The sequence below is a fragment of the Malania oleifera genome, chromosome 12, assembly GCF_029873635.1.
Source record: "Malania oleifera isolate guangnan ecotype guangnan chromosome 12, ASM2987363v1, whole genome shotgun sequence".
Lineage (NCBI taxonomy): Eukaryota > Viridiplantae > Streptophyta > Magnoliopsida > Santalales > Ximeniaceae > Malania > Malania oleifera.
The window spans coordinates 53,292,540-53,364,628 of NC_080428.1; the positions used below are offsets into that span (position 1 = coordinate 53,292,540).

Below are 72,089 nucleotides of genomic sequence, written 5' to 3' on the forward strand. Positions count from 1 at the left end.
GGGCTGCACAACCCGATCATATGGCGTTATTACATGATACTATATGATTGTCCATCCAAGAAAAATCCTTTATGTATACAGATATTAGATGATTTATGTACACATAGAAACTTATTACAATAAAGTATGTTTATGTTAAAAAGTATGTATTTTCAATATATATATATATATATATATATATATATATATATATATATAGGTGTGAGTATAGATTTAGATGATATTATCAGTTAAAGTTAATCATTTGAAGTATATATTAATGCTACACCAAAACTTATGTAGCCACACATCGATGATAATCTATTTCGTCTTACTAAGAGGTGTCTCACTCTAATAACTTTAATATTTTAGGAAATCCAGGAAGCTGTGCTTAGCGAGCTTCAAGGTAGAGGAGACTTAGATACTGTAGTCAGGGTAAGTAATTGTGAGACAGGGATATATTTTGTATACCTTTGGATGTATTATGGATATTTGGGAAAAATATGTATGTATTTATGGTGATGTTAGAACTCTGGTATCCTGTTATCCTACTTCAGGTTAGGGTCATTATAGTTATTGTATTAGAGATATATGTACGGAGAATAGCACTCCGAGCCCCACCTGGTTCGGGGCGTTATAGTGTGGTATCAGAGTCTATGTTGTTAGGTTCTGTAGACTTCAGTGGATAGCAATACCAGAGTTTAGGAATGGATTTTGTTGAGGGTAGGTTGGGAATTCAGTAAGTTATTATTGGAGGTTAAAAAGGAATTTAAGGTTTCATCTCGAAACCTGGAGGCATGAATTCTGTGGTTGTTTCTATGATTTTCCTGAAACAACGGTTTCAGGAAAGTCATGGCAAACTATCATCGGGTTTTGTTTCTGAGTAGAAAAACTGGATCTTAAATTGGGATCATGGATGTAAGTTGGTTGGTTGTAAAAGGATATTTTATGGTTCCTTAGTTAGATAAATGCACTGATCGCATTATGTTATTGGGATTCTAAGACTATCCTGTTCTATTTTCAAGATGGACCCTAGAAGTAATAATGCAAATGCTAGAGGTAGTAGCAATGTGGGGCCTTCCAGCATCGGTGGCAGTGATCCTAATATAGTGCTACGTAGTATAGCCCAGTAGACTATGATAGAGATAGCAAGAAACTCAGGGGAACAGAACCACCCACCAGCTCACCAGGGATGTACCATAGAACAATTCACCCATATGAATCTCCTAGTTTTCTCAAGAGGAGCCGACCCATTTGTTGTAGAAAACTGGGTCCAAGAGATTGAAGAAATACTAGCAGTCCTTCCTTGCACTGAGGAACATAAAGTATTATTTTCCAATTTTAAGATGATTGAGGGGGCTAAGCGCTGGTGGAGATCAGTGAGGTTATTAGAATAATAGAGGGCAAAACCTGTAGCTTTGACTTGGAGCCATTTTAAAGAAATCTTCTTTGACCGATACTTCCTCGCTACCACTAGGGATGCTAAAAGTGAAGGAATTTTTGAACTTGACCTAGGGGCACCTGACATTCTAGCAGTATGCAGCTAAATTTTTAGAGTTGTCCCGTTTTGCCTAGTATATGGTGCTTGATGAAGCGAGAAAGGTAAGGAGGTTCGATAGAGGTTTGAGGTAGGGAATTTATGAACAGGTAGTGAATTTCTAGGTCTAGAACTTTTCATAATTAGTGGAGAAAGGAATGGATATTGAGAAAATTCTACAAAGAGGTGTTGGGGTGTAGAGTCATAAGAAGAGGCCCACACCTCCTCAATTCCAAGCAGGTACTAATTAGGGTTCGTGGAGGAGATGCAGTTGGGGGTAGAGATAGGAGATAGGGAGGCGAGTGTATCAGGGTAATCAAACCTACCCTACTTGTCCTAGATGTAACAAGAAGCGCGAGGGGGAGTGCTGGGCTGGAATGAATATTTGTTATCAGTGTGGTAGACCTGCTCACATGGCACGAGACTGTCGAGCGCAGCCGAGCAATGCGCCTGCTCCTAGACCATACCGAGGAAACAACCAAGAACCCTAAGGTGTTTCACTCCAATAACTTTAATATTTCAGGAAATCCAAGAAGTCATGCTTAGCGAGCTTCGAGGTAGAGGAGACTTAGATACTGTAGTTAGGGTAAGTAATTATGAGACAAGGATATATTTTGTATACCTTTGGACGTATTATGGATATTTGGGAAAAATATGTATGTATTTATGGTGATGTTAGAACTCTAGTACTGTATTTGGGGTTATGTATATTATGCTTCCGCTGTTTGGTTCATAGACTGGATTATGAACCGGTTTGCCCGTTATCCCACTTCGGGTTCGGGTTATTATAGTTATGGTATCAAAGATATATGTATGGAGAATAGAACTTTGGGCGGCACAGGGTTTGGGACGCTGCAGAACCCAAGACATTCTATCACGAGAAAACCTTGTAGCCCACCATCTTAAAATTTATAATATTTCTCAACCTTTGTTGATTAATAAAGGGTCTCTTGTAGATGTCAAACAGTTATATTGAAACTCTCATCATTGATTCAATTTTGTTGCCATGCGATGTCTTCATTGGGGAACTTATTTGTGCTTTTGCCCTTTTATCCTTCACCACCATGGAAAAAATTTTATGTTTCTATCCTAAAACTTTTAGCCATTGTCTTTTCTTTTTTTTTTCGGTCTCATAATTCCCTCTTCAACCCTCAATAAACTTTATAGCTTTTTCATCTTTCAATTTATTATGGATATGCCAGTCTTTAGAGAGTGCATTTTGATTTATACTTTGGCCAACTCCTTCCTTTCCTCAATAATCCTATAGTTAATATTTGAAAAGTGAGTTTTGTGGAAGTAAGATTATTTTTTACTACCTTCAACTTTTGGCATGAAATGAATTACATGGGAAGCCATTGACTATTATTTTAACAAGATTCCTCCACTACTTTTAAAAAGTCTCCATGTTTGGTCCAATAGTTTAGGGATCTAAAAGAGATATTGGTTTTCTTCCATTGAAAAAATCTTTACCATAATAAAACATTTTCTATAACTCCAGAGGCTTGAAATTCAGTAGATGCATTAATGAGTTGTTAGTGCGACCATGAGAAGCATGGATTCTATCTAGTTTCCTTACAATAAAATCTTCCTATCTTTTGTTTGTATAGGTGGATAGAGAGCTTGTGCAAAGCAGATCTTCTAGTTTAGTTTTGTGAATGAATTCCTTAAATTCTGTTGGAATTGGTGTATTCCCAAGAGGGGATGAATTGGGTATTAAAAATTTATTCCTAGGTTTATCCAACTCAGCAACAGTAATACACAACCTAGGGTCTGACTATATAATCGTAAACTCAATCAACACATGTACAATATATAATGAATTCAGGCATACAACATACATGTGCTGAAAATGAAAGTGCAGAAAATAAATTATGGAAATATAAAGTACATGCACGATATGTTATCGGGGTTCAGCCAATACTGCTTACGTCCCCACCTTAGCTCCCAAGCCCGAGGATTCCACTAATGCTCACTTAATAGGTGGAGCGGTACCATTTACAACCAACTCAAATTAACACAGAGCTGACCTCAACATTTACACACTCTCCTTACGGGGCGGAGAAGGCCCTACCGATCCTTACAGGCTAGATCAAACCCCCTCAGGCCACGCTTGTAATACAGCAAATTCAAAATACAATTTTGTGTACAAAGTATATGCTTCTCCAACAAGCAGATTTGTACCAATATCAATCAATGCACATCAATAAGATAAGAACTATAATCTCAGTGCAAACAATGTGTAATAGCATTCTAGGTTATGTTAATAATTAATCAAGTGCAAGAGTGTATTACCAATCCATCTTTGAAAACAATATGTAAATATATTTCAATCACAAGTAGGGTTTCAAAGATTTCCAATAGTATGATTAAATATCTCAAAAATGATTTTCGAAAATATTAAGCACAAGAGATATTTTGCAAACCAAGCTTGTCAAAAGATATTTACTTCACAACACAAGACAAGCTTAAAAGTCTTGCAATCAAAATGTAAAGACTCACAAGTTAAAGAAGGTTTCCTCAAAAATGAATTTATAGATTAAATCCCGGGGAAAACCTTTTGGCCTAACTCTTAACAAAATCAACAATCAATCAAGCCACTGAGAGTATAAGCAATGTAGGATCTCTCAAGATACACCCACTCAAAATGATTTTGCAATGGAATGAGTAAAAGTGAGGAGTATTTTGGCTTTGAGTAAGAAGAGGGGCCTCAAAAATTCATAGAAAATTTTATCTAATTAAATCCCTAATCTTGTCTTAATTTTGCAAATGAAGACCTATACATAGACAAGCATAAAAATTTTGACCATTGGGATATAAGTGTAATTATTAAAATTTTTTAAATGTGTTTAATAAAATTAACCCTATTTTACCAAAATTAACCCTATTTTACCCAAATTAACAACAGTAAAAATTAGGCCAACCCAAGAGTTTTGTCGACCGAGCCATAGGTTCAGTCGCCTGAATAGACACATAAGCAAAAAGGCATTTTTGAAGTTCGGGTGCTCGTGGATAGGTTCGGGTGGCTGAACAAGGTGATTTTCCAAAATGTCCGAGGTTTAGTCACCCATCCTTAAGTTCGGTCTGCCGAACTTGCATGTTTGGTCACCCGAGGGTATTTTGAACATGAAGTTCGGGCGCCTAAGTTGTTGGAAAAAATCAGGTCTCGGGTTCCATCGACCGTGAATGTTTAGTTCAAAAAAAGTTTGGTCTCCTGAGCCACAATCAATGTTTTGACTTTTCACCTATTCGGTTGATCGAGGCATTTTCAACGCCAAGGTTCGGTCGCCCGAATACTTTTCAATTTTCAACCTAGGTTATATTTTATCCCTATTATTTTTCCTTAAGTGAAGTGCAGAGACTTAGTATCTCTCTAAGGTCAATGCTCTTTGACTAAGCCAAAAAAAACTGATGTCGATCGATCGAAGGGTGATCCCTAAGGTCCATCTATGGTCTTGAGCTTATAGTCCCTACATGCATGATATGCATCAATTATTACAGACCTTAAAATAATTATTACAGACCCAATGAATTGAATATAAACTATAACAATTAAAACATTTTGGGTCTTCATTTTTCCTTTGAGTCATCATGTGCCACCATATGATTTTGCTAATTAATCCTGCACACAAACTTGGAAAACATTAAATACCAATGTATTTGTCATGATCGAAACATGATATGACCCATAAGGTCAACAAATTCATTTTATGTTAGTTAATCATTCCTCCTACAATGATATGTGTTGTGGAAATCAAGTATAGGATGCACATCGGAATAATTAAATTTGCAACAAATGATGAAGCACCAAGAATACAAATTCATACACAACCAATAAATCTGAAAACAAGTAAAGAGAACAACACGAGAATATACATGGTTCGACAATGCTTACATCCATGGGAGCAATCCGACCAATATTTCATTATGAAATTGAAAGTTTCTCAATATAAGGATACAATGATCTCTCCTTTTTGACAAAATATGCCTAGAAGGACCTATTTAACAACCCCTTAGAGGGTTCCCTCCAAAATCCCAACCATTCAAACGTTCCAATTCAAAATTTAAATTCTTTCTCGCAACCCAGATGCACTCGTCGATGAGAATAGGATACTCTTCGACGAGAGAGACAAGGCCACTCATCGACTAGTACGACCACTCATCGATGAGTCTGATTTCCTGCTCTCGGTATCTCAGAGACTCTTTAATTTCCAGACTCTCTGTATCTACTCGTCGAAAAGAACAAAACACTCATCAGCAACTCAATGTTGCACTCTTTAAAAATTCAACTCATATGCTTTTCATTTTTTTGTTTATGAGTCTTAAGAATAAGAGTCACACATACAAATACAACAATCTCCACCTTGGCGATTATACGCCCCTTAGGCGAACCGGAAAAACATATCTGACTGCTCCACCTTGAACTTGGAACGCTCGGTTGAGTTTGTTTCCCTTCTATCACCTGGAGACATGGAGTAAGTTCAAGCAATGCTTGAACTTTTCACTAATGATTGTTTTTGTCAAAATATCCACTACATTTTCAGACATGTGAACCTTCTCCAATACAAGTTCACCCAAAGTCATCAATTCCCGAACCTTGTGAAACCTCACATCAATATGTTTGGTTCTAGTATGATACACTTGATTCTTTGCTAAGTAAATAGCACTCTGACTATCACAACGCGACACAACCCCTTCTTGCTGTAAGCCCATCTCTTAATTGACTAAACCCATAAGTCATAGGGCTTCCTTTGTAGCTTCGGAAACTGCCATATATTCAACTTCAGTCGTGGATAATGCCACCAAAGATTGAACCATGGATATCCAACATATAGGTCTTCCTACAAAGGTAAAAACATAACCCGTTTTGGACCTTCTGTCATCCATATCCCTTGCATAATTAGCATCTACAAACCCCATAACTAAAGGACTACCCTGTTGCTTGATGAAAATGATGTCATAATCCGATGTATCCCGTGAGTATCTAAATATCCACTTGACAGCTTCCCAATATTGTCTTCTTGAATTAGAGAGAGACTTACTTACCGCACTCGCAACATGAGCCATATTTGGCCTTGTACACATTATAGCATACATTAAATTCCCCATAGCGCTTGCATAGGGGACCTTTAATATGTCCCGAATATCTTCATCCGTACTTCTGCGATTGGCAGTAGACAACTTAAAATGACTCGCTAGAGGTGTACATACCAATTTTGCATAACCATAACCTCCCTGCAGTTCTGTCCCGACGAATCTTCATCCTAAGTATTTTCTTACCTGGATCAAGATCTTTCATGTCAAACTTTTTATGCAACAGTTCCTTTAACTGATTTACCTCAGTTAAATATTTTGCAGTTATCAACATGTCATTGACATACAGTAACAAGAAATAAAAGAACCATCATCAAGTTTGTTTACATACACATAACAGTCAAACTCACACCTTTTGTAGTTAATCTTCATCACATAGGAATCAAATCTTTTATACTATAGCCTTGGAGACTGTTTCAACCCGTAAAAAAACTTCTTCAACTTGCAAACTAAATTTTCTTTCCTTGGTTCATTGAATCCCTCCGGCTGTACCATATAAATATATTCCTCCAAGTCACCGTGAAGAAATGTTGTCTTCACATCCATTTTTTCCAAATGAAGTTCATAATGAGCTACCAACCCCAACTATCCTAATGGAAGTGTGTCGAACCACAAGTGAAAATATTTCATCATAGTCTTTTCCCTTCTTCTGTGAGTATCATTTTGCCACTAACCATGCCTCAAATTTTTCTCCTTCCTTTTCTGAAATTACTTCCTTCTTCCTATATACCCATTTGCAACCTATCGTTATTTTCCCATCTAGAAGCTCCACCAAATCCCAAGTTTGATTCTTATGTAGTGATTTCATCTCCTCAATCATTACACCTATCCATCTATCTTTCTCCTGGCCATGCATTGCCTCTTGAAACATAGTTGGATCATTGCGACTGGTTAGAAAAGTATAAGACACTAACTCTTCAAATCTATACCTTGGCGGAAGTCTGATAATGCGTTTGGATCTCCGTATAGGAAGATTTTCGATTTGCTGGTTTCCCGAGTTAGAATTTCCTGCAACCAAAGGACTATGATCATTGCCTTTGCCTTGAGTTTCCAAATCCACATGCAAAACATGTTCATCACTGCTCTAGATTTCTGGCTCCTATTTCTATTCATCACAGTCTTGAGTACGCTTCACCATAGCCTTCTCATAAAAGACTACATTTATACTAATCGCCACCTTGTTTGCCAGTGGATCCCATAGCTTTTACCCCGTCACACCCTTTTGATATCTCAAACAAATGCAACGTCTATATTTTGGGTCAAGCTTCGATCTCTCCTCACTAGACACGTGAACATTGGCTAGACACCCAAATTCCTTCAATTCAGAGTAGTCTACTGCATTTCCCGTCCATACCTCTTCTACCACTTTACTCTCTAGTGATACCCTTTGTGATTGGTTTATCAGAAAACAAGTCATACTAACTGCCTCCGCCTAGAAGTTTTTGGTAGCCCTGCATTAATCCTGATACACCGAGCTCTTTCAGCTAGAGTTCAGCTCATCCTTTTAGCCACACCATTTTGCTAAGGTGTCTGGCGAACGGTAAAGTGTCTCTTAATGCCCTACTACTCACAAAACTCTATAAACCGAGAATCATCATACTCGGTCCCATTGTCTGACCTTAGATATTTGATTCTCCTCCCCGTCTAGTTTTCTACTTCAACCTTCCACATCTTAAACCTGGCAAATGTATCATACTTATGCCGCATGAAGTATACTTAGACTATACATGAGTAATCGTCAACAAAACTCACATAATACACATGTCCATCCCTTGATGCCACTCTAACCGAGCCCCAAATATTGGAATGTACATAATCAAGAATATCTTTCATCTTGTGAACAACTGGCTTGAATTTTGCCCTATTTTATTTTCCAAGAACACAAATCTTGCAAAAATATAGCTGACATGATTTCATACCTTTCAAGAATTTCCTTTTGTGTAGTTCCTTTATACCATGTACTCCCATATGCCCAAGATGCATATGTCACAAGACAGTTTCATCAATTCAACATTTACGGCTGCAGCTCCACCTACAACAGTAGTTCCCTACAATGTGTAAATATTCCCATTTAGCTTTTACCCTTTCATCACAGTCTGATTACCTTTCCATACTTTCATAACCCCACCTTCGGACTTGTAATTGAAACCATTACAATCCAAGGTGCCAAGTGAAATCAAACTCTTCCTTAACTCTGGTATGTGTCTTACATTACTCAAGGTTCTCACAACACCGTAAAAAATGTTTATCTTAATGCTTCCTATGTCAATGATCTTACAGGAAACATCATTACCCATAAGAACTAAACTTGAGTTTACCAACTTGTAGGTGTTGAACCACTCCTTGTTTGGAGTCATATGGTAAGAATATGTTGAGTCAAGTATCCATGAGTCTATAAGGTGATCTGATCCCGATGAAACCAAAAGAACATCACCATCATTACAAACTAAATCTCCTTCTTGAACCACATTTGCTGATTTTGAAGTCCCCTCATGCTTTTCAGCATTTCCTTTCTTCCAATTCGGACACTCCAATTTAACATGCCCTTTTTTACCGCATTTATAATATCAAATATCCTTTTTTTTCTTGGACTAAGTACGAGATTCTAACTCGATCCATGTTTGGATTTTCCTTTGCCATGCTCATTGTAACTTTTCACCACAAGTCTTTCTCCTTCATCACATATTTTAAGCCTTTGATGAAAATTCAGTAAGGAACTTGTCACCTCTTCTAGATTAAGAGACTCTTTTCCCCAAGTAAGAGTGGTAACTAAATTTCAATAGTGTAAGTTGCAGGCAAGGATTTTAGTAACATCAAAGCCTTATCATCATCTTCATCAAACTTACTATCAACACGCTTCAAATCACTTATGATTTGATTAAAGGCATTAATATGTTGATTTAAGTTTGATCCTGTTAGAATTGGTGTATTCACAGGGGGGGGGGGTGAATTGAAAATTTTAAACTTTTCTCCTAGGTTAAGTCAGAAGTCAATATGATTTGGTAACCTAGGGTCTTTCTACACAATTCCAAATGTGCTGATAAATAAAATACGTGGAATTTAAATCATGCACATCATTCATATCATAACATATATGTGCGATAAATATAAAGTGCGGAAATATAAACAGACACATGATATGTTATCGGGGTTCGGCCAACTATGCCTATGTCCCCGCCTTTAGCTCGCAAGCCTGAGGATTCCACTAAAGGCTCACTTAAGGATGGAGCGGCACCGATTACAACCAGGTCAATTAGCACAGGGCTGACCTCAACCTTAACCAGGTCAATTAGCGGGGTTGACCTCAACCTACACGCCTTAACAAGATGGCGCACCTAACTTTCCTAACCAAGTCTAAGCCAATCCGGGACTATTCCAGGGCTAGTCTCCCTCTTCAGGCTCGTGTCTAGAAATACAACACATGTGTATTACAATCAAATGGTACAGTGATTGTGCTTTCGTGTAAAGCAGATATGTACCCAAATACGCGCAAGTACATACACCACAAATGATATAATATGTAAGCTCAGTGTGGTCCAATATATCAATTCTTAAAATATTTGCTATCAGTGTAATGAGTACGTGAGAGTGTCAACCAGTATGATCTTTGTATCACAATATGTGTTCAATCTAATAGCTCACACAAAGATACTAGCCAGACAATATATATATATATATATGTGTGTGTGTGTGTGTGTGTGTGTGTGTGTGTGTGTGTGTGTATTTCAATGAGTGGGTTTTCTCAATCATATGATGCTCTAGTAATATATATGTTTGGTTTGCAAAAGATATTCAATATTTGTATTCAGCAAAGGATATGTGAGTTTATGAATATTGCAATAAAGATTTTATCACACAAACAAATATCTCTTCAAATGTTTTTCAAGATAAAAGCACAATAGATATTTGAAAATATTTATGAAAATATTTTGCAACCAAAATACTATACGATCTTCTCAAGATATTGCAATGAATATACAACCTCAGAAGATGAAAAAAAAAGTCTTCTTAGAAGAGACTTATTAACAAAGTCCCCTAAGAATACTTAGATTTAGCTCTCACTAAAATAGTATCAACCAAGCAGAACAAGGAGAGTAAACCTTTCCAAACAAACATTCAATCAACTTACAGAGAGTTTAGGCAATAAAAGAAGGTAAGTATGAGTGATTGGGGCTTAGATATGAGTAGTATAGGATTTTGAAATTTAGAGAATTTCTCCTAATCAAAGTGGCTAATCCCCCCTAATTTGCACAAATGATCACATATATATAGACATGGGACAAAATATGACTGTTAGGGACCTATTAGGAATTATTAGAAATGTTTAATGGCATTTAAAACATTTTAACCCTGTTTAAAAAATATTTAACCGCGGTAAAAATCAGCGCAACCCGAGAGGTACAGTCAACCAAATGTTTTGGTCGACCAGGTCTCATATGGTTCGGTCGACCAGAGGGATTTTAAACTAAAGCCTCGGTCGACCAGGAGAAGACGATTTTTTTATTTCCTGAGATTCGGTCGACCGGGCCAATTTGAACTGGCTGGTTCGGTCAACCAAGTCGTTGGGATTTCTCCCGAGGACCTTCGGTCGATCAGGTAGTTGGAGGGCAAAAATAATTCGGTCAACCAAATGGTCAAATTGTTGACCTAGGGAGGTTTCGGTTGACCAGGGCCTTGGTCAACTGTTGACCCAAGCCTAGTTCGGTCAACCAGGGCAGAATGAACTGCCTGGTTCGGTCGACCGAAAGTGCACAAAGTGTGCATTTCGGTCCCGTTTTAATACACACAGATCCTAATAAAGTGCCTAACAAACATAGGTGCAAATGTGTGTGTCCTAGGGTCATTTATGATTATGAATGCACCGAAAAAGTCCAGTGTCGGTCAACCAAGGGTAAACCCTAAGGTCTTTCTACGGTCACTTTTAGTTCGTATCTAGTTTGAGCTTACAAAATAAATCATACATGTGATGTGTGTGAGCTTATTACAAACCAGAGCCCTACTTACTATTATAGACCAATTTTACAAATGAGTTATATTACAATTAAGATTGATAATTGGTCTTCAAACTTTACTTGCTTTGCGCCCATCTTGATCTCAACAACCTTAGTTCCTGTACAAAACCTCAAATGCTCATTAGATACAATGAGTATTTGTCATAATCAAAACTGGGCGTGACCTATAAGGTCAATAGATCCTTCAACCATCTTAAACCAATAAAGATGCTACTTAAGAAAGAGTTTTTTAAAGAGTGATTTGGACAAGTACTAGCTTTCTAACTTTCGCCATACAGCCACTTGAGAATCCTACTCCATCATATGATAGAGAACTTCATTGGCCAAACACAAGCGTATTGTAGAAATGACATTTGCCTACAATTCTCCCCAAGTTGCCTCATCCAAATTATCCAGTTGAACACCATGTAGAGCCTTCACCATTCCTTATTGCACAAATAAATCCTTAACTCTCCTCTGCCACAAATCGAAATTCCTAGTTCCATCGAATTTGACGACATCAAATCTTGCAGAAGAAGTACCCGATGTCATGATAACAACACTACTCATATGCTTTTCATCTTTTGTTTATGAGCCCTAAGTATAAGAGCCACACATACAAATACAACAATATGGCTACTATTTTCAACCATACTCTCACTCCCCCATCGCAATCTATGGGATTTCTATCACATGATAGAGAACTTCATTGGCCAAACACAAGCGTATTGTAGAAACGACATTTGCCTACAATTCTCCCCAAGTTGCCTCATCCAAATTATCCGGTTGAACACCATGTAGAGCCTTCACCATTCCTTATTGCACAAATATATCCTTAACTCTCCTCCGCCACAAATCGAAATTCCCAGTTCCATCGAATTTGACGACATCAAATCTTGTAGAAGAAGTACCCGATGTCATGATAACAACGCTACTCATATGCTTTTCATCTTTTGTTTATGAGCCCTAAGTATAAGAGCCACACATACAAATACAACAATATGGCTACTATTTTCAACCATACTCTCACTCCCCCATTGCAATCTATGGGATTTCTATGATTTTATCAACTAGGATAGTCAGATCCTTCCTTTCCAAGTTATTTTTTGAAGCATGAAGCATAATAATATAGCATTGATTTAAGTCAATTTGAGTTAGCAAAGAAATTGCTAATTGCTTGGCCGTGAGTTCTAACTTCATATATGTTGAAGACATTTGGGTTGTAGCCCATCTAAATCCTCCCAACTGACTTTATTTTACCATGGTTCTATAGAAACACTCAATAGTCCCTTGAAATAGTAGAAAGATAGAGTGGTTATTTGTTGATATTACATTAGAATCTTGATATGCAACTATAATACTTGGTTGGTTTTATTCTCTCCCTTAAGTGAGGGAATCAAATTAAGTGTCATTCTTGTAATAGCTTTTATGAGATTATACTTGGGAGCAAGAAAAGGAATAAAAAAAATTAAATTTCTTTCACAATTTTTACATCTTTGAAGTCTGAGATCAAATGGTTGTTTGAAGCTTGTTTGTGATAGCTTTTATGTTGTTCATGACATATATACTTTATTTTTAGTGGTCTTGATCGTCCATTAATTAGCGTTCTCATTTGTTTGCTACAAATATTCACTTGTTAAGGAGTTCTCTTGATGTTTTTTTTTGTTAAGATTCACCTAACTAGGATGATGAATATTGTTATTATTCAAGAGTTTGCACGCTTTTGATATCTATAAGCTAATTATAAAGACTTGTAACTTATTACTGATAGAATACTAGATTCGTTAAAGTTCAATCCCTTCACTTTTTCCCTCATGTTAGAGGATTGTTCATGTAAAATTGTTTGTACTTTTTGTTATTTAATTATATAAATACTATTTTATTATGGTTGCTCATGTGTTTAAGTTGGGTAGCCTCGACTATTCCCATTTGATTTGCAAAAAGAAGGGTAGATTAATTTTTCTTAGGCTTGGTGTCCCCCGCCATATGAAGCAAGTCTTACTTTGTAACTCTCCATATCCGAAGAAGAGAAAATTGAATTAGGTTTGTTAAATTGAGAATTTGGAGAAAGGGAAACAAATGAAAGATGAAGATTAGAAGAAAGTGGGATTAAGTCAATTTTAAAGTCTAAACTGCTGACAAGCCCAAACGAGCCTTAAGAACAAACATAAAACTCACTCATTTGAGTCATTTTATAGATAAACAAATTTTTAACAATTTTTTTATCAAGTGGACTACTGAACTATTTTACAAATAATTTGACGCATTTGCAGCCCTAATTGCGTCTAAAGATCCCAAATTCAAGCAAGGAAATCTTCCTTTTTCACCTTCAACCAAGCATGCAGGCGCCTTTGGCCGGCCCTAAGGGGCAAGGAAGTTCCTTTTTCATCCACAGTGGTCTCCTTTTTGTTAGGTTTACTGCATGTAATATGTCAGATGGGGCAGGGTACCCGACTCCAGACCCCGAAAGCGAAGGCTCATATTAATGATAATATCAAGTGGGCTCCCCCACGTGCCACTTTGCTACCTCCCTTCAGCATATGGCAGTACCATCTCATGTGTGCCATGAGTAGTCAACTTCTTCCCCTCGCAATCATACTCCCATGCCTTCCACTTAAAGATTTCTTGAGTTAACAGAATATGCACAAAAAGCTGTGAAAGAAAGTCCAATAAAATCAACTCAACCCCATAAATAATCTTCTCTATAATATGCACATTTAGTAGTTTTACATACTAATAGAGAGAGAGAGAGAGAGAGAGAGAGAGAGCGCCAGAGGGGCAACCATGGAGGTTCCTATCTGCGAGGGGCTAGGGCCTGCTGTCAATGCCACGTGCAGGCACGAGCATGGTACAATTGGACCTCATCCCAAGAAAACCAACGAACCAAAAGCATGATAGGGGTCACTTTCAGTACAGGAACCCACCTAACAGACATTACCTTAATGGTTCCAAGTTGTTACCAGCATTGTCTAACCGCAGAGTGGAAATTTAGTACTGCGGGTGGAAGATGGATGTGAAATCAGAAGGTGAATGTGGATGCCCATTTGCATAATTTGCTGAAACTGTGAGATGCATTATTTGTTGATACTTCAGTAACTTGGAATAATCTACCAGGATAGCCAACCCATACTTCTATACCAAGATTTTATCTCAATTGGAAAGTCGTGGTACTCAAAACACAATTGAAAACCATGACATCCACATACAGAGCAACTGGGATCATAGATTTCGGGTCTTGAATTTGGATGGATTTAGACAAATTTTAATATAATTTTGTATACATTTTATCCAAGTCCAATACAAATCCAAATTCAAAGCCTTTCCAAATATAAAATTAGTTTTTTGACAAAATTGAAAACCCAAATACTTGGTTTTTTGGGCAGAGTCATAAACTGAGTGACTACGTACAGGATACCTAACACAGCAACACTCGCTCACAGTTATCGACTTAAATAAGAACCCAACCAAGCTTGCTACCATAATCTCTACTCTCAACATACGTATCATCTGGTTCCTATAGATACAGAATTATTAACCCATCAACCCTTGCGCCCAAACTCTTCAGAAAAAGAACAAGAAACGAAGAAAGAAGATAAGAAGCTATACTAAGAAAGCCTCATTCACTGTTCCTGCGCTCTGCATGTGCATGCACAATATGCCAATACGCAAAACACATCCCATGCCACTTCGCAGGCCTTGTCTTTGTGGGTTTTTGTTTTTGTCTTGATTTTGCTTACTCATGTCAGTTTTTAGGTGCACTATGGGTTCCTCTCTTGTAGGCTTTCTCCTCTACGTGTATATATATAGATAGTGGTATTAAATAGCCTATATGATCATCTTGTACTCTAGCTGGAGTGGGAGAGAGAGGGAAGATGAGCTAGAATGTAATGGAATTGAGTGAATAAGCTGCTAGCTAGTTTTCTGCCAGTGGTATGGTGTTGGTTTATGGAATTTCGACAGCTTCACATGTCAGCAACTAGAGCAAGAGCAGGCCATAGCAGTTTCAGTTCTACACCAGAAGAATTAAGACTGAGAAATCCCAGAAAGAAGTAACTGCTAGCGCAGTTAAAAACCACAAGAGGGTCTTAAGAAGTGTACCGAGTTGGTCCGAGGAATCATCGTCAGCGACAGTGATTTCAGAGTTCTATGAACTTGTACCAGAAAGGAGCAAGAAGAAGCCAGAGAAATACTCAGAAGAAGATTTGACAGCATTAATGAAGAACAAAGACAAACACAACTGTGGCATCTAAATTGCAGGTTCCAACATTTGAAAGAAAGACTATGCAAGAGGGTCCGCAGCAACCGTCTTCCAGCATTAGATACAGGAGCGCAGAAGAAGAGATGGTAGAAGTGCACCAAAGCCGAATTGTGCGATCTACTGGAAGAAAAGACCGCCACAGCAAGATCAACACTTCCAAGGGTCTGAGGGACCGGCGGGTTCGGTTGTCTGCACTCACTGCCATTCAATTTTATGATGTGCAGGACCGGCTTGGCTACGACCAACCCAGTAAGGCTGTGGACTGGCTAATTGAGAAGGCAAAAGCGGCCATTGATGCGCTTGCTGAGTTACCTTCGAAGAATCCTACTTCAGTGGATTCTTTCATTACATCTAAGCAACAACAAGAGCAAGACATCAAAGAGCAGAGACAAATTCATCTGCAAAACCACCACGGGCTTGAAAACAATTCAAGCACTTTGATGGAGGCTACTCTGGATAATTCCATGTATGATTTTCATAAAATGCAGCAGTTCAATGATAACCCAATAAATAGTTCAAGCTTCTTCTCGATGGATTCTGCTACACCATCGTCTTCAACACATTTCCAGAGCCACCGACCTGAGCTGAATTGCAGAACGATCAGCCAGACCCAAAATCTTCTTCTCTCACTTCAATCCTTTCAGGATCATCCAAGTCCCATTCCCTCAATTGAACCAGCACTCTTCCCTGTCCCTCCCCTCTGCTTCACTGCCACACCCAACTATTGTCCAGACAGGCAGTTGCAAGAGCTGGATCAGTTTCAGAGAATGAGCACTTGGAGATCTGATTCAGCTGCACTAATCATGCGACAACCGGTTCTCAGCCAAAACCAGTTGTTTTCGAGTAGAGAACCTCTTCAGTCCAGTAATTTGCCTCCAATGAACCTGCCAGTATCCAACGTTGATCTTCATCAGATACCAGCACTTAATCAACCAACAATCTCCGGCAATGAATTAGCCTCAGACAAATTCTTGGGGTTCCCATTTCCTGCACGAATACAGGGCAAACAGGAAGAACAAGGAATGTTTTCAACCAAGTCTGCTGCTTCTCCTTACCCTCATTGAGTTTCGCAAAACCAAAATTTCATTCCCCTTGGTATGCTACTAACCTAAACTCTCTCTCTCTGTCAGTCTCTCAAGTCTGTCTTTCTATATTTCCTTCTTGATCTCTTTATCTCTTATGCTGGTGTTCAGGGGCTCCAAAACTTCCTTTTACAACGAGGAACAAGAGTTCTTTGATGGCCCGATATGTTGTTCATGTGCAGCATTCTTCTACTTTGGTTCAACAGTGTTAAATATAACTTCAATGTATTGCTTCCCATGTCTGCAACTATTTTGGATGCTAGCACTATTTCAGCTTCCTTTCTCATTACTATCTTATCTTTCTTCTACCCAATTTATGAAAATACATGGATTTCTCCCAACTCTTGACTTGTGAGATTAATAGTTCTTATAAAATGGTACGATGGAAAGAATACCATCCTTCTTGTTTGTTACTTTGGATTCTTTTTGGCTTTTAAAAAAAGCAGCTCGTTGCTTTTGCACTAATCCAATTCAGATTACTTATCTTTAACTCTGTTTTGATGGAACAGTTGATGCACTCAATAATCCGGGTAAGTCATTTTCTCCAAGAAAGGGAACGTCAACAAGCATGATTGAAGTTGCAATTCAGGGCAAATATATTTATGTTGACCAAGATTTAGTATGAATTGGAAAACCTCTATTTTTAGATATAAAAGAATGAGAAAAATATCACAGGCCCAAATTCCCAGAAAATTATTTCTCATAGAGCGGAATGAGAAAAGCAAAGGAAAACAGATATGAATTTTCATTGTCCAAGCTGGCTGATCAAAATTGTTTTTCACATATAATTTCTCATTTTAGACATGAAATTGTTGTTCTTGAGTAGGCGAGAGGGCAGGAGGGGAGACTGACTGAAGAATAAAACACTTGCGGCCTAGAAGCTCACATGAGCACACAGCTTCAAAATGGGAGATGATTCAAGTCATCTTTCACCCTTCAAATTTTAGAAAAAAAAAAAAGTTCTAAAAAAGCAGAAGAGTTCTCAGGCTTAATTATGTCACAGGGATAACAATAATAACCAGTCAAAAACAATGTGCCGGGAAATTCATCCGGGAAGCAAACAATGGTTGTTCATCTGGCTTAGTACCATTGACTAGCATTTAGTGGCTAGCCATATCTCACAAAATTTTCCTCTTTTTTTCATCTTTGTTCTTTGTTTTCTTTTTGTACCATGTGTCACAACATCTCGAAGTTATTTATAACATTAACTACTGCATCAACAGGAGGATATTAATAACACAAGAACTATTGTTTTTATGTCTTTAACAGATTGATGTCGACTAATCAAGGATTTGTCTGTTTTATGCTTCCCTTTTTTAGGTAGGGTGATAACCAGATAAAAAGATTAGTGTTTTGTTCTCAGAAACCAATCTTCCTTCTGGAATTGGAGCACATATCCTGTAGAATGTAGTCAGTGCTTTTTCTAAATTGTAATAACAAGAAAGCTTGATATCTAGAAGACCAAATGAAAGAAACTAAAAAATACACACGAAATCACCCCCAAAAATACTAGTTTAACTTGCATCAGATTAAGAGCTGCCAAGAAAAAGTTGTCATATTGGCATAGAAGAGAATAAGGCTGGTAATTCTGGCATTATAATTCAACATTCTACAAATCACCCACGAAAATTGATTTTCCTATGTTCATAAATAAGATATCTTTCCAAAACATACAACATGCAAAAGGATTTAAAAAATAAAAGAAAATAAATGTGAATGCAGTGCACCCCATATCCAAGTTCTTTCCTCTTACTATATACGAGAAGCCATATTACTTCCACACCACTCCACATAAATAAATCAGAGTGATCACATAATTCAAGAGCGTATATCCCATCACAGATTGGTCTTCCACAATAACAGTGACTGAAAATCGAAGAGATTCCCATTTCAGTCCATGTCATTGGGTTGGTACTAAGATGCAAATTGTTCTTTCTCATTGTCTGCTTCTTCAACTTCACTCTTCCCTTGTGCAGCTGGTTTTTCAGCCGTTAAGTAAGACAGTCTTCGGGCCTCAGCTGGTTTTTCAGCTGATGAGTAGGATAATCTTCGGGCTTTTGTAGTCCCCTTCTCATTAGAAAAATCAGGTTTAACTGAAACTGATACTTTAGCTTTCGGTGTGTTCAATTTTTTGCTAACTTGGTTTGCCTTATTACTTTGTCCTTTCTTAGGGATGGGGGAGTGACCAGATACTCGGGTTTCCCATGGGCGAGCAGCAATCCAACGTTCCATCCAACTCCAACCCCAATTGGCTTTCCCAAGTTCGTAAGTACCCAGCCCTTGGTTCTGGATGGAGTTGGCCCTCCACTGCAAATCATGCCTTTCATATTGAAGTCACTAATAACTTGGAAAGAAAAAGTAGTGAAACCACAAGAATCCAAGTTCTCTGCTTGTCACATTCATATGCCCTATTGACATACCTGATGAGAGAATGCATATGCCATGGCTCGCTCCCTCTTAACTGCAGCTTCTTCTCTCTGATGTATCCTCGCAAGAATTTTATCCATTGTTTCAGAGCCACCACACCAATCCACCTGGAAAACATTTACGCAATGACTGAGAAAGGGAGATGCGTGGGATTCAAATGATATGGTTACAACTTACAAGCAACAGCGAGCAAGTGAATGTTCTCTACAATCAAACATCTCATCTTGTAATTGGAGGAAAGAGATCAACAGGCTACAAGGTTTACTGGCCAGTTGTTGGCAAAACATCTATACAGGTTGCCAGTGCAAATAAAGAATTAAATAAAGGCAAATCTGGAAAGAATAAATGCAACAATAATAAAGGAAAAAAATTAAGTTGTCAATCTTTTCTAGAGTGAGAATAGGCAGTCCAGAAAATCTGATGTTCCTCACAGGCAAAGCCAAATCAAAATTTTTGTACTGAATAGAGGAGAGAATACACAAAACAATTGTAAACTAAATCTAAGTCCATTGGATCAAGGGAATAATGGGGTCAAATTACCACTAATCCCAAAAGCTTAAGCTGTTAGGAAGTGAGTCAATGCACCCAAATGCCAGCTTTGAACATGAAATAAATGAAATGGGAGAAAACCATTATGGAGAATTGAAGTTTGTGATTTAGGACAGTCTAGCACTCCAGCTCTGATGTCATGTTAATTACCATACGTAAACAGTGTGGGCTGTATGTAATTTATTCCATTAACAAAAAAGGAAAAAAATAGTTTAAAAAAAAAACAGAGAGAGAGAGAGCAGTCTGTGCATTTAATAATACTCCTAAATCTCATGTTTGGGTCCAAAATTCCACTGTTAATGAGTGAGGCCGCAACATGTGAGGAAATCCTCAGATCATAATCCCATGGTGGTTTATACGAATACGTCGGTCTCTTTGTATGGCCCTACTCCATTTCAGTTTTTTAATATGTGGAGCTCACATGATTTTTTTTTGTTGTGTGTTAAAATGCTTGGATCAAGAATGACTCGGCCTTGGGTCTCTTGAAACTTGCTATTCGTCTTAAGAGAACTAAAGTTGCTTTACGTGCATGGAAAAATGTCTTTTGGAGAGTGGGAAAAAACCTACGACTCTCGAGGAAAGGATGGAATCTTTAGAAAATCAGCTACAACTAGATTTTTCTGAGGAGGTCGAAGCCAATTACTTAACTACGAAGTTGGAGATTCAGGTGTGGGAGAATATGGAAGCATCTCGCCTAGGACAAATTGCGAAAAAAAAAATGGTCGATTGAGGGGGATCAAAACTCTAAATTCTTCCATTCAGTTATCAATCAGAGGCGGAATAAGGGTTGTATAGACCGTATGGTTCTGAACGACGGGAGGATATTCGATGGTGCGGAAGTAATACATAATGAAGCCGCTGTTTTTTTCAGAATTTTCTCTTAGAGTCTTCAGTGGTTGAACCCTGTGATTTCTCCGAGTTAATTCAAAGGCAGATTTTAGATGTTGATAATAATTTTCTCTGCACCAATCCGACGGAAGAAGAAGTTAAAAGAGCAGTGTTTTCTATTCCCAAAGAAAGCAGTCTGGATTTGGCTCTAAATTTTATATATCTTGCTGGGACATTGTGAAGAAAGATGTCTTGGATGCGGTTTTCAGGGCACTCCTCTTTCCAAGTTCTTTTCCTCTTCGTTTATTTTTTTAATTCCGAAGGTAGACAATCCTTCTAGCTTTGATAAATTTCGGCCTATTAGTTTGTGCTCCGTGGCTTACAAAATTGTTTCCAAGATTATTGTTTTTAGGCTAATTGAGATTGTCAATAAATTGGTCTCGCAAGAGTAAGGTGCTTTTATTCCCGGACGTAGTATTTTTGAGAATATTACGCTTGCAAAAGAAATGGTTCATTCTTTGCACAAAAAAAGGGTTGGCAGCAATGTGATTGTAAAACTGGATATGGCTAAGGCTTATGACAAAGTGGATTGAAATTTCTTCTGCAGGTTCTTAAGGCTTTTGGCTTCTCTGAGAGGTTTTGCAAGCTCATAAAAAATTGTGTGGAGTCCCCATGGTTTTCCGTTATGATGAACGGAACATTTAAAGGGTTTTTTCAATCGACTAGAGGCTTGAGGCAAGGGATCCACTTTCTCCTTATTTATTCATCATAATGGAGAAGGTTTTGACAAGGTTGCTTAGGAAAAACTATGAGACAAGTCATATTGGACAATTTAATCATCCGATTGGGGCCCCTTTGGTTTCTCATTTTCTTTATGCGGATGATATTCTTATTTTTGCAAATGGTAGGAAAAGGTCTATTAGAATTTTGGTTTACACTCTGGAGATGTATGAGAAGTGGTCGGGTAAAAAAATCAGCAAGACAAAGTCTGCGTTATTCCTTTCGAAATACATAACTCCTGCTCGGAAACGTGGCTTATTGAGAATCACGGGTTTCATGGAAGGTAAATTCTCAGTTACATATTTGGGTGCGCCTTTGGTTTCTGGAAAATTGTCTTCCAAGATCTTGGAGACTCTTGCGGAGAAGATTAGGAAGAAAATTGCAGGGTGAAAATTTAAGTAGCTCTCGCAAAGTGGAAGATTGATTTTATTAAGACATATGTTGTCTAGCATGCCGATACATTTGATGTCGGTTATTAATGTTTCACAGGTCACATTTTCTCGCATCAACTCTCTTCTTGCTAATTTTTTATGGGGAAAGATGAAAGGTAAAAGGAAGATTCATTGGCGTTCTTGGGATAAAATTTGTAAACCTACCTCGGAAGAGGGTATGGGTTTGAGAGATCTTAAAGAAGTCCAAAAATTCTTCTCATGAAATTTGCCTTCAGACTGCTCACTTTTAACAATCTATGGTCAAATTTTTTCCAGGGCTAAATATTGTAGAAATGATCATTTATTAATAAGGAAGGGGAGACCAAATGACTCTCGGTTCTGAAAATCAATGATGGTCACCGTTCCGAAAGTTATGGATAATGTTAAAATTTTGGTGAGAGGTGGGATCTCTTCTTTTTGGTTCGATAGGTGGCTTACATCAGGCCCGTTAGCTGTGCGCACTGAGGATATTTCGAACAAAAAGCTATGTTTAAGGATTGCTGGCTGAATAACAACTGGAACTTTGATTTATTAATGGAATTGGTTGGGGTCGACAGAAGAATGGAAATCTTGCATAATGTGTTAGCTGGTAAAAGTGGTCAGGATATATTCATCTGGAAGCCTACCCCTGACGGCAAGTTCTCTACAAAAATGGCATGGGAGGCAGTGAGGAGCAGAAGTGATAATTTTGAGTGGAATGATTGGTTTTGGTATTCTTTATTGCCTAGAAGAATCTCAATATGTTTATGAAAAGTCTGATTTAGATGCTTGGTAGTAGATGATAGAATTCAGGCCAAAGGAATATCGATGACTTTGGCTTGTGATTGTTGCTTGTAGAGAAGCCAGAAAAACACTGATCACATTCTTTCTTTAGGCGAGGTGGCTTCAGAAGTTTGGCATCGGGCTAGTGTGGTGTTGGGGATTCCTTTCCAACGATTCCTTTCCTGAAAAAATATAATTGCAAACTGATTACACTATGCTCGAAAATCATCTATTAAAGGTATTTTAATCAATCAGATTCTGTGTTTGATTACGTGGTGCATCTGGAATTGAAGATGCAAAACGAGAATGGAAGGAGTTTATCAAAGTGCGGATTAGACGTGGAGAAGTGTTCATACTAGGTCAGTTCTTTAGCTGAGAGCTCTAATTCTTTTCGAAAATTGAAGATATCGGACATTACGATTTTGAAAGAGTTTCAAATTCAGCATCAGGGAGTTTGCGCCAGGCCTGGAAAAATTATTTCGTGGGTTAAAACCCCCAGTAAAGTGGATAAAACTTAATTGTGATGGGAGTTGTAGGGGCAATTCGGGTACTTCAGGAGGTGGAGGAATTATTCGGGACTGCCATGGTATGGTAAAAGCGGTTTTTTCAAACTATTTTGGTAATGGTACGAACAATAGTGCAGAATTAAAAGTAATTCTGGAAGGAATTCGTTTATGCAAATGACTTCATTATTTTAATGTGATTATTGAAAGTGACTCACGAATTGTTGTTGATTGGCTTCGGAAAAGTAGATATACCTTGTGGTAGCTTTGGTATTTTTGGGAGGATCTCGTGGCGGAGCTAGAAGGAGTGAACTTCATGGTGATCTATCAATATAGGGAAGGCAATAGTACGGCTGATTTTCTCGCTAGAGAAGGAGAAATAAGAAACAATGTCATCTACGAAGAACATCTTTTACCACGTTCTCTGAAACGTATCATTTGGATGGATAGGTTGGGTCTCACTTCCTTTCGTCATTAGTTCAACCTCTCGATTTTTGTTTGGTAGGTTTAAATTTTTTTATTTTTTGATTTTATTTTATTTTATTATTTTTATTTTTGATAGGCCTGTTTAGATTTGTTTCCTATTTAACTTTGTTTGGATTTATAGTCATGTTTTGGTTGGTTGTTGGTGTTGTTTTTAGGAGGCCTTTAATTTTTTTTATCTATAATCTCTCAATGCTTGTCTTGTAACCACGATATTCCTCCGCCAAAAGTGAGGGTATATCAATAAATAAATGAAGGTGCCGCCCTCCTTATTTTAATTTAAAATATATATATATATATATATATATATATATTTCAATTGAAATTAGGAGATGAGATGAATGGGCTTTTTGAGCTCAGAACCTTGGGCTAATGCCATGACAAATTACCATTGATCCCAAAGGCTTGAGGTTTAAGAAGTGGACAACCAATGCATATCAAGCTCATATAAAATAGAAAAAATTGAATCATGAAGCAAAAAATCGTAATTTCATTTCAAAGTTCTATACAAAATAAATAAGGCAGAGTACAAAAAACCCTGTGTAATTAGCTAGAAAGTACATGCACAAACATCAAGGTAGTTCCATAAAAATTGAAGGATGTAGTACTCTCTAGAGACCACATAAAATAGTGTGTGATACGTGGATATATCTAGTAGAGCAGCAGCTGCTCACAGTGTCTCGTTTTTCTCCTTTTTATTTTTTTATTTTTTTTTTAAACTCTTCGTGCTGTCTGTCAAGACAAGTGTTTGCAGGAGTGGTTTCCATTTATTTTTTCTTCTGTTCTTGGTGCTGTTTTCTTCTTGTAGATACTCTGTTTTGTTGGGGTGCCCCTAGTTGGTGCAGCAGAGAGAGAGAGAGAGAGAGAGAGAGAGAGAGGGGGGGGGGGGGAGAAGCATCTTGGTTGATCATCTGGGACCATGGGAGATTGGTTATGTTGCAAAAGCTTGTCCATACTACATTCTACTACAGCAGTACAACTGCAATTTTGCAAAGCCAAATCTTACAAGCAATAAATTAAGTTATGAAAAGATAAAGGAATCTGGGGCTATTGTCACTGAAAATGCTCCAAGGCCATCCAAAATGGATAATTCTAAGAGGAAAAACCTTCTGAAAATGTGTTGACCAATGCGTTCCAAATGTGACAACCAACCTTGATACCCAGGCATCTCATATTTCATCATTAAAAAATGTATGAAGTTTTTTCTTTCGTCTCTTTTCCTTTGTTCTTTTATTTTGTCCCCATAGAATAACTTATTGTTGAAATGTGGAAAAGAAAACTGAATATTCCACTCACTTATGAAAAAGATTACATTCCCTTTAAATAGATGATAATTCTCATCTAATTACTAGGGATATTTACAACCTACTAAAATAGAATATCCTATTTAAAATGGAAAGCAGTAAAATAGGAAAGACTATCAACATAAGTGGGTAATATATGCTACCCAAATCCCCTAGGATCGTGAAACCAAAAATAGCTAACAAATCGACTGATTTGTTAGCTGTAAATCTCCTAAAGATCAGCCCCTAATAAAGGCTAACAGATATCTAATAATGCTACACCTCCCCTTAAGTTGGGCTGTAAATATTGATTAGGCCCAGCTTGGAGATCAGATCATCAAAATTCTTTCTTGGTAGAGCCTTGGTAAGGATATCGACTGTTTGGAGACATGTAGGCACATACAACATCTTGATTATTCCTTCCTCTATTTTTTATTTTATGAAATGTCGATCAATCTTCATGTGTTTTGTTCTATCATGATGCACTGGGTTCTTTGCAATGTTGATGGCTGACTGATTGTCACAGAACATCTTCATGGGTTCTTAACTTGAAATCTCTAATTCCTTTGGAAGCCTTCTTAGCCATATTCCTTCATAGGTGTCGTGTGTCATTGCCCAGAATTCAGCTTCTGCATTGCTTCTTGACACAACTGACTGCTTCTTACTTCGCCATGTAACTAAGTTTCCCCACACATATGTGCAGTACCCAGAAGTTGACCTTTGATCATGTATTGATCCTGCCCAATCTACATCACTGAATACGTTGACTCTATGAGTCCAATCTTGTTTTGATAATGACAAATCACTTGGTATTTTACCTGTGTATTGAGCTTTTGAACAGGATAATGACTTATCATGCACAGGTGGTAAGTACGCTATGGAAGCCACAAGGAACACGAAGTACATACTACTTGGCTCAATCCATGGAAGCCGAAGAGCAAAAGGATAAAGGCAATCCAGATTTTCAGTTGTAATTCGTATTAGGCTTGATTGTATTTGCATAACTCATAAGATATGATGTGAAGCTCAAAATGACATATAGATTGACCTTAGGATGCATGTTTTTTCATGACATATTCATATGCATTGACCTAGGTTGGATCGGAATGAATAACAGGTAGCTCATCGACGATTCTCCTGGTCTCGTCGACGAATGCATGAAGGCCACTCGTGGAATAATGCTTAGTCTCGTCGACGAGAAAATACCGAGACCATAAAAATCTCAGACAGCCCAATCGTCGACGAACCCCATGCTCTCATCGACAAGTGACTGAAGGACATTGGTCGACCGGTACAGGCATTCGTCGACAAATTCATGGCGCAGAACGGCGCTTTAGCGCAAAAACGGACAGAAATTTTTTAATTAAATGATCCAATGGTTGAAAATTGATCAAAGGGCGAGAATGCTTATATATATCAACTCTAAACCCTAGGTTAATACTGTAGCACAACTTTGGAACAACTTTTGCATAGCTTTTGCTAACTTTGCCTGCACTCCAAAGCATTCACATCAAGTTTGGGCATTTGTCACCATCATCTTCAAGATCCAAGTGCTTACATATCATCTTACGAAAAACTAGTTTGATCTTGAGGTTTGGTTAAGTTTACTATTGAGCATTCAATCTTATTTTTATAAGCTCATCTACTCCCGCATTTTTATTCAAAATATTTTTGGGAGCAAGAACCCTAGTGTTCCATATATTTGTTTGACAAAATCTTTTGGGAAAAACTTTTTCTAGGGCTTATATCTTTGTGATATTCAAGCGTTTTATTTTACTCAAAGATTTAATATTATCTTTGCATAAAATACTTGAAAACAAGAACTTAGTATTGTGTGATATTCAAGCATATTTTTTATTTAAAAGATCTCATACTTTATTCTTGCAAAAGTTGTTTGAAAGCAAACCCTAGTATCTTCAACACTCATATCTTTAAAAAATTATTTTTGGGAAATATTGAATAAGCATTAGATCTTTGAAGCATCTTATACATATATATCTTTTTCATACAAAGATCATATTTTTATACATCATTGGAAAAACCACATATTGCATCTGAGCTTCATATTATACCTTGTGAGAGTGCTTAGGAATGATTGTACTCATTAGCTTATTGAAAAGTGTCTGAGTGTTCAGAAACTTACTATTCATTATTTGTATTACCTGTTCGGTTTGTGATTCGTGAGGAGGAAGTTACGCCTCTTGTAAGCAGCGGGTTGTAAGGAGGAAGCTGTGCCTCTTATAAGCAACGGACTGTAACGAGAATCTCCGTCCCAAGTTAAAGAGCAGTCTAGTGGAATCCTTGGGTAAACTACCCAAGGCAAGGACATAGGTCGGGTTGGCTGAACCTCGTAAAAATCGTGTTTGCATCTCTCTTGCCTTAACTCTTTTAATTTCCACTTGCACTTAATTATCTATTTGTTGTGTATGTTAAGTAATTGGGTAATTCTATTTGCTTGATAAAGTCACACATTAAATTGATAAGTTGAGAAATACTGAACTGCTTGTCATCTAGTTTGTGCGTGTGTGGTTGTAAGTTTTTTTTTTTTCAAAATTAGAATCTAGAGACTAAGATTTTTAAAATACCCAATTCACCCCCTCTTGGGATTACACATAAATTCACATTTGGTATCAGAGTCAGGTAGCACTAGACTTAAACGATTTTTTGTAAAAGATCACAATGGTATACATCGGTGTAACCCCATTCGGTGAGGGACACTCATCCACACGACCACCCATTTTTTGTGGTGTTAACTACACATACTAGAAACAAAAAATGCAAAACTTTTTTCAAAATGCTGATTGGAAAGTATGGAAAGTTGTCTCCAGAGGAAATCATATTCCTATGAAAATTGTGGAGAAGATGAATATACAGATGAGGACATGAAAGCTCTTCAAATAAATGCTACTGCAATGAATCTGTTATACTGTACATTAGACGTAAATGAATTTAATAAGGTCATGGCGTGTACAATTGCTAAGGAAATATGGGATAAATTAGAAGTCACATATGAAGACACTAAATATGTAAAATACAGTAGAATAGATATGCTAACAAGTGAATACGAAGCATTTAAAATTTCTTCTAGTGAATCAATCCAATCTATGTACACTAGGTTCACCCACATCACAAATTCATTGCATGCTTTTGATAAGACCTACCCTACTTATGAAATGATCAGAAAAATTCTTGGGGGTCTACCACCAGTCTGGGAGGCAAAGGCTATAGCCATAGTAGAAGGACAGAACCTAAAAGCTATGACACTAGATGAGTTGATCGGGTCGCTCATCACGTACAAATTAACAATAAACGAAAGACTCTGCGAGCAGAACAAAACTAAGAAAGTAACAGCCCTCAAAGCATCCTCTAGCAATTCCAGTAAAGAGAGTTGTTCAAAATCAGAAGACAATATGGCTCTTCTAACTAAGAAGTTCAAAAAGTTCCTGAAAAAGAACAAGAAGTATATTAGAAAATTTCGGGACTCAAAGACAGAAAAGGAGAGTCAAGCAAAAGGAAGCAAAAGGATGATCCTCTAACATGTTATAACTACAGAGAAGTTGGGCACATCAAGCCGGACTGTCCTCAGCTAAAGAAAGTGTCCAAAAAGAAGAAGAAGGCATTAAAGGTCAGATGGGACACACAGTACCAGTAGTTCAGAATATGAATCTAGCGACAACCAGATTGCAAATCTGTGTCTTAGCTCACAAAGACCACGAGGTACAATCATTTTGCTCAGCTTCATCATATTACTCTAATGATTCTGATAATGATGATAGCATGATTTCATATAATGAATTGCAACAGGAATATCTGTATACTCTTAAAATGCTTGAGAAAATGATTAAGAAAAATTCTGATTTGAATTTAAAATTGAAGGAATTTTCAAAGCTGTTGGAAAAATAAAATGAGTCTCATACCTCTTTACTAAAAGAAAAGGATTTGAAAATTGAGTTAGAAAGAAATTTGGAAGACAAATCCAAAATTATTTATAAATTCACAGAGGGTCAAAATAATTTTGAAAGACTTCTTGGAGCTCAAAGAAATTCTCTAAATAAGGAAGGTCTTGGTTTTAATGGAAAAAAAAAAAAACCTAAAACAGAAACACTTTTACATGGGATACTATGTGAGAGAGTCGAAATCTAATATTCCAACTAAACATTCTTATAGATATACTACATGTTTTAAATGTAAGAGGTTAGGTCATATAAAATTTGATTGCCCTTTTAAGAACAAAGATGTTAAAATTAAGAAAGTCTAGAAAGTCAAAGGAGAGTCGAGCACTAACCCCCATGGACCCAAGAAAATATGGGTATCAAAATTAGTCAATTGAATGTCCATCACAGATGTGCTTGAGATCATCCTCTTCAAAGGATAAATGGTATATGGACAGTGGATGCTCTCGACACATGACCGGAGATAAAGCCAAGTTCGCGTCCATCACACCTAAGGATGGAGGATTCGTCACCTTCGGCGACAACGCAAAAGGTAGAATCATTGGAGTAGGTAAGGTTGGTAAGGAACCTTCCCTTGTTATTGATAATGTGTTATTAGCAGATGGTCTAAAACATAACCTGTTAAATATAAGTCAATTGTGTGATAAAAGTAATAGGGTTTCCTTTGAACATGAGAAATGCACGTAGAGAATAAATCTGAAAACAAAATATTGTTTACTGTTAATCGTCATGAAAATGTCTACACCATTAGTTTTGATAATCTTGCTTCTCAACATGTAACTTGTTTTTCTGCTATAAATGAAACTAGTTGGCTTTGGCATAGGAGATTAAGACATGCAAACATAGACCTATTATCTAAACTAGTTGAAGGAGAATTAGTTAAGGGATTACCTAAAACACAATTTATAAAATATGTGATGCATGTTAACTAGGAAAACAAATAAAATCTAGCTTTAAGAAGAAGATAGTTATCTCCACTACCAGGCCACTTCAAATGTTGCACTTAGATCTATTTGATCCATATCCAACTCAAAGTCTAGGTAGTAAATTATATGCTTTCGTCAATGTTGACGACTATTCTAGATTCACATGGGTATTGTTTCTTGCACATAAAGATGAAGCATGTGAAAATTTTATTAAATTATGTAGAAGAATATAGAATGAAAAAGGCTATACGATCACACACATAAGAAGTGATAGAGGTAGAGAATTTAACAATAAGGATATGGAAGAATTCTGTGATTCACAAGGAATGTCTCATAACTTTTCGGCACCTAGGACACCACAACAAAATGGAGTAGTTGAGAGAAAGAATAGATATTTACAAGAAATGGCTAGAACCATGCTTAATGAACATAAGTTACCTAAGTATTTCTAGGCTGAGGCAATGAATAGTGCCTGCAATGTATTGAATAGAGTTCTGATTAGACCCACTCTAAATAAAACTACCTATGAATTGTGGAATAGCCATAGACCAAATATTTTATATTTCCATGTCTTTGGCTACAAATGTTTTGTTTTAGCGATAATGACCACCTAGGAAAATTTGACACAAAATCTGATGATGGTGTCTTTCTAGGTTATGCCTTAGACAGTAAAGCCTATAGAATGTATGACAAAATAACATTGACCGTTGTAGAATCCATTCATGTAGTATTCAATGAGTCCAATCCTTTCTCTAAAAGGTCTGATGAGGATGATTTTGAGATAAGTAAGGAATTAGAAAAACTATCTATTGAAAATAATTCAAATAAGAGCAGTGAAGTTAAGGAAACATCTTTTGAAGATAATCAAGTAGAAAACGAGGTTCATGAACTACCTAGGGAATGGAAGTATGTAAGGAATCACCCATAAATTAAATCATAGGATAAACATCGCGTGGAGTAACTACATGATCATCACTTAGAAATTTGGTTAGCCACTTTGCATTCTCATCACAAGAAAAACCTAAGAATGTGAGTGAGGCAATCGAGGATAAATCATGGGTGATATCTATGCCAGAAGAATTAAATCAATTTGAGAGAAACAAAGTCTGGACATTAGTTCCTAGACCTGATAATCATACAGTTATTGGAACGAAATGGGTCTATAAGAACAAGAAAGATGAAAATGGAATAATAGTTAGAAACAAAGCTAGACTAGTAGCTTAAGGATATAACCAGGAGGAAGGCATAGATTTTGAGGAAACATTTCCCCCTATAGCTAGAATGGAAGCCATTCAGATGTTATTGACATATACTGCTTTTAAGAATTTCAAATTATATCAAATGAATGTTAAAAGCGCATTTCTAAATGACTATATAAATGAGAAAGTTTATGTTGAACGACACCCAGGATTTGAGAACCACAAATTTCCAAATCATGTCTATAAATTGACTAAAACCTTGTATGGATTGAAGCAAGCTCCTAGAGCTTGGTTGAAAGACTTAGTTGTCTTCTTCTAGATAATGGGTTTACTAGAGGGAAGATTGACACAATACTCTTTATAAAGGCTAAAAATGATAACTTGCTCCTAGTACAAATATACGTAGATGATATCATTTTTGGAGCAACAAACGAAGAGTTGTGTAATGAGTTTGTCAGCTGCATGCAAAGTGAATTTGAAATGAACATGATGGGTGAACTTAACTTCTTTCTAAGACTTCAGATCAAACAGGATAAACATGGAATTTTTATAAATCAATCAAAATACATTAGAGACCTGCTAAAAAAGTTTAACATGGAAGATGGTAAAATTTTAGGAACACCTTAGAGTTCTTCCACAAAATTAGATAAAGATGAACAAGGTATACCGGTGGATGTTAAGCTCTACCATGGAATGATAGGTAGCATGTTACCATGGAATGATAGATAACCTGTTATACCCGACTGCTAGTAGGCCTGATATTATGTTTAGCGTATGCTTGTGCGCAAGATTTCAGGCTACACCTAAAGAGTCACATCTATTAGCAGTCAAAAGAATACTTAGATACCTTATTGGGACTATTGAACTTGGATTATGGTATCCTGAGTACACCTCTCTTGAGATTGTCAGTAATTCTAATGCTAACTTTGCCTATAGTAAAGTAGATAGAAAAAGCACGAGCGGCACTTGTCACTTTTTAGGACAATCTTTAGTTTCTTGGTTCTCCAAGAAACAAAACTCAATTGCACTGTCCACAGCCGAGGCAGAATACATAGCGGCTGAAAGTTGTTGTGCTTAATCGCTATATATGAAGCAATAACTAATGGACTATGGATTGCACTATGAAACTATTCCTATAAAATGTGATAATACTAGTGCAATAAATATCTCAAAAAACCCCATATCACATTCACGAACTAAGCACATAGAAATTAGACATCATTTTCTACATAACCATGTGCAAAAAGGGGATGTGGCACTTACGTTTGTGTGCACAGATGAACAATGGGCAGACATTCACAAAACCACTTCCGGATGATAGATTTATCCAAATTAGACGTGAATTCGGCTTGATGCACGGTAGAGAAGTTGCCTAGAGATATATTAGAATACATAACTGAGGGGGAGTAATTTAATTTAAAAATTAAGTAATTGCTATTTATAGAGAATTGCATGTTAAATGGTTTATGGATATATGATACATGTTGATACGCACATGATTTTGGGACTTTAATGAACTGAATTGCTTGCTTGCCCATATAAATGTTGATTGAAATGCTGTTGTAGGTTCAATATGAAAATTGCTTTTACAAAACAGCTATATTTTTAGAAAGGGGGAGAGAAATTTTTTTTAAAGGGGAGAGCTATTCAAATTCATATATTTTTCTTACCTTTTTGATTGATGTCAAAAGGGGGAGAAAATATTTATTAGAGCAAAAAAAAATTTTCGAGCTCAAAAGGGAGAGAGATATGTCATATGTCATAGTCTACAACATGTCTAGATTACATTGCTATATTATAAATCATGCATTATCTTAGGGGGAGCCTTATTAAGCTTAACTCATTTTTGCTCGTGTATTTGTCATCATTAAAAAGGGGGAGATTGTTGACTCTATGAGTCCAATCTTATTTTGATAATGACAAATCACTTGGTATTTTACCTGTGTATTGAGCTTTTGAACAGGATCATGACTTATCATGCACGGGTGGTAAGTACGCTATGGAAGCCACAAGGAACACGAAGTACATACCACTTGGCTCAATCCATGGAAGCCGAAGAGCAAAAGGATAAAGGCAATCCAGATTTTCAGTTGTAATTTGTATTAGGCTTGATTGTATTTGCATAACTCATAAGATATGATGTGAAGCTCAAAATGACATATAAATTGACCTTAGGATGCATGTTTTTTCATGACATATTCATATGCATTGACCTAGGTTGGATTAGCCTGAATAACAGGCAGCTCATCGACAATTCTCTTGGTCTCGTCGACGAACGCATGAAGACTACTAGTCAACTAATACTTAGTCTCGTCGACTAATGCTTAGTCTTGTCGACAAGAAAATACCGAGACAATAAAAATCTCAGATAGCCCAATCGTCAACGAATCCCCTGTTCTCGTTGACGAGCGACTAAAGGACATTCGTCGACTAGTACGGACATTTGTCGACGAATTCATGGCGCAGAACGGCGCTTCAGCGCAAAAATGGATGGAAATTTTTTAAGTAAATGATCCAACAGTTGAAAATTGATCAAAGGGTGAGAATGCTTATATATACCAACTCTAAACCCTAGGTTAATACTTTAGCACAACTTTGGAACAACTTTTGCATAGCTTCTGCTAACTTTGCCTACACTCCAAAGCATTCACATCAGGTTTGGGCATTCATCACCATCATCTTTTTTTTTTTTTTTTAACTGAAGGAGGGCGGCACCTCTATTTATTTATTGATATACCCTCACTTTTGGCGGAGGAAAACCATGGTTACAAGATAAGCAAAAGGGAGAATACAAATAATGAATTAAAACTCTCCCCAAAAACAACACTAACAACCAACCAAACCAATACAACAAATCCAAACAATGCTAACTAAGAAACAAGTCTAAACAGACCTAGAAAAACTCGAGAGTTGAACTAACGACGAAAAGACATTAGACCCGACCTATCCATCCAAAGTATACCTTTCAAAGAACGGGGTAAAAGATGTTGTTCTCGTCACCATCATCTTCAAGATCCAAGTGCTTACATATCATCTCACGAAAAACTGGTTTGATCTTGAGGTTTGGTTAAGTTTACTATTGAGCATTCAATCTTATTTTTATAAGCTCATTTGGTTAAGTTTACTATTGAGCATTCAATCTTATTTTTATAAGCTCATCTACTCCTGCATTTTTATTTAAAATATTTTTGGGAGCAAGAACCCTAGTGGTCCATATATTTGTTTAACAAAACCTTTTGGGAAAAACATTTTCTAGGGCTTATATCTTTGTGATATTCAAGCGTTTTATTTTACTCAAAGATTTGATATTATCTCTGCATAAAATACTTGAAAGCAAGAACTTAGATCTGTGTGATATTCAAGTATATTTTTTATTAAAAAATCTCATATTTTATTCTTGCAAAAGTTGTTTGAAAGCAAACCCTAGTATCTTCAACACTCATATATTTAAGAAATTATTTTTGGGAAATCTTGAATAAGCATTAGATCTTTGAAGCATCTTATATATATTTATCTTTTTCATACAAAGATCATATTTTTATACATCATTGGAAAAACCACATATTGCATCTAAGCTTCATATTATACCTTGTGAGAGTGCTTAGGACTGATTGTACTCATTAGCCTATTGAGAAGTGTCTGAGTGTTCAAAAACTTATTATTCATTATTTGTATTAACAGTTCGGTTTGTGAATCGTGAGAAGGAAGCTACGCCTCTTGTAAGCAGAGGGTTGTAAGGAGGAAGTTGTGCCTCTTGTAAGTAACGTATTGTAACAAGAAGCTCCGTCCTAAGTTAAGGAGCAGTTTAGTGGAATCCTTGGGTGGTTTACCCAAGGCAAGGACGTAGGCCGAGTTGGCTGAACCTCGTAAAAATCGTGTTTGCATCTCTCTTCCCTTAACTCTTTTAATTTTCGCTTGCACCTAATTATCTGTTTGTTGTATATGTGAAGTAATTGGGTAATTCTGCTTGCTTGATAAAGTCACACATTAAATTGATAAGTTGAGAAATACTGAACTGCTTGTCATCTAGTTTGTGCGTGTGTGGTTGTAAGTTTTTTTTTTCAAAATTAGAATCTAAAGACTAAGATTTTTAAAATACCCAATTCATCCCCCCACCCTCCCCCTATTAAGATTACACATAAATTCACAGAATACTTCAATATCTCTTCTTTGATTCTTCTTAAAAAATAATCCTTTACCTGGTGTTAGCTTCAAATATCGTAGGATTCTATAAACTGCCTCCATATGTTCTTCATTGGAATTGTTATTGACTCACCATACTATCAGAGAAGCCAATATCAGGTCAGGAGTGAGACAAATATATAAGCTTTCCAACTAGTTTTTGATATCTGCCTCTATCCACTAGTGCACTACCTTCCTTGGCTCCTAGTTTGGTTGTTGAATCCATTAAGTATTTGCCAGCTTGCATCCGAGCATCCCAATCACTTTCAAAAGATCTAGAACATATTTCCTTTTGGAGGCAAAGATTCCCTTCCTTGACCACGCCACTTCCATGCCTAGGAAGTATTTGAGATTCCCAAGGTCCTTGATTTCGAATTCTTTAGCTAGAAGACTTTTGAGACTACTTATTTCCTCCTCATAATCTCCCATTAGAATGATGTCGTCCACATATACAATGAGGATAGAAATTTTTCATTTAGGAGAGTATTTAACAAATAGTGTATGATCTAATTGACATTGAGAATAGCCATACCTCTTGACTACCTTTGTGAATCTCTTGAACCAAGCTCTTGGGGTTTGCTTGTGCCCATATAAAGATCTTCTAAGTTTGCATAATTTGTTGTGTGTAGCTTGTGTCTCAAATCCAGGAGGAATTTCCATGTAGACTTCTTTAGCTAGGTCTTCATTGAGGAAGGCATTCTTGACATCTAGTTGGTGAAGAGACCAGTCTAAACTTTCTGCCAAAGATAAGAGGACCCACACTATATTTAACTTGGCTATAGGGGCAAATGTCTCTTCGTAGTCTATTCCATATGATTGAGTGAATCCCTTTGCTACTAGCCGAGCTTTGAATCGGTTAACACTTCCATCTTCATTGTATTTCACAGTGAATATCCATTTGCAACCTACTGGACATTTTCCAGTTGATAATTCTGTGATCTCCCATGTTCCATTCTTTTCTAGTGCACTGATTTCTTCCCAGATAGCAGACTTCCATTTAAGTGTACCAAGAGCCTCTTGTATGTTATTAGGAACCTAGATTTTGTCAAGGTTGGCAACAAAAGATCTAAAATTCGATGACAGCCCCTAATATGACACAAAAGTGTATATCGGGTTTTTTGTGCATGATCTCACACCTTTTCTCATAGCAATAGGACAGTCACTATCATCATTAGTTAACTCATTATGGGAAGTCTCGAGATTAGAATTACCTAGTGGATTTTCACTTGATCTAGGGCTCGGATCAGACTCTTGGATTTGCTCAAGGGATGCTTGTTGTTCTATCTCCTTTTGGTTCCTTCTCCTCTGTGAATAGGTAATCAACTCATCATTTTTTGTTGGTTGAATAGTGTCCAGATGCTGATGTTTCACGGGAGATTCTAAGAAGGGATGTAAAGGAGAAATGGAGTCAATAGTGGGAATAGATTCATAAATTTGTGATAGGTGAGAAGGACCTGAACCAGAAGAAGGGTGAGATAACTCTTCAATATCCCAAAGCTGGATTTCCTATTTAATCTCCCACTAAATTTCAAATTTGGAGAAAATATGGCTATTGCTCAAAAAAGGTGACATCCATGGAGCGATAATATCTTTTAGTAGCTGGTGAATAGCATTTATAACTCTTTTGGCTAGGAGAGTACCAGAGAAAAAAATGCACTTAAGGGCTCTAGGATCAAGTTTACCCAGGTGTTGACTATGAACATAAACAAAAGCTGAGCACCCGAATACTTTGAAGGGAACAGTGGAGATGAGTCAAGTATTGGGAAAGGACTAAAGTAGAGCTTGACAGGGAGTTTGGAATTTGAGAATGCGAGAGGGCATCCTGTTTATGAGGTAGGCTGCAGTGAGATTGGATTCACCCGAAAAGTGTTTTGGTACATGTGTAGAGAACATGAGGGAGCAGGCAACATCTAGTAGGCGTTGGTTATTCTTTCGGCAATTCCATTTTACTGAGGAGTGTCGACACAGAAACTTTGGTATATTATACCTTGACTTGAGATAATCATCAAGAATGGATTTGAAATATTCTTTGGCATTATCAGTTTTCAAAATCTGTATTTTTGCTTGGAATTGTGTTTGGATCATGGTGTGAAAATTTTTGAAAATCTGACCTACCTCTGACTTTTCTTTCATGAGGAATATCTAGGTAAGTCTAGTGTGATCATCTATACAAGATATAAACCAGCGAGATCCAGTAATATTCTTGATCCTAGATGGCCCCCACACATCACTATGAATCACCGAAAAAGGTTGGGATGCTTTGTAGGGTCGGTTGGGATAAGAGTTGTGAACATGTTTTGAAAATTAACACATCTCACACTGAAAATCATTTGGATTTTTATTATTTAATCATGAAGGAAAGAGTTTCTCGAGATACAAGAAATTAGGATGTCCTAACCTATAGTGCCACAACATAATTGGACTATCATTATTAGAACGACTAATAGAAAAATAACTTTGACTTCTAGACACTAAACAATCGGATTTGTACCAGCCACTTTTGAGAGTGAACCATCTGCTATACTGACGGTTAAATTTTCATAACAGGGACTATAAGTAGAAAAAAATTTCTATCTCCGCTCATATGGTCCAATGCTCCTAAGTCTATAATCCATGGACCTAGCTTCTCCTTTTTAACATTAAGAGCACTTAAAAAATTACCCTTGTGTGCCAAAGAACCGGTACCAACCACAGTAGTAGGGGCTGCTGAAGATTAGCTGCTATTTGAATTGTTGTTGTTGCCTGAGACCATGGCTTCCTAATTGATGGTGACGTCTAAGACTGAAGAGGTGGAGTTGCGTCTCTTGGTGGCCATGCTGTATTTGGTCATATGGGAAGATTAGGGTTCAAAGGATGCTTTGATACCATGTTGAAATGTGGAAAAGAAAACTGAATATTCCACTCACTTATGAAAAAATTACATTCCCTTTAAATAGATGATAATTCTCATCTAATTACTATGGATATTTACAACCTATTGAAAATAGAATATCCTATTTAAAATGGAAAGCAGTAAAATAGGAAAGACTATCTACAGAATCGGGTAAAATGCTACCCAAATCCCCTAGGATCATGAAAATAGCTAAGAAATCAACTGTTTTGTTAGCTATAAATCTCCTAAAGATCAGCCTCCAATAAAGGCTAGCAGATATCTAATAATTCTACACTTATCAAAGTAAAATTATTTTTCCAATTGCTTCATGTTGATTTATATTTGGGTTACAACATCACTGTAGCTAGATCTTTGTTTTAACTATCCAAAGATGAAAAAAAGATAACTTAGGAGATAGTAAACCATGGAGAAACATAGTCCTAGGCATGCCAATCATTTAGAGGAGTCCATGCAACATGCACAAGAGAATCATTTTACGTGTCAGCAATAAATATGTCAAAAAATAGCTACCAAGTAACAGCATGGTTAGTGCAAGATTGTGAATATCACTCCCTCCTTTCAAGGCCAAATGAAGATTTGGCAACTATAAAAAACCAATAAATTCAATAAGAAATTCACATGCAGATTATTTTGAAAATTTATAGCCCATGAAAATTTCAAGCTTCAGACTCACATTTATACCAGAGAATGTCTAAGACTGCATGGTGTTAACAGGGAAAAGGTACTTGTAAGGATGTTCAAGCTCAAGTACTTTAACTCAGTTATATTGTACATCATCTTCCACCTCTAAATTACTCTCATATTAATAATAAAACTTTTGCCAGAAATTTTTATAGTTCAACTATATACTGGACAAGACTTCGAAAGTCCTACCAAAGAAACTGCAGGAAGCTACTCAAACAGGATACTAATTTTCATTTCTTTGCTCAGGAACTTTTTAATTAGATAATATATAGAAGCTGAATCATTAGATTATCAAGTATCAGATGAAGGAAACTTCTATTAAATATGTAATAACCCCCTGCAATCCAAGATGAGTGACATCTTTCGACTCAATATTATTTTTGAAGCAGTTGGAATTATGCCATTTGGCATACTTACGAAATGTAAGTGCTCACAAGTAGGGACTAGAGAATGGTCCATCTTACCTCTAGGTCATGGAGCTTTGCCTCAAGTTTTAATTGATTTTCCAGTTTCTTTTGTCTAATCTGGCATTCAGTTACCATAGAGATTCGCCGAGCTCTAATTTGGGCCTGTATCCTGCTCCATGAATGAAGACGGCTCAACATAGTTGAAGCTTGCTTTTTAACAGAATGGCCTTGGGTCAAGATCTGCAATCTAACTGTCCCTTTCAATCGACAGAACATTCTCCTACCCTGTAAAGGAGAAAATAGCCCGGCAATCAGCATATCTAAGTCTGAAGACATAAATACATTCTGGACATTACTGAAATACCTAGTACTATAAATTACTAGCATAGCAGCAAAATAGTTAACTTCATTTCATTATTGTCAGCTTGGAAAGCTTCTGTTCAGACTTCACAAGGTTCATAATTTCACATTTTCTCAATTGCTATTTGTTGCTCGACCATACTGTGAAGGTCCTTAATTGAAAAATATATACTAAAGTAGTCAAGTAACTCCATCAGTATTCTGGGCTTAAGATTAACAATCAAACCAACAATGTCTAGACACAAAGGGGGAAGAACTTCACTCTTTTCCCTGAAAATCTTAAGGACTGTTGAAGCAGGACCACAACATATAAACAGTCAATGTAGCAAAATATAATCCAACCTTTTACTACGTTGCAAACTGTTACTTTGACTTCAATGTGTTAAGACGAGGAGGAATATACAACATCAATAACGGTAACCAATTATAAGTTTTTCCTTAAATGAAACTCACACTAATCCTATTGATGCATTGCATCAAAATTTCAAAGAATATAAAATAAAGTGCTCCACAGTACAAAAAAAAAAAAACGCTCTCCTTAAGATGAAATCCGCTCCATGAAACAGTGTGCAAACAGGTTGTACAGAAAATCGTCCCTAAAATAGAATGATGTCAGCCAATGTGGTTGATTGTTTGCAGGTTGCATGTGTGAAAACAATCCAAATTTCCTACTTCAATAATAAGCTTTTCGTGACACAAGAAATTTGTACCTGCAGAATAAAAATTTCCAAGAGTAATTTGATAAGAAATGGATGCAGAGAGAGAGTGCACAAGGAATAGGAAGAAGAAGATGATTTTCTAATTTGCATGCAGGTGTTTAAATAGAAATATGACACCTTTTCATCCAAATATTGTGTGAAAAGAATCCAAATATCCTACTTCAATGATAAACTTTTCAAGACATAAGAAATTTGTACCCTACAGATTACAAATTTCCAAGAGTTATTATAAAAGAAATGGATTTAAAGTGATAGAACACAAAGAACAGGAAGAAGAAGATGATTTCCTAATTTGCATGCAGGCTTTTAAATAGAAATATGACACCCTTTCATCCAATAATTGTGCCTCCACAAATTCAAATTTCAACTCAATTCAATTCTCCATGTAACCATTAAAATGGATAAACTAGATTAATATAACTATGGCCCAAAATACTACAGGCTAAAACCTAGCTCGGCTCTTGCACAACACAAATGTCCAAAACTGCTAAAGTGCTCCACTAAGTGACACAGTACACAACTTGTCCCCTACAGCCCATCACTTAAAAACACATCTTCCTTTTCCCAATTTTCCAATGGGGGACAACTTTCCATATATATTTCTCAAAATTGTGGTGTGTATTTTGTGGTTTTGAAAACCTTAGGGGCAGCTTATTTGTGGAAAACAATTTTCATTTTCTGTTTTTAGTTTTTCAAAGAATTAAAAGATGCCAGAATATTTTCCAGTTTTTCAAGATTTATGGATTTGTTTAGCTGCAGAAAACAGCTTTCATTTTTCATTCCTAGATTTTCAACTAAATATTGTTTTTGATTTTATAAATTTTTACATACAAATGTCACAAAAATAAAAAAATGAATTGCATATTTTATAATTCTTTGAAATATTAAAAGTGGGAAATGAAAACTGTTTAATGATTGGGAAAATTTTCCAACTGAAAGTTTCTTACCAATTACTTGACCAGATGCTTTCTAGTTCAAACGTTCACTCATTTTCCAGAATCTGGAGGATTCCTGAGCCATCTACCAAACTCTGAACAGATATTTCTGTTTTAACAACAACAAGAAGAGAATCTATGGCAGGTATTTATGCAACATTTCTAATTAAGATTAACTAAGTAGGCTGTCTTCTCCTCCTCCTCTCTACCCTCCTCTTCCTTTTTCTTTCTTTTAATAATTAATGATGTAAAAAACAGAAATAATGGACAAATGCACTGAACTCATAACTCTGTGGACTACTGAACAAAGAGCAATTTTTTGTTGCTTCAATGCTATCTTACTCGAAAAAAAAAATTGACCTACATTTAAGAATGTTAAAATACAACTTAAGGTCTCTTCAGAAAACTCCAGCAATTTAAAATTGACCATGGTCCAATGACCAGTCATCCTGGTCAATTCAGGGTCCTAACAAGTTATAGAATCAAGAGGTAATTCAGTTCACATGAATTCTCTTTTGAATAGTGCAATTGTAATTATCTATCCCTCTTTGAGTGAGTGTGTGTGTGTGAGAGAGAGAGAGAGAGCGTTTCTTTGAGACTGTATATGGTGGTTGTTGAAAATTCTTGTTGTAAAAGCAATTTCAATTATCTTTCCCTGTGTGTGTGTGTGTGTGTGTGTTTGGGGGGGTGGGGGGGGGGGGGGAGAGAGAAAGAGAGAGAGAGAGAGAGAGTTAGTGTGTGTGTGTGTGAGAGAGAGAGAGAGAGAGAGAGGGAGTGTTTGTTTGTGACTTTATATGGTGGTTGTTGAAAATTCATGTTGTAAAAGCAAATCTAAATCTCAAGCTATGCATAAAAAACAAACAGCAGCAGAACAAATAAAAGCCTGGACCTTGACTAACAAGACCTTCTCAGACAAGGAAATTCAATGATACTAATGTGTACAACTTGTAACTGGATATACCATAAATGCCCGGAATGCACTCTGAATCCGAGTGGCAGCTACATCCTCAACTGGCAAACAAAGAGCCCGTCGATCTCCTCTTGTAGCACTACTAGCAAGGTTAGTAGACTCCTTCTGATAACAGTGTCTCCATTTCAATCCAGTTGATTTTTCCCTAGTTAAGGATCCCTGTCTCAAAGGTGAAAAAGGATAGGAAAATGTAATTATACCTTATTACTCTAGATGTCAGATACCAAAAAAGATATTCACCATAAACATTATAAAAAGCAGTGCTACCATTGAAGACTTAAAGAGTCACGAATCAAGTCATGAAAAAAGTACTTTGGCTTCAGAAAGATAAACTAATAGGCTTCATCCATAAACCATACTTATGTTGCAAAGGAATCATACCTTTCACCCATTAGATCAGTTCTTGGGCAATAAAAAGAAAATATTCAAATGATCCATTACAATCCTATCAAGGTATGGACTTTCATAAGACTCTAATATTCTGAATTATCATGAAAACAAAATTCCTACTGTGTATTAGAGGTTGTTGATTTTGTTTCTCAGCCAACATTTACTTTTAATGCCTACGAGAAAATATATGTTCCATTTTCTTGCAGGGCTAAAAATATATATATCTTTCATAAAATAATATAATTTATTCTCTTGGCCTCCTGATAAAAATTGGCTATTGACAATTTGAAAAATCATTGAAATAGGGAAATTATTTATTTATTTCAATGACATACTGAGGTAGCATCATATCCCATTTGGCACAGGATTAGAGAAGAAAGACAGGCACATATGAGGAATGTGTAAGTCACTCAAATGGACAAGTAAACTAATGAAGTGCTCGCCACTTCTCTCTCAGGAAAAAAAAAATACAATTAAGTACAAATCTTTAGCATTCTGATCCAGGATAAGAAATTAAATTAAAGGCTTATTTAATGATAAGTTGAGAACAGAGCTAATAAAAATACGGGCAATAGAACCTTCATGGTTCCATTATTATTTAACAGAAATGCAAAGCTTGGTTGGAAATAATTATGCAATGTAGTTACATTCAAAGGGGTATACCTTTACCTGTTTTTTTTTCTCATGTTTCACTTTCTTTAGGCTAATTATTGTTTTAAACCAATCTCCAGAACCCATTTCTGATGTTCAAGTGCTTGCATCCAACTTAACATAACCCTGAAACAGAATTTTCCATCAAGGAAAATGAAAAAAAAAAAAAAAAAACATACACCACATTAGTGCGAGGCAGACATCCAACAAATAAAATCATATGGGCTAAAATGATAATCAAGCACATTTTCAATTATTCAAAGATATATCATATGAAATCAGAGGTATAAACCAATAAAAAACTAAAGATATAAGATTGAACATGCGCTTTCCATATGTGAAAATATTGACACAACAAGAAGGATTGCTGCTCATAGATCAAATATTAATCTGAACGATCACTAGAAAAATAGGTTATCAATTGCATACGCACAATGCATGATCTATGAATGTCATTAGGTTTGAGAATAAAACAAACATAGTAGCTCTTATAACTATGGACGGAACCTGTTCAGCAATAGGCAGGCAGAGAGTGTAGAAATTTAATTCCAAAAATAAAGAGATGGCTAATATCTTAAGAAACACATGTTGGCTGCTAAAAGAAGATTGAACGTAACAGATGCATACATGTGCACACAGGCATGGTATGTTGGGCAGAGGAGAACGAGGAAAACGCTTGTAACACATTTCTGCGCACACCTGCAAACAGACATATGTTATCCCCCGGCCATCCTGAATTCCATCCTAGATCTGGTGGTTAGACTTTTACACTTCCTTCTAACTCCTTTATTTTACCCTCCTTTGAAAACAACCCCCATTGTCTCTATTATTAGGCTTCAAATGCAAGAAAACCTCTTCAAGGAAATTTTGAAAGGCACCCTTCAGGTCACCTTGAGGCCTGAGGCTTGCCTCGCTAGTAGCCAGTTCAAAAAAGCTTCAATGTTTTCATTATGCAGAGATCGTGTTAAGCACTTGTCTTGCAAGTCAAGCAACTCAAGTCGTGATAATAGGTGCACTGAGATCCAAATTACACATAAGCATTCACCCATGTGACCCATGTGCTAACTTCCCTATATATCACCTAAGTCCTACAAAATGTTCCATTTGTGTGTGGGTGTATATGGGGTGGTGATGGGGGTGACGGGGGACAATAACAGGAACCCACATGGAAACAGAAGACCAGTCTAGTAACCAGAGGAAGACGAGAAAGAAAAAGGCAATCTTAATAGAATAGAAGGTCAAAGAAATGAAAGTGACAGTGGATGATTCTACAGTATAGCAAAATTAGAGATTCCCATGGAATTTCCAAATTCATCATTCAATGCACTACTTGGTGTGCATATTTCTTGACATACAACAAACAGATTGATCACAATAGAATTCATCTCCAACACATGCTTGATTTTAGACCCCCAATGCGCTCCTATGGCAATCAAATCAAAATTCTGTGCAACAATTAACCTCACAAAAAAATTGAAAACCCACCCATTAGCAATTTAAAACAAAAAGAAGGAGAAAGGGTGGAATAAATTGACGATTGGATTATATCATCAGCTTGATTCATTGACATTTTCCTTCATCGGAATCGTTACCACCCAGATCTCTCCCTTCTCTGCCACATCCCAGTTAACAAACAGTGCTCCAGGAACCAAGTCAACGAACATAACCCATAGAACATAGATAATGCCAGAAAAGAAAAGAAAACAAAAGAAAAGATAAAGTAAAGGATAACGAACCAGTGAAGAAACTGAAGAGGGTCTTTTAGAGACCCTTTTGGGAGATGGGTACTCGAGATTTTGGAGAAGAAAGGTGACGACAGCAGCTGTAGAAGGAGAGAAGAAACAAACAGCTGAAGTGCGTGAAAGAATAAAAGGTGAGCGTGGATTGCCATGGCCCATCACCTGCCTTTCTGTAAAGAAGCTCAACAAATTAATGTCATACAAAATTTTAAGAAAAATAAAAACGAAATTCCTCTCTCTCTCTCTCCTCAATCAAGGCGCCAACCGAAGAATCCAACGCATATTCAAGGGTGTTGGCGTTGGACCTGCGAATGATTAATTTCAACAATACCGGCTACAGCGACAGAAGAGCAAACAATGATGGCGTTTGATGCTCCCACGCCCCCTGGCCCCCAACTCCTTCCTGTTCTTTATTCTTTTATTTTCCTTAATCAATGGCATAGAGGTTTCTGTCAGACTCAGCTGGGCATTCCCCTTGATTTCTATCCTCTTTAACGGCTCCATTAGTCAAATATGCACTGTGCATGACGCTGATGCCCATATGTTTTATGTTACAATTTTATCACGTAAAATTTTTTTTAAATTTTTTTATAATGCTGTAATTATTGCCTTAACATCAAACCTGTTTACAATTTTATATAATTATAGCATACATATGGTATAATACCAACTTTACCTGTGATGCACTTAATGTCGTAATTTTTTCACACAAAATCCATCTCAAACTCGGATAAAGGAGGAGGGTTGTGTTAGGTAACTGATAGACAGCGTAAAATTTGTCAGATCACTATGATATAAATTATTACCGAATATTTGTTGGGGCATCCCTTATGAGCGACACGTTGCACTTGAACCACCCGGGTGTAGTGAAAAGGGGGGAGGGTGGGTTAGGTCATCGCCCCGAAGTGTCGTTAGGTCGTCGCCCCGAAGTGACACTCCATATGTCGGCACCCAGGTACGGTGTCAAATTGGGATAGGGTGGGTTTGTAAGTGTGTTAGAGAGAGAGACTCTCCCTTCTCTCTGAGAAGGTAGGGGTGAGCAAACGGTCGGTTTGGCTAAATTCAGGTAATTAACTGAATTAACCGAAAAATTCGATTAAATGATACCATTAACCGAATTGACTGAATTGACGAAGGAAACTGAACTGACTCCAACCGAATTGCCCACTCGGGTAATTCGGTTAACTGATTTTAACCGAAATTATTTAAAATTAATTGTTAGAAACAGAAAATAATTATAAATTTTTTTTAATGGAAGAATATCTATTTTTTTTTATATTTTTAATAAATAAATTCAAAGATAAAGAAAGTTGGATTCAGATTATTATATTACTAAAGAAGAAGAAGAAGAAGAGGAGGAGGAGAAGAGGAAGAGTTATCAGGTTTGCACGACGAGCTAGTGTGGTAGCCGCCAAGCTGAGACAGAGAAGAGAGGCTGAGCCGTTGAGTTGCTGAGGGCTGAGTGGAGTGGCTGAAACGCTGAGGACCAAGAGGCTGGACTTTGGAGAGCCGAGCTGTTGAAGACTCAAAGAGGGGATTCGCCAACTTCGAGAGGTGGTCTAATGACTCTGATGGAGAGCTGCGTGCGGCGGGCTTGCGGCGCAGATCAGCAAAGCACAGAGAAACAGAAACCTTAGCCCTAACTCTAATCCCCAATCCCCAATTCCCAAATCCCTTTTCTCCCACTCAGTGAAGTGAGACCCCTCCGTGACTCCGCCCAAGGCCCCAAGCTCGAGTCCCCAGACTACCCACATAAATTATATTTAAAATGTAATTAAGTAGTAATTTGGTTAATCGGTTAATCGATATATTTGTTACAATTAACCGAACCAAAACCGATTAACCGGACTTTTGTAGAATTTTAACCGAACCGACCGAATAGAGTTTTTTACCGAAACCGAACCGGCCAATTCCGGCCAATTATTTCGATTAATTTGGTTTTCAACTAATCATGCTCACCCCAATGAGAAGGTGCACTCTTGCGGGTGGCTAGGGATTTGATTGTGAGATAGTTCTTCGGATTTTGGAAGGGATTGTTGTGTGTTGATCCAACCGAAGGTTATTGGTGGCTTGCTCTTCCTTCGGCTGGCTTGTGGTTGATTTTCGGGTTCTGGTGGTTCAAATTCTCTGGTTCCCGCCTAGATGAAATTTGAATTTTGAACTTCCTTTCGGCCCGATGGCTGGATGCTCGAAAAGCTAGGTACAGATAGCCATGGGAAATCAAGATGGAAGGAAGGAAATAGGTGCGGATGCACTCAAGTTCATCGAAGCTCAGGGAGGTAATAGGGTGGAGTGGGTTTCAAAAAAAGATTCAGAAATAATGGCAGAATACGAGAGGCTTGAGGAAGAAGCTGATAAAAGATTTCAGGAATCGCGAGGGGTGCATTCGCCTACAGAACTCCTTGACCTGCTACAGCACCGGTTGGGGGTACATGCATGTCCCTCATCTGGTCTGAAGGAGTGTAAAATGCCTGCTGAACTTGTTCAATCGACCCCGATGGTTTTGAATGAGAGGATTATGAATCGCTGGGACTTGTGGGAAGCGATCAGTCCTCAGAGAGGAACGCGAATGAAAATGGAAGTGTTAAGAAGGAACTTTGGGGAGATGTGGAGAAGTCTGATGCAGACAGTGTGGGAAAGAAAGACCCTACTGCTCTGGATGATGGGTTGAAGGCAGTTAATAATGAGAAGGAGATGCACAAAGGAAGAACAATAGTAAGGAACAACAAAAGAGTTCCATGGTCAGATTTATTTGCGAATAACAGGAACCCTAGTTGTTGTACTACCATTCTTTTTTTTGGATTCGTCCGGGTGTCCACAACCGTCAACAACGTCCGTTTTATGGTCCGTCGCACCGGTCGTGACTAATCCCACGTCCACGTGACAGCCGCCCCACACCACCACGCAGGAGGTAAACTCAGGCGCTCGCCGCAGGAATCGAACCTGGGGTGGGAGAAATCCCTGACCTCGTGAAAGGCAACCCCGAAATCCGCCCTTGCCAACTGAGCTCAGCCCTGGGGGCTGTTGTACTACCATTCTTGCCTTTCAATCAGATGGTAGTGGAGCTAGGTTGAAATTGACAGAATTATCTAGACCGGAGGACTCATATCAGAAGTGTCTTGTGGGCTACTTTGTTGGGAAATTCCCTAGCAGGGCTGCTCTAAGCACAGTGGTTAACTCATGGAAAGCCAAACTCAATTACATCAGGCATTTGGATGGTTGGGTGGTGTTCAAGTTCCAAAAAGAAGATGATTTGGAATCAGTTCTACAGAAAGCACCGTATGTAATTCTTGGCAGAATGTTATTTATGAAAAGAATGCCTAAACTATTCCAATTTGGACCTAATCACAGGTCTTCTTTGCCGGTGTGGGTTCAGTTAAAAAATTTACCAATAGAGATGTGGAATCCGATGGCTTTGGGTAGAATATGCTCTGAACTGGGTAAGCCAATGTGTGTGGATAAATTCACAATGATGCAAGCCAGAATCTAATATGCTAGAGTACTTGTGGAGGTTGATGTTGTGAAGGAAATCAAGCGCTTAGTTAAGGTCTTCCTCCCGGATGGTGAAGAAACGGTACAGGAGGTTGTGTATGAGAACCTTCCCAGGTTCTGTACCTACTGTAAGCATGTTGGACATTCTGTCAATTTCTGTGGAATCAAGAAAGGGAAAGTAGAAGAAGGTAAATCAAAGGAAAAACAAAATAATAGGCCTGTGACATGTAACTTGAATGCGAGTCTACAGGAAAGCAAGCAGGTGAAAGGGGATAAAGGGAAAGAGAAGATTGGGGTATCTGATTGTGTGGCTGGCACCTCTGATGGGGCTTTGTCCAGTAAAGGTGGATGTGAATCGAATAATCCTATTTGTGGTGCTATGCCTTCTCAGTTACCCTGTATGAAGGTGAGATTGAATGGGGAGGATAATGAACAGTTCAACAACCAGAGGAATCTAGTGTGTGATTTATTCCCTGAAGTTGTGTGTGGGAGTCATAAGTTGTCCCTGCAAAAGGAGGGGATGGAGGGATCTAAAGGTGTTACTTCAGGGGGAAGCCTAAACCCTAGAATGGCTTGTCCAGAAGGTATTGTTGCAGATGGAAATGTAGATGAATGTTTTCTGTCTCCTCTGATGGGGGCTTCTGATGATCCCATTTGCAATGCAATGGCATCCCACTCCCTTTACAGGGACCAAAAGAACAAGGTTTGTGACTTATTCCCTGAAGCTATCTCTGGGAATTGCTCTGTTAACTCCCTGACTTCTACTCCCTTGGGGACCTATGCTGGAAACTCTGTTATTGCACAAACTGATGTTGTGAAGGGTGCTATCCAGGATAAAGGCAAATCTATCTGCCGCCTCATGGATGATCCAGTTTGTCAGTTAGTGGAGCATGTTGTAGTGCACCCTCAAAAGAGCAATGTAGAGGAGCCCTCTCCAAACTCAAACTTGGAGGTTGTTTGTGCCTTACCAGCCTACAATTCACAGAGAGCTGGAGCACCAGGAATGAAACTCAACCAAACTGGTAAGGATCCGAATGATGGCTTCACTGTTGTGAAAAACAGGAAAGCTGCAAAGAGAGGAGGGGTTCCAATTCAACCAAATAAGAAGGGGGGGCCTGGCCCCCATCATGCCCAATGAAAATGGCTTCCTGGAACATCAGGGGTCTAAATAATCCCCTGAAACAAAATGGGATCGTTGATCTCATCAAGAAAAATAGGTTGGAGTTACTGGGTGTCTTGGAAACTAAAATGTCCTTAGACAAGCTTAATGTAATGATGAGAAGGAAACTCAGTTCCTGGGAACAACTCAACAATTTTGAATACCATAAAGCAGGTAGAATTGTAGTAATGTGGAACCCTCAAAAGGTCCAAGTTTAGATTTTTCATATGAATGCACAAGCTATCCATTGCAAGGTAAGATGCTTGGTCACCTCTAATGAATTTATGGTGAGCTTTATCTATGGCTTTAATTCACTTGTGGCCAGGAGAAATCGATGGTGTGACCTTGTTCAATCAGGAAATGCATGCTCTGGACCTTGGATGCTGCTTGGGGACTTCAATTGTGTTCTCAATGCAGATGAAAAAAGGAATGGAGCTCCTGTTTCAGTATATGAAACCAAGGATATCAATGACTGCTTTGTGGAAACTGGTTTATCGGATCTTAACTCCTCATGTTGCTTTCTTACATGGTCCAATGGGACTGTATGGTGCAAATTGGATCGTGTATTAGTTAACCATGAATGGCTTTTCACAAATTGGAGAGCTCAGGCCCTGTTTCAGTTCCCATGGATCCTTTCAGACCACTCTGTCTGTCTGGTCACTCTATTTTCTGATCTAGAACTGGAAGAGCTCCTTTTAAGTTATTCAATATGTGGGCTACACATTCAGACTTCCAGGATGTAGTCAAGGAAGCTTGGCAAGCTTACTATGAAGGTAACAGACAGTTCTGTCTTACCAGGAAGAAAGGAAGCCTTTGAGAGCTCTAAATCAAGCTCATTTCTCACACATCTCAGCTCGAGCAGAAAAAGCTAATGTTGAGCTATTGGCAATTCAGGAAAAATCACATGACTCTCCCTACTGTCCTAACCTGCAATTGGAGTTGGGAGCAAAAAAGAAAGAAGCTAGTAGGCTGGAGGAAGCTAACAGAATATTTCTCTCCCAGTTGGCCAAATGTAAATATATAAAATACTGTAACAGAGGCTCAGCTTTCTTTCTTGCTTTACTGAGAAGGAACCGGAGCAGAAATCACATTGCATCAGTCACAAAGCAGAATGGAGAACTAATTGAATCTTATGATCAAATGGCTGAAGAGTTTGTGAATTATTATAAGCAGCTGCTAGGGGTGGATTGTAGATGCTCAGAAGTGGATGCACAGGTTGTATCCAGGGGTCCTGTTCTAAATGAGGAAAGAAGTGAAAGTCTACTGGTTCCAGTGACAGATGGGGAGGTAAAAATGCACTGTTTAGCATTGCAGATGGGAAATCCCCAGGTCCGGATGGATATACTGCCTGTTTCTTCAAAAATGCCTGGGGCATTGTGGGTCAAGAGGTTACACAAGCTTTCAAAGAATTTTTTCTCAGTGGCAGGCTATTGAAGCAGATCAATCACACTACTATAGCCCTTATACCGAAGTCAAGCCATGCTTGCTCAGTAAGTGACTATCGACCTATCTCATGCTGCAATGTACTTTACAAGATCATTGCTAAGATAATTGCTGCTCGAATCAAACCTGTTCTGGAGGACTTAATCAGCCCTGCCCAAGCAGCTTTTATTAAAAAGAGTATGGTGGAAAGCATATATTTGGTTCAGGAGCTGATTAGAGGATATGCCAGGAAAAGATCCTCTCCCAGGTGCATGATGAAAATTGATTTGAAGAAGGCATTTGACACTGTCTCATGGTCCTCTCTTAATCAAATGTTGATTCACCTGAAATTCCCCTCGAAGATGATTGAATGGATCATGGAATGTGTCTCCTCCACCTCTTTCTCAATCTCCTTGAATGGCAAACTTTTTGGGTTCTTCAAAGGGAGGAAGGGCTTAAGGCAAGGAGATCCTTTATCCCCCCTCTTATTCGTCATTTGCATGGAATATCTCTCGAGGCTGCTGAAATCCCTGGAAGGAAAATTTTATTTCAAATACCATCCCAGATGTGAGGAGCTGAGAATAACTCACTTGGTTTTTGCTGATGACTTGTTATTATTTTCCAGAGGAGACGTTAAATCTGCAAGCTACATGATGGATTGCCTCTCCAAATTTTCCAGCTGCTTTAGCCTCATTGCTAACTGCATGAAATCAAGTTTTTACCAAACTGGAATTAAACAGCAGGAACTGGAGAACATCCTGAACATATCTGGTATCAGCTTAGGAGAATTTCCTTTTAAATATTTGGGCATCCCTCTGTTGTCTTCTAAGCTAAATGAAGCACACTATGGCCCTTTGGTGAGTCGAATTGCTAACCTGCTTAAAGAATGGCCTGCTAATACTTTGTCTTATGCAGGGAGACTGGAAATTATTAATTCCATCATTCAAGGTGTGGAGTGCTTCTGGCTTGCTATTTTTTCCATACCTTCAAATGTCCTAAACCAAATCATTAAGCTATGCAAGGTTTTCTTGTGGGGAGGCAGGAAGAAGCCACTGGTAGCCTGGAGTGATCTATGCCTTCCAAAATCTGAGGGGGGGGCTTGGTGTTCTTGACCTGAGCACATGGAATAAGGCACTGCTGACTAAAACCTTATGGAACATCCATTCCAAAAAAGATTCTCTATGCACTAAATGGATCCATCAGTTCTACTTATCTAACTCAAACATTTGGGAGGCTACAACTAAGAAATCCGACTCCCCTTTATTCAAAAAGCTGCTGGAGTTGAGGTGCCAGCTCATGGATCTTTGTGGTGGACCAGATGCTGCCATTGAACTGATGAATGGCTGGGATAATCTTTCACACCAGGGATATGAATTTTGGAGACACATGAAACAGAGTATAGCAGCAGATAAGCAAGAAAAGAAATCTTTCTCTCTTATTCAATGAAAATGTTACGTACAGCTGAGACCTCTGATATATATATATATATATATATATCCAGAGGAAGAAAAAGAAAGGAAAAACAGAAGAAGAAAAAAAAACTAGAACCGAAACTTAACAGAACTCAACTGAAAATATAAACTGAAAAACTAATAGTCCCCCTCAAGATGATGTGTAGATATTATGCACATTCATCTTGGATAAAAGAACTTCAAAAAATTTAGAACCTAAAGGTTTAGTCATTAAATCGGCAAGCTGATGAGCAGAAGATACATGTAAAGTGGTAATAAGACCCTCTTGTAATTTATCACGAACCAAATGACAATCGACTTCAATGTGTTTAGTTCGTTCATGATAAACCGGATTGGCTGCTATGTGAAGAGCAGCTTGGTTATCACAAAATAAAAGAGCTGATTGAGGATGATGTTGATGCAGATCAGCAAGCAATGATTTAAGCCAAATAATTTCACAAACAGTGACAGCCATGGATCTATATTCAGCTTCTGCTGAGGATCGTGATATGGTGTGTTGCTTCTTTGATTTCCATGATACAAGAGAATCCCCAATGAAAATACAAAAACCACTTATGGATCTACGAGTATCAAGACAGCTGGCCCAATCTGAATCTGAAAAAGCTTTGAGATGAACTTTAGATGAAGATGGAAAAAATAAGCCTTGTCCAGGAGTAGATTTGAGATATCGTAAAATTCTCATAGCAGCTTGTAAATGAGGCATTCTAGGAATATCTAAAAATTGACTAAGATGATGTATAGCAAATGTAATGTCAGGTCTGATATGAGTCAAATACAATAATCTTCCAATAAGTCTTCTGTAAGCTGAAACATCATCTACTAGTTCACCAGCATCTTTAGATAATTTTGTATGAGGATCCATGGGAAATGAGACTGGTTTAGCAGCAAGTAATCCAGCATCTGAAATTAATTCCAAGCAATATTTTCTTTGAGATAAAGATATACCTTTTTTCGACCTAGCTATCTCCATTCCAAGAAAGAATTTCGCAGACCCCAAATCCTTCAACTTAAACTCAGCAGCTATTGATTTTTTAACATTCTCAAGAACAGCTAAATCACTACTAGCTAAGAGGATATCATCAACATACAATAACAAGGCAACAAAAGATCCTCCTTCCTTCTTAGTAAACAAAGAATAATCAACTTTGGACTGAGAAAAACCCACTGAAAACAACACGGATGTGAATTTTGAATTCCATTGTCTTGAAGCTTGCTTTAAACCATATAAAGATCTTTGCAATTTACATACTCTTTTGTCCCCCTTACTAAGATAGCCTGGAGGAGGCTTCATATAAACTTCCTCATCTAATTCCCCATATAGGAATGCATTATTAATATCTAAATGATGGAGATGCCAATCATGTATTGCAGCAAGTGATAAAATACACCTCACAGTAACCATCTTTGCAACAGGTGAAAAAGTCTCAAAAAAATCCAACCCTTCCATTTGAGTATAACCTTTAGCAACAAGTCTTGCCTTATGTCTTTCTATTGAACCATCAGAATTGTATTTGATTTTATATACCCACTTACAACCTATGGGAGTTTTATTAGGTGGTAATGTTGTGAGAACCCAGGTTTTATTCATTTCAAGTGCAGACAATTCTGTAGACATAGCAGCTCTCCAAGGAGCATGCTGAACAGCTTGATGATAAAAGACAGGTTCAAAATCAGAAGAAATAGCAATGGAGAATGCTTTGTGTGATTCAGATAATCTGCAGTAAGAAAGTACTTCAGAAATGCTATGTTTATTACCTGAGATATTAACAGGATCCCTGGTAGATGATTGAGACTTAGAGGCAGCTAAGTTGCAATGATAAGCTTGTAAATAACCAGGCTGTTTGTGTTGTCGAGTTGATTTTCTCAAGGGTGGAAATTGATTTATATCATGGAAAGGTAAATTATTGTTAGATGGAACAACAGAAACTGGAGTAGGAAGTGCTGATGTCAATGGTTCAGAGAAAATTATATTCTCAGTAGAATCTGAAACTGGATTGGGAAAAACTGTAATAGAACTTTCTGAAGGTGTGATGGACTGAAATGAATGTTTATGTGTAGAAATCATATTGAAATCAGATGAAAAAGGAAATATGGATTCATGAAATATGACATCTCTAGAAACAAAGAAAGTTTTCTGTTCCAAATCATAAAGCTTGTAGCCCTTTATACCAAATGGATAACCTATAAACATACATTTTCTTGCTCTTGGTGAAAATTTTGATCTGTGTTGAACAAGGGTTGATGCATAGCATAAACAACCAAAGACTTTTAAATGTTTATATGCTGGAGCTGAATTATACAAAACTTCATGTGGAGACTTGTTTTGCAAAATCAATGATGGAATTCTATTGATAATATATGTTGCTGTCAGTATACATTCTCCCCAAAAAATTAAAGGAATGTTTGATTGAAATTTTAAAGCTCTTGCTACATTTAATAAATGTTGATGTTTTCTTTCAACTCTAGAATTTTGTTGAGGTGTTTCTACACATGAAACTTGATGCAAAATTCCTTTTGAATTAAAAAAATTTATCATTTTAAACTCTAAACCATTGTCAGATCGTATACATTTAATCTTTGTCTCAAATTGTGTTTCAACCATATTGTAAAAAACAGTAAAAAAATTTGTAACTTCAGATTTCTGCTTCATTAAGTAGGTCCATATAAATCTGGAGTGATCATCCACTAAGGCAAGAAAGTATCTAGACCAATTATGAGTTGGAACAGAAAAAGGCCCCCAGATATCAGCATGAACAAGATTAAAAGGAAAACTTTTATTATATGAATGAACTTCAAAAGGAAGCTTTTTCTGTTTTGCTAAAGGACAAACTGTACAATGATTATCTAGTTTATCTAGGAAACTAATGTCTGATACAGTTTTTGAAAGAAAATTCAAACGAGACAAGGAAGGATGCCCTAATCTGCTGTGCCAGATTTTGGAGTTTATGACAGAATGTACAATGGTTGATTTTGGTGAAGAACTAACAGCATGAACAGCCGATTGTTGCAAAATATATAACCCAGCAGATTTTCTAGCAATCCCAATCATCCTCCATGGAGTAAATTCCTGAATAAAACAAACATCAGGTAAGAAAATAAAATTGCATTTTTGAGATGAAGTAAGTTTACTAACTGAAAGTAAATTATATGAAAAAGATGGTACACAAAGTACATCTTTGAGAATTAAACTTTCAGACAATTGAACTGTGCCAATATGAGTGACTGGAACAGTATATCCATTTGGAAGCATGACAGTAGTGTCTAAAGATTTTGTAATAGAGGTAAACGTATCAGATGAATGAATAATATGATCTGTAGCACCAGTGTCTACGATCCAAAGATGTTGGGATGTTGATGAAGATACTGAACAACTTGAAGGAAAACTTGAAAGTATCATACCTTGGGTATTTTGTGGAAGAATGTTAGAAACAACATTAGCTGCTTGATGATTGATGGTTTCATTAGATTGTGAGTGGATTAAAGCTAACAATTTCTGACAGTCTTCTTGAGAAAAAGGCAGTTTGTTATAAGGTTCAAAATTTGCATCAATAGGATGGCTTATGACTTGATTAATTGATGAAGACTTTCCCTTCTGTCGAGAATTGGTGAATTTATAACCTGGAGGATACCCATGTATTTTGTAGCATTTATCAACAGTATGATTATTCAATCCACAATGAGTGCAAAATAATTTTGCTCTCCTCTGCTGCTGCTGCTGCTGATTTCCAGAAAAATGATTACCAGAAGTAGTTTTGTGGCCTGCAAAATTTGATTCTGGTATTCTGCTCATAAAGGAAACTGTATCAATTACACCAGATTTGCATATCTCTCGCTGTTTCTCTTCTTGAACTATTAACGAAAAAACTTTGTTTATTTCTGGTAGAGAATCCATCATCAAAATCTGTCCTCTAACATGTGAAAAACTTTCATTTAATCCCATCAAAAACTGAATGACATGTTGCTTATCTTGATATTTCAAGAATTCCCGAATAGCATCACAAGTGCATGTTCTTAGAACACCACAAGAACAAATAGGAATCTGATTATAAGTAGCCAATTCATCCCATAAAGATTTAAATTTCGTATAGTAATCTCTTACCGACATATTTTTTTGGACTAAACTGGATAAATCCTTTTGAAGTTGAAAAATCCTTGGTCCATTTCCTTGTGTAAATCTGTTCTTGAGATCTTGCCACATATCCTTGGTAGTGTGAGAACAAATAATGCTAGCCCCAATTTCTCTTGATACTAAATTAATGATCCAAGAAGATACCATGTTATTACATCTTTCCCACATAGCATTCGAAGCATCTGTTGAGGATGGTCTGGCAATTGTTCCGTTTACAAACCCAATCTTGTTCTTTGCCTTAAAAGCCATCATCATGGATCTACTCCATGTGTGATAATTTTCCCCGGTGAGGACATTCGAAACCAGCATTGTGCCTAGTGAATCACCACTCTGTAAGTGGTATGGATTACTTTCTTCATTCATATTGCTCATTGAAATAGATGAAGTAGACATTGCAGTGGACCTTCTCAATCTTTCTGCTCTGATACCATGAAACAGAGTATAGCAGGAGATAAGCAAGAAAAGAAATCTTTCTCTCTTATTCAATGAAAATGTTACGTACAGCTGAGACCTCTGATATATATATATATCCAGAGGAAGAAAAAGAAAGGAAAAACAGAAGAAGAAAAAAAAACTAGAACCGAAACTTAACAGAACTCAACTGAAAATATAAACTGAAAAACTAATAACACAAAAGTCACAAGGTGAAGTGGGACAAGGAGGTATGGTACAGTGGCAACCTTCTGAAACATTCATTTTTCTTGTGGCTGGGTCAGAAGGGCAAACTTCCCACCTGTGATAAATTGACTGGAGTTGAAATGGATCAGACTTGTGTTTTCTGCATATCTGAGACTAAAACTCTTGAGCACTTGTTTTTCAAATGTTCCTTCTCGGCTGCTGTTTGGAATGATATAAGGAAGTGGCTAGGCTTGAAGAGATGCATGTCATCGATTAAGGCTGCAACAAAGTGGCTACATAAAGAAGCTAAGGGTAAGGATATCCAGGCTGCAAGTAAAAGAATTGGCCTAGCTTCAATAGTTTACTTCCTATGGCATTTCAGAAATAGAAGTAGATTTGAGAACCACACCATATCCCCACTAGAGCTTGCCAAAGTAATCCAAAGGCACACGTACATGGCTGTATATGGAAATTTTGATTTGTATACTGTTAATGGAATTAATTGAGATTGTACTTGATGTAATCCTTGGACTTATTTGAATGGTCAATCTAGACCCCTGGGAATGCCCAGGTTTTTGATGTATTTTGGTATCATGTAAACCCTGGGAATGTCTAGGTTTTGATGTATTTAACTTCTTCTATTTCGACCTGGGGATGCCCAGAGTAGTTGTACATCTTCATTTTGATCAATATACATTTACCCTTGATAAAAAAAAAAATATGCGAGGGTTCCTACATCATTCTGGACATGGGCAGGTAAAGACATTAGTTTAGGAAACTAGGATTAGATTAGCAATTTGGAATATAGGGACACTTACAGATAAAAGCATGGAAATTGTGAATACAATGATTAGAAGAAGAATTAATATAATTTGCCTTCAAGAAACTACGTGGGTGGGGCAGAAAGCTAAAGAAATCGATAAATCAGGATTTAAACTTTGGTAGACTGGAAAAGAAAAACATAAGAATGGAGTAGACATTATTATAGACAAAAACTTAAAAGATAGCGTTGTGAATGTAACTAGAGTAAGGGATAGAATTATAAAAATCAAGATGGTAATAGGACAAGAGATAATAAATATCATTGGTGTTTACGCTCCTTAAGTTGGCTTAGCAGAAAATCTTAAGAGACAATTTTGGGAAGATATGGATAGTATTATACAAGGCATACTAGGGACTGAAAAAATATTTATAGGAGGAGATTTGAATGGACACGATGGAAGAGACAATAAAAATTATGAAAGGATACATAAAGGATATGGATATGGAGACAAAAATGAGTTTGGGGAGATGATCTTAGACTTTGCTATGTCATATGATTTTAGTATAATGAATACTTCTTTAAGAAGAGAGAAGAACACTTAATAACTTTTAAATGTGGACAAAATAGAAGTCAAATAGATTTTTTTTTTTAATTAGGAGGGTAGATCGTTTATCATGTAAGGATTGTAAAGTTATTTTAGGTGAAAGCTTAACCGCACAACATAGAGTCTTAGTGTTAGATATATGTGTTAAAAATGGAAGAAAAATGATAAAATAAACTAGTGTAAGAGAACTAGATGGTAGAACCTAAAAGGAGAAAATATAATAAAATTTAAAGATAAAATGATCAAATATGGGGATTAGACCATAGAGGATGGGATAGATACAAACACTCTTTGGAATAGATTAGTTACCTCTATTAAAAATTTAATAACCCAAGGAATTTAATCAGGACCTTGTTGACGAACATAGGGGATTCATCGACGAGGATACATGAGGATCTCATTGACGATGACACATTTCATCAATGAGAAGATACCGAGAGGTTGTTTTCCAAGATCTGAATTTCGTCGACGAATGAACCTCCTTCTTGACCTCGTCAACGAGGTGATGTGGCTCGTCGACGAAGTATAAATAGTCCTAAATCCGGATTTTCAAGCATAATTATCAACAAAATCCTCTTTTTCTCTCTCCTCTACGGTCCCTCCCTCTCTCTCTTCGATCCTGGCCCTGTTAGTCGCCGGATCAATGATCTGAGGCCACCACAACGTTCCTAGGAAAGTTCTCTCTAAGTTTATTGGAGCGGATCGTTGGTGTGACTGAGTTGAATTTCATCCTAGATTCAGGGTAAGGTTTTTTATTCAAAATTAGGGTTTCCAACAGTTGTAGGAAATGTAGTAGTTGAAGAAATAATGATATTTTATTTTAGGATATATTGTTTTCAAGGTGTTGAGTGGGGAACCCAGTGTAAGTAGGAGCAGTCACAGTAGGGAATTTTAGCAGGAATCAGGTAAGGGAAATATGCTATGCTAGTAATTTTAGGAATTTTATCAGTAAAATATATATGTTTTAGGGAAAATTCTACAGATTATATATTATTTTTATTATCGGTAGATATAGATTTCAGTACAAGGATTTTCATGTATTTAGTTGTGTGACATGAGTTAATATTAGATCAGTACACTGTATATATAGTTTTCAGAATACCATGATTTACAGTATACGTATAGAAACCTTTATTTTACAACATTTTTAGAATACCATGATATGTAGATTTCAGAACCATTACATTCAGTTATTTCAGTTAATAAAATATTTCAGTTAATAAGATATTTCAGTTATTCAGATAATTCAATTATTCAAATATCTCAGATATTCAGTTTTTACAGTTTATACAACGTTATGGTTATTTCAGTTGTATCAGAATCATGGTAAAATAGTAAGATAATTATATATAAGTATTATATAGTATCAGACCCTGATGGACCAGATTCAGTCAGCAGAGCACGGTACCGTAGCTATATTAAAATTCAAAGTGCAACCACATTACTCAGATAGTATGTGGTATTCAGAAGTCGATCGTGCCTATGTTGTGGATAGGCTCCCCATCAAATATGGGTTGAGGGGGCCGATCTAACTGTTGGAGTTCAGTTGACTTACCTTGGTCGGCTAGCCAAGTTAGGTCCCGCCTACAGGCCGCACAACCCTGTCATAAGGGGTTAATTTATGACTTTTAGTTATCCATCCAGGGAATTTTTTCAATTATTATATATATATATATATGTATGATCAAATTTACAGAAAATAGACGTACTTATAGATATTAGAAGTATTATGAGTAGAATATTCAGAAAAATCAATTTATGTTAAGCAACATAGGTATAATTTACACTGTAACAGGTATATGGGTTTTCTTAGTTTTCGTATTTATGGTATTTTCTAAGTCAGATTTTACAAGCATGTAGCTCACTTGCCACACACTAGCGATAGCATATTTCATCTTACCGGGTTTTTTCTCATCCCAGTCGTTTAATTTTTTTCAGGTGATCCAGCTAGACAAGCAGATCAGGCTCGCAGGCAGAGGGGCTACAGTGTTTTCCTGTAAGTAGAGTGAGTATTTTGGAAGGTTATTTCTGTATAGCCCTAGTTTCAGTTGAGGGTATTCTAGGAATAGTTGTATATGTATATTTTGGGAATATTCTGGTACTCTGGTATTGTGTATATATATATGGTTGTGGTGATATGATTTCAACTTCTCGCTGCTTAGGTTGATGGTTTTATATTAATTAGAAGGTAATGGAGCAGTGGAATTTCACAGTATTTATTATTAAAAAAAATTATTAGCAGGTCGTTACAGTTTGGTATCAGAACCTAGGTTGCTAGGTTCTATAGACTTTTGAGTGCAGCGGAAGCAATACTAGAGTATAGGAAAGGATTGAGATTTTGTTCTGTAGTCTGGGTATAGAATTTTCGTGGTGGTTTTTGTGTTTTTCCTCGGGTGACGATTTTAGGAAAACCGTAGTAAACTATTGCCAGGTCGTGTATCTAGGTTGCAGAATTGGATTTTGAATTAAGATCAGGGAAGGTGGTTAATTATGAATAGGGGATTTCAGTTGAAAGAAATAGTATAGGTTGGAACGGGAGATAAGGTCTTTAAAGTGTGTTCCTCATTTTTCAAGATGGACCCAGGAAGCAGTGGTACGAACGCTGGGGAAGACAGACCAAGACCTTAGCATGGAAGGTGGAGATACTGATGCAGTACTGCGCAACATCACCCAGCAGGTGATGACTGAGATGGCTAGGAGCTCAGGGGAGTGTAGCTGCATGATCGAGCAGTTTACGCGGATGAAGCCCCCATCTTTTGCTAGAGGAGATTACCTGATTATAGTTGAAAATTGGGTCTAGGATATTGAAGAGACATTGACCGTGCTTCCATGTACGGATGATTAGAAGGTCATATTTACAATGTTTAAACTGATAGGAGAGGCGAAACACTGGTGGAGATCAGCGTGTCTGATTGAGGAGCAGAGGTCGGTTCTAGTCCAGTGACGTGGGACTGATTCAAGGAGCTGTTCTTCGAGCGATATTTCCTTGCTATCGTTTGGAGCGCAAAGGCAGCAGAGTTTATGCACGTGGTATAGGGGCAGATGACAGTATCTTAGTACGCAGCTCAATTTATTGAGTTGTCATGATTTGCCCCATATTTAGCACTAGATGAAGAGAAAAAGGCAAGGAAGTTTGAAGAGGGTCTGAGGCAGAACTTGTTTGAGCTGGTGATTGGTTTTAGGGCTCAGAAATTTACGGAGGTTGTAGATAGGGTTGCGATTATTGAGAGTGGTATACAGAGAGGTATTGCAACTCAAAATCATAGGAAGAGGCCAATGCCTCAGGGTTTCTAGGCAAGCTCCAGTCGGGGCCCATAGAGAGGAGGTTGTGATAGGGGAGATCAGAGGCAGACGACAGGACCTTGTAAGAATCAAGGTATGCAGACTTTCCTGGTATGTCAGACATGTGGGAGATGACATTTGGGGGAGTGTTGAGTAGGGAGAGATGTTTTCTATCGTTGTGGGAGACCCGACCACATGGCACGTACATGCCCAGGACCGCCATACCAGGTTCCAGCTCCCAGGCCCTATCGGGGAGGATATCAGGCGGCTCGGGGAGGCCAGTAGAGGAGTGTAGCCCTGACAAGGGTTTACGCTTTAACGCCAGGTGATGCTGAGATGGTCGTGGATATGGTTATAGGTACTTTTACTATTCTATTATATCCAATTGTTGTTTTATTTGATTCAGGTGCTACTCATTCCATTGTCTCTGCATCCTATGTGAAATTATCTAGAAGTGAGACCCAGTCATTAGGTATAGAATTATCAGTAGCTACACCATTAGGGTCAGTGATGCGGTGTCAAAGGGTACTAAGGGGCTATCTAATGGAAATTCAAGGGAGAGTGCTACTAGCAGACTTGATTGTATTTGTTATGTGTGGGTTTGATGTAATACTCGGTATGGATTGGTTGGTAGTTAATCACGCTAGTATTGATTGTTAACAGAAAGAAGTAATTTTTAGACCCCTTGGTAAGTAAGAATTTAGGTTTGTTGGCTCACATGTACGTGCTCCGTCGTAGCTAGTGTCAGCCATGCAGGTGAGCAGATTGCTCATGGATGGAGGTCAGGATTTGTGGCTTTTGTAAAGGAAGTGTCATAAAATGAATTGAAACTTGAAAGTACATCAGTAGTACAAGAATTCTCAGATGTTTTTCTAGAGGAGCTACCTGGGTTGCCTCCCGAATGCGAGGTGGATTTTGCTATAGATCTACATCTAGGCACAGCGCCGATCTCTAAGATTCCTTACCGTATGGTTCCAACTAAATTGGGAGAATTAAAGGATCAGTTGCAAGACTTGCTAGATAAGGGATTTATATGACCCAGTGTATTGCCGTGGGGAGCTCCAATGTTGTTCGTAAATAAGAAAGATGGGTTTGTGAGGATGTGTATTGATTACGAGGAGATAAACAAGGTTACTGTTAAGAACAAATATCCCCTACCCCATATAGATGATCTTTTTGATCAATTCCAAGGCACACAGGTGTATTCCAAGATTGACCTTAGATCAAGTTATCATCAAGTGAGGGTAAAAGTAGGGGACGTTGCGAAAACAGCCTTCGGGACCAAGTATGGGCACTATGAATTCCTCGTTATGCCATTTGATCTGACGAATGCCCCAGTTGTGTTCATGGACTTGATGAATAGAGTTTTTCACCAATATCTAAATTTGTTTGTAGTGGTTTTTATTGATGATATACTCATTTATTCAAGGAGTTTTGAGGATCATAAAATGCATTTGAGACAGGTACTGCAGACGCTCAGGGAAGAAAAACCCTATGCCAAGTTTAGCAAGTGTGAATTCTAACTTAAGAAGGTTGCGTTTTTTGGGCCACATGATCTCAGGAGATGGTATTTCAGTGGAACCTAGCAAGATTGATACGGTGGTGAATTGGGTTAGGCCGAAGAACATGCAAGAAGTCAGAAGTTTCTTAGGACTCGCAAGTTATTATCGTCGATTTATTGAGGGGTTTTCAGCCTTATTAGGACCTCTCATGCGTTTGACTAAGAAGAATGTCAGATTTGAGTGGGATGAAGAATGCGAGCATATTTTTCAGGAATTAAAGCAGCGGCTCGTCACTACACCAGTACTGATGATTTTATTAGGAGGTGATGGTTATGTAATTTACAATTAAGCGTCTTTGAAAGGGCTTGATTGTGTGTTGATGTAGCATTGTAGGGTAATAGCGTATGCTTCTAGGCAGTTGAAAGAATATGAAAAGAACTACCATACTCACGATCTGGAATTGGCTGCAATAATACACGCACTAAAGATTTGGAGGCATTACTCATATGGTGAGAGATGTGAAATATTTTTTGATTATAAGAGTCTAAAGTATTTCTTCACACAAAAAAAGTTGAATATGCGGTAAAGTAGATGGTTAGAACTCATCAAGGATTACGACTGTACCATTAGTTACCACCCAAGTGAAGCAAATGTGGTGGCTGATGCACTGAGCCGTAAATTAGAAGATACAATACAGTTTGCAACAGTAATTCAGCATCCAATTCAGATGGACTTGGAAAGGCTCGACGTGGAGTTGGTGGAAGATGATCTTCAGGCGTTTATTGCTAGTCTGGTTGTACAACCTATACTATATGAAAGGATTAAATCTGCTCAGGGGGGCTCAGGGGGATGATGCAAAATTAGCGGAAGTAATGGCCAGAATATAGGATGGTCAGGGAGAGGAATTAAGCATTTCGGATGACGGGGCTTTGAGATTTCGTACTAGATTGTGTGTACCTACAGATGATAGCATTAGGAGAACAATTCTAAAGGAGGCTCAAAGGTCTCTATACACTGTTCACCCTGGTAGTACGAAAATGTATAGAAATTTACGAGAGAATTTCTGGTGGAGCGGCATGAAGAGGGAGATTGTAGAATTTGTACAGAAGTGCTTGACGTGCCAGCAGGTTAAGGTTTAGCACTAGAGCCCAGCAGGATAATTGCAGCCACTTTTTATTCCTGAGTGAAAGTGGGACCACATATCCATGGATTTTGTTACTGGACTACCACTAGCGTCGCATGGTCAAAATGCCATTTGGGTAATTGTTGATAAGTTGACGAAAATGGCTCATTTCCTATCCATTAAAGTTAGCTATCCTATGAACAGACTAGCAGAGATTTATATACAGGAGATTGTTCGACCCCATGGAGTGCCGGTATCCATGGTCTCAAACCGTGATCCTTGCTTTACATCACGGTTCTGGAAAAGCTTGTAGTAGGCTTTGGGGACCCAGTTAGCATTCAATACCACTTTCCATCCTCAGTCAGATGGTCAGACAGAAAGAACGATCCAGGTACTTGAGGTTATGCTGTGAGCGTGTGTGTTAGATTTTGGGGGTAGTTGGACCCAGTATTTGCCACTAGTAGAATTTGCCTACAACAATAGCTATCAAGCTAGCATAGGCATGACACTTTATGAAGCGCTTTATGGTAGGAGGTGTCATTCTCGTTTATACTGGAGTGAGCTAGGTGAGAGGCAAGATTTGGGGCCAGAAATAGTATAGCAGGTGTACGATAAAGTTTGACTTATTCGAGCTAGAATCCGTGTAGCACAGAGTCCACAGAAAAGCTACGCAGATACTCACTGCCGGAAATTGAAATTTGAAGTGGGTGATCGTGTTTTTCTGAAAATAGCACCACTGAAGGGAATCATGAGGTTTGGGAAGAAGGGTAAGTTGAGCCCTAAGTTTATTGGCCCATTTGAGATACTCGAAAAGATTGGGTCAGTTGCCTATTGGCTAGCTTTACCACCATCTTTATTTAGGATTTATGACGTATTCCATGTTTCTATGTTAAGGGAATACATCCTAGATCCTTCCCATATTATTAGCTATGCAAAATTAGAACTCAGTGATGTCCTAGTATATGAGGAAGCTGCAGTGCATATCTTAGACTGAAAAGAACAGGAATTGTGCAGTAAGAAGATACCACTAGTAAAAGTCCTTTGGAGGAATCACACGATAGAAGAAGCGTCATGGGAGCTTGAAGATTAAATCAGATGGAAATACCCCCACTTGTTTAGTGAATTACAACAGTGATGTATAAGTTAAGGTAATAACAATTTTATTTTGTTTAATACAGTGTAAATGTAATGTAGAGTATAGGATAGGTAGTATTTTGGTTTTGGGGGAATTTTATTTTATAAGTTGTAATCTCCCATAACTACCTATGTAACCACGGTATTCCTCTACTATAAGTGAGGGCAAGTAATAAAATAAGTAGATCGTTTATCTTAAAGAATGACAAATCATATGAATAGCAATTTCGAGGACGAAATTTTATAAGGAGGGGAGAATATAATAAACCAAGGAATTTAATTAGGGCCTCGTTGACAAACACTGGGTATTCATCGACGAGGATACATGAGGATCTCATTGACGAGGACACATTTCGTCGAAGAGAAGATACCGAGAGGTTGTTTTCCAAGATCTGAATTTCGTCGACGAGGAGAAGGCATTCATCGATGAACCTCCTTCTTGACCTCGTCGACGAGGTGACGTGACTCGTCGACGAAACCCATAGTATAAATAGTCCTAAACTCGGATTTTCATGCATAATTATCAACAAAATCCTCTTTTTCTCTCTCCTCTACGGTTCCTCCCTCTTCTCTCTTCGATTTTGGCCCCGTTAGTCGCCGGATCGATAATCTGAGGCCACCACGACGCTCCTAGGAAAGTTTTCTCCAAGTCTGCTGGAGCAGATTGTTGGTGGGACTGAGTTGAATTTCATCCCAGATTTAGGATAAGGTTTTTTATTCAAAATTAGGCTTTCCAGCAGTTGTAGGAAATATAGTAGTCGAAGAAATAATGATATTTTATTTTGGGATATATTGTTTTCAGGGTGTTAAGTGGGGAACCCTGCGGGGGTAGGACCAGTCACAGTAGGGGATTTTAGCAGGAATCAGGTAAGGGAAATATGCTATGCTAGTAATTTTAGGAATTTTACGAGTAAAATATATATGTTTCGGGGAAAATTCTACATATTATATATTATTTTTATTATCGGTAGATACAAATTTCAGTACAAGGACTTTCATGTATGTAATTGTGTGGTATTAGTTAATATTAGATCAGTACAGTGTTTATATAGTTTTCAGAATACCATGATTTACAGTATATGTACAGAAACCTATATTTTACAACATTTTTAGAATACCATGATATGTAGATTTCAGAACCATTACATTCAGTTATTTCAGTTAATAAAATATTTCAGTTAATAAGATATTTTAGTTATTTAGATAATTCAATTATTCAGATATCTTAGATATTTAGTTCTTACAGTTTATTAAGATCAGTTTATACAACGTTATGGTTATTTCTGTTGTATCAGAATCATGGTAAAACAGTAAGATAATTATATACAAGTATTATATAGTATCAGACCCTGATGGACCAAATTCAGTCAGCTGAGCACGGTACCGTAGCTATATTCAGATTCAGAGTACAACCACATTACTCAGATAGTATGTGGTATTCAGAAGTCAATCGTGTCTATGTTGTGAACAGGCTCCCCATCAGATATAAGTTGAGGGGGCCGATCTGACTGTCGGAGTTCAGTTGACTTACCTTGGTTGGCCAGCTAGGTTAGGTCCCGCCTATGGGCCGCACAACCCTGTCATGAGGGGTTAAATCATGACTTTCAGTTATCTATCTAGGGAATTTTCTTAGTTATTATATATATATATATATATATATATATATATGTATGCATATATATATATATATATATATGTATGATTAGATTTACAGAAAATAGACATACCTATAGATATTAGAAGTTTTATAAGTAGAATATTCAGAAAAATCGATTTATGTTAAGCAGCATAGGTATGATTTACACTGTAACAGGTATATGGATTTTCTCAGTTTTTGTATTTATGGTATTTTATAAGTCAGATTTTACAAGCATGTAGCTCACTTGCCACACACTAACGATAGCATATTTCGTCTTGTTAGGCTTTGTCTCATCCCAGTGGTTTAATATTTTTCAGGTGACCCAGCTAGGTTAGCAGATCAAGCTCGCAGGTACAGGGGCTACAGTGCTGTCCTATTAGTAGAGTGAGTATTTTGGGAGGTTATTTCTATATAGCCCTAGTCTCAGTTGAGGGTATTTTGGGAATAGCTGTATATGTATATTTTGGGAATATTCTAACACTCTGGTATTGTATATATATATGGTTGTGGTGATATGATTTCAGCTTATATATATATATATATGGTTGTGGTGATATGATTTCAGCTTCTCGCTGCTTAGGTTGATGGTTTTATATTAATTAGAAGGTAACGGAGCAGTGGAATTTCACAGTATTTATTATTAAAAAAAAAATTATTAGCAGGTCGTTACAAAAAAGATAGTAAAAGAGATTTTAGGTAAATCAAGGGGAAAATTCTCGAATAGCAAAGAGAGTTTGTTCGTGGGATAAAGATGTACAAAAAATCATAAAGACAAAAAGAATTTGGTATAAAATATGGCAAAAATGTAAAAACAGAGATAACTTCGAAAAATATAAAGACGCCAGAAAAAATGCAAAAAAGGTCATTAGTGAAGTTAAATATAGATCATTTAATAGTTTGTATGATAGATTAGGTACAAAAGAAGGGGAAAACGATATATTTAAGCTTGCCAAAGTTAGAGAAATGAAGAGCAGGGACTTAGGAAATGTAAAATGTATAAAAAGTGAGGATGATACTGTCTTGGTTAAGGATGAAAATATTAAAAAAAGATGGCGAAGTTACTTTAGTAAGTTGTTTAACGAAAACCAAATAGAAGGCTTAAACTTAGAATTGTCAAATGAGGAAAAGACTAAAAATATAAGATTTATTATAACGACCAAAAGAAAAAAATTATTATTATTATTATTAATAATTAATTAATTAATTATTATTAAGAAAATTAATTAAATTAGGAAATTTGAGGATTGTGGGTATATATATATGTATACTTAAATACATATAAGGATATATATATATATATATATATATATATATATATATATATATAAGTATATAAAAAGTATAAAGTAAGGACAAAGGAAAGAAAAGAAAAAAAAAAGGAAACTTAGTGCTTAAGTTCCTGGAGCAAGCAGTAGAGGAAAGAAGAAAAAAAAAAAAAAAAACTTCTCACGCGGCGCAAAACAGGAAGGAAAGGGAAAGAAATAAAGAGAAAAAAAAAAACTCTCTCAGCTCATGCTTTCCACTCCTCCTCTCTTTACGATTTCGCGGCGGATTCTCGCCTAATTGAAAATCCGAAAATGCCATTAGACTCCATTCTCCGTCACCGACATATCTACCGAAGTGGATTTGTCGTAGGAACAACATGGGCATGTCTCCTAGGGTAAGGCAAATTCTCATTCTTGCCTTAATTTTTCTTAAATTTTAAGTTAAATTGACGATCGAACACCACCATGAGAATCTAGGGATGATTCTCTACAAATCTAACGGAGTGAATTTCTCGTAGGATCGTTGTAGGAATAACCTCAAAACTAGGATAAATGGGTTATTGAGAAATTAATTGCTATTTAATTATTGTAAATTAGGAAAGGTTAAAATAATATTTTATTGGGGTTGATTTGATTGAATCAGGGTTCGGGTGAGCGTCGCGGGTATAATTTTGGGAGTCCTGCAGGCGTGGTTCAGGAAATTAGATAAGGGGGAATAAAATTATATCAGTATTTTATTAAGGTGAACTGATAATTTACATGTATATGAAATTTATTATTTATTTATATGATTTTTTTAGAACAACTTGAGTACTGGAAAATAATTATTTTGTTTAAGGTTTATATTTGAGATAAGTGCATATGATATTAAATTCGTATGACATGGGAACAATTTTTCCTAATAAATTAAATATGAATTACTGTAGTATTTGGATTTGCATGTGAAAATGTATTGATTTGTTGGACTACTGTGTGGGAATGTATTAATCTGTTAGATACCTGTATGGTAATGCATTGATGTGTCTGTGTGAACTAACTGGTGTGGTTATTCGTATGCATCTCAATATAACATTGGCACGAGGAGATTGTTATATTGCTTAGATATAAATCATGATATGACATTAGCAGGTCGAGGAGCTCGTCATATTATCATTTATATGGGGTAGGACATTGGCAGGCTAAGGAGCTTGTTCTACTGATGTACGACGGGTAGGTCATGGGGATTGGATACTAGTGAATAGTGGTGCCTATGTGGGCTATGTATCGCAGAAGCTAGAATAGTGCTTGTGTGGGCCACGTTATATCGTGTGTGGATAATGGCGCCTGTGTGGGCCATGTTATGCATCTTGTGTGGATGGTAGCACCTGTGTGGGCCATGTTATGTACCTTGTGTGGGTAGTGGTGCCTATGTGGATCACGTGTAGATAAGAAGTACGTAGGTGCCTGTGTAGGTCACGTACTGATATGTACGCAGTTGCTTTATGTGGGCCATGTACTGGGGTCATCTGAAGATGAAGTATGAGATGCATGATTCCTGTGTGGATGTCTTGTGCGCGTGTGAATTTAATTAAAACATAATAATAATGGTATAACATATTGTGAATGCATGTGTGTGCATGCGGCGAGGTAAACATACCACCGTGGGCTTGCTGAGAAAGGCGAGTGCTCTGCTAGGTAGTTTCTTGGTATCAATGCAAAGGGATGCTATTTGTATGGGCGGGTAGACATCCCGATTCTTGGAAACCTTCGCCTTTAAAATAATAAAGATGTGTATACTGGTGGCGATGTGATTCTTCACCTGAGGGCTTACTGAGTAGGGTGAGTGCTTTAGTAGGTAGTTTTTAGTACTAGAGCAGAGGGAAGCTACTTGTATGGACGGGTAATTTTTCCCATCCTCGGGGACTTTCGCATGCATAAAAATTATGTACTTGTGCACATTGGATGTGTGTATGATATTAGATGTCGAGGATGTTATTAATGGTACATTTTCTCAGTTGTTATTGATATTATGTGAGAAACAGTTTATTTTAATATGTAAATATTAAAACTCATTTATCACATACTGTTATAATTTATTCCACCTTTACTGAGAAGTGTCTCACCCTAGTGGACTAACAACTTTTCAAGTTCTTTTGAAGATCGAGTTTGAAGGCTTAGGCTGAGATTGTATTTGGTGGGTTTTTTTCGGGGTATTGTGATATACTAGTATATATACAGATATATATTTGTACTGAGTTATGTTTAAATACTGGTTGTGGATACAGATATTGGGATGTTGTAGTATTTGTTTTTGGGTTGTTATATAGAACTCTAGCGGGTTCGGGGCGTCACATTTATTCGCAAAACTAGAGTTAATGAAGTTAAGTTTGCACTAAAAAAGATAAAAAATGGGAAAGCTATTGGACTAGATAACATCCCAATTGAAGTTTGGAAATGCTTGGGTGATAACGGAATTATATGGTTAACTAATTTATTTAATACAATTGAAAAAACTAAGAAAATGTCAAATGAATGGCGGAAAAATACTTTAATAACTACATACAAAAATAAAGGAGATATTAAAAATTGTAATAACTATTGTGGAATTAAACTTATGAGTCATACAATGAAATTGTGGGAAAGGGTAGTTGAATAAGGACTAAGGTTTGAAACGAAGATCTCAGAAAATCAATTTAGTTTTATCCTTGTGAAATCTACCACAGAAGTTATTTATCTTTTAAGAAGATTAATGGAAAAGTTTAGGGAAAAGAAGAGGGACTTGCATATGATATTTATTGACCTTGAGAAAGCATATGATATGATACTTAGGAAAGTTCTATGGTGGGTTTTAGAAAAAAAAAAAAAAAAAGGTGTATGTTGTAGGTATACCGATGTCATTAAGGATATGTACAATGGAGTAATGACTAGTGTAAGGACTATAGATGGAGAAACTAGAGAATTTCCAATCACCATAAGTGTACATCAAGGATCTGCTTTGAGTCCTTATCCTTTTACTTTAGTGATGGACCAATTTACTAAGAGTATTCAAAAGGAGGTTCCATGGTGTATGTTGTTTGCAGATGATATTGTATTAATTGATGAAACTAGGGACGAAGTAGAGGCTAAGTAAGAATTATAGAGAAGCTTTGGAATCTAGAGGATTTAAGATAAGTAGAAATAAAACAAAATATATGAAATGTAATTTTAGTAATGATAGGAAGAATATTGGAGACAAAGTTAAACTTGATAATGAAGAAATAAATAACACTTGTAGATTTCGATACCTTGAATCTATTGTGCAAGCTTAAGGAGAAATTGAAGATGTTATGATGCATAGAGTTAAAGCACGTTGGGTAAAATGGAGAAGTGCTTCAAGTGTGCTATGTGTTCATAGAATCCCCTTAAAATTGAAAGGGAAGTTTTATAGGACAACTATAAGACTAGCTATGCTATATGGATCGGAATGTTGGGCGACCAAGAAACATAATATCCTAAAAGTAAAAGTTGTTGAGAT

At 37.2% G+C, this 72,089-nt stretch overlaps 2 protein-coding genes across 14 annotated transcripts; one reads left to right on the forward strand and one right to left on the reverse strand.

Moving 5' to 3' along the window:
• The first annotated feature begins 15,146 nt into the window (after positions 1-15,146).
• LOC131143704 (transcription factor TCP4-like) lies at positions 15,147-18,173 on the forward strand. 2 transcript variants are annotated; one of them, XM_058091960.1, is made up of 2 exons: positions 15,147-16,951; positions 17,448-18,173. In XM_058091960.1, the coding sequence occupies exon 1, from the start codon at positions 15,880-15,882 to the stop codon at positions 16,918-16,920; it is 1,041 nt and encodes a 346-aa protein (XP_057947943.1). In that variant the 5' UTR covers positions 15,147-15,879; the 3' UTR covers positions 16,921-16,951; positions 17,448-18,173. The 2 variants fall into 2 exon arrangements, with proteins under 2 accessions (XP_057947943.1, XP_057947942.1); XM_058091959.1 differs by lacking the exon at positions 17,448-18,173 and adding an exon at positions 17,050-17,279 and having other exon boundaries at positions 15,153-16,951.
• Positions 18,174-18,496: 323 nt separating this feature from the next.
• On the reverse strand, positions 18,497-45,512 carry LOC131143705 (protein IQ-DOMAIN 9-like). 12 transcript variants are annotated; one of them, XM_058091970.1, is made up of 8 exons: positions 45,195-45,456; positions 44,990-45,075; positions 43,881-43,952; positions 43,272-43,379; positions 42,204-42,371; positions 39,286-39,513; positions 19,359-19,472; positions 18,497-19,245 (listed from the first exon to the last, which is right to left on the reverse strand). In XM_058091970.1, the coding sequence occupies exons 4-8, from the start codon at positions 43,338-43,340 to the stop codon at positions 18,853-18,855; spliced, it is 972 nt and encodes a 323-aa protein (XP_057947953.1). In that variant the 5' UTR covers positions 43,341-43,379; positions 43,881-43,952; positions 44,990-45,075; positions 45,195-45,456; the 3' UTR covers positions 18,497-18,852. The 12 variants fall into 12 exon arrangements, with proteins under 12 accessions (XP_057947953.1, XP_057947951.1, XP_057947950.1 ...); XM_058091968.1 differs by having other exon boundaries at positions 45,155-45,441; XM_058091967.1 differs by lacking the exon at positions 43,881-43,952 and having other exon boundaries at positions 45,155-45,458.
• Between the last annotated feature and the right edge of the window lie 26,577 nt (positions 45,513-72,089).

What these genes read in the sequence shown, in the direction of transcription:
- LOC131143704 (XM_058091960.1), top strand. Translation starts at nt 15,880, where the DNA reads ATGCAAGAGGGTCCGCAGCAACCGTCTTCCAGCATTAGATACAGGAGC.
- LOC131143705 (XM_058091964.1), bottom strand. Translation starts at nt 43,340, where the DNA reads ATGGGTTCTGGAGATTGGTTTAAAACAATAATTAGCCTAAAGAAAGTG. An exon ending in CAAAGCTCCATGACCTAGAG is followed by an intron (nt 19,473 to 39,285) that starts GTAAGATGGACC and finishes AATGTTTTCCAG; the next exon opens with GTGGATTGGTGTGGTGGCTC. An exon ending in CATATGCATTCTCTCATCAG is followed by an intron (nt 19,246 to 19,358) that starts GTATGTCAATAG and finishes CATGATTTGCAG; the next exon opens with TGGAGGGCCAACTCCATCCA.